The 64,979-nt window shown below is 41.8% G+C and overlaps 1 protein-coding gene and 1 pseudogene across 1 annotated transcript; both read right to left on the reverse strand.

Annotated features, from left to right (window-relative positions):
• Positions 1-15,880: 15,880 nt before the first annotated feature.
• On the reverse strand, positions 15,881-18,972 carry LOC136473475 (thioredoxin-like protein CITRX, chloroplastic). Its single transcript, XM_066471116.1, has 4 exons — positions 18,595-18,972; positions 18,373-18,495; positions 16,400-16,480; positions 15,881-16,287 (listed from the first exon to the last, which is right to left on the reverse strand). The coding sequence occupies exons 1-4, from the start codon at positions 18,847-18,849 to the stop codon at positions 16,171-16,173; spliced, it is 576 nt and encodes a 191-aa protein (XP_066327213.1). The 5' UTR covers positions 18,850-18,972; the 3' UTR covers positions 15,881-16,170.
• Positions 18,973-22,412: 3,440 nt separating this feature from the next.
• LOC136477252 (pre-mRNA-processing factor 39-2-like) lies at positions 22,413-42,070 on the reverse strand (annotated as a pseudogene).
• Positions 42,071-64,979: the final 22,909 nt, after the last annotated feature.

A 64,979-nucleotide genomic window follows, 5' to 3' on the forward strand; every position in this document is an offset into this window, starting at 1 on the left:
GCTCAGCATCCTGTAGCTACTGCTGATGCCTGCTGTTGCCAAGCAACTGATTAGACGCGTCCGGTCCTCACAGGGTCATGTCCGGTCACCTCTGTGGAGCTCGTTTCTTCACGATCTTGCGTTCGGCTTGGTTCCTTTTTTCGTGCTTGGACTTTGCTTGATATCTTGGTTCTTCTCTTGTGCTTCTAGGGTCTTGCTTATGGTGTTGTTCGTGGGATCATCATGTCACCTTCATCCAAGTCACGGCTTGCACCTTATTGAACAACAAAACAATTACTTGCCAATTCATTAGTCCAATTTGGTTGTGTTGGTCATCAAACACCAAAATCCAAAGTAAATGGGACTAAGGTCCATTTTCCTTACAATCTCCCCATTTTTGGTGATTGATGACAACATGACCAATGCAAGCAAATAATAATTTTTTTGGAATTTAAAAACTATTTACTTGCTAGGATGCAATGCAAAAGGGCAAGGTTATATGATGCTAAAAGATACCACATGTAAACATCTTTGGAAACTTATTTTGCCCTTGCTGATGTCCCCATGTGGCATTATGTAATTAAGCCTCCCCTAACTCCATAATCCACTATCCTCCCATTCTCAGACCATTACCACTTGTAAATTATTATGATCGGGCTTGCTTTCGGTCCTACAAATTCTCCCCCTTTGGAATCAAACACCAAAGAGGAAGACATTAATAGCACAAGGGAGGATCAAACTTTGTAATCCTTTATATGTGGAGTGGAATAGGTCACAAAATTTGACTCTCAGATTAAATAGACTAAGCTCCCCCTAAATATATTGATACATATGATGGAGAATGTAGTTTATGCATAATTGGCAAATTAATGGTCAAGGGAGTTTAATCTATATAATGCATGGAGAAAACATATAAATACCAAAGTGAAATCAACATGATGATATCGGTTTAGAAATACCACATGTGGAAACCAATTTGATTTATACCACTTGCAATAGGTGGTGGATATTTGAAGTATAATGCTTAACTCTGGGGACTCCATTTTCCTTGCAATGAGACTACTACACACATGATAAGCTTAAAAAGGTGTTAGTCTCAAAGCATCCAACTTGTAGAGTAACCTCCCCCTAACTTTGTGCACACAAGTATGGAATACTTGTAGGAGATATGCACAGTGATTTTAGAATCAAATAATACCACTTGAAGATGACATCACATGAATGTGAGAATCATTTTCGAAGGTGATATTTGGGAGAAATTATCTACAATTTGGACTTTGGCACATATTAGATGAACAAGTGTAAAACAAACTATGTGCCATGCTCCTAAATAATTTAAACCATGTAGGTTTGCTCCAAGGGTTAAGAGTGAAACCGAGCAAGCCTACCATAAGATATACCTAGTGTATGCAAGATAAAAGATTAAACATGCAAATGCAAACCTAGGCATGAAAAGGAACTAGATGCTAATTGAGATTGCAAGAAATTAAATCTAGTTACCTAACAAGGGAAGGGGAATTTAGGGTGTATAGTATTCACTGACATACTTGGCAATTACCTTATCCATAATGACGCACCCCATGAAATGCACCCATACTTTGCCAAGTCTCCAAATTCCCTGAAGTCCATCGAACTTTTCACTTCCCTTTCGGGATCCAAGTCTTCTTGGAGCTTTTCATGTTGGAAATGATCTCCTTTGGCACCCAAATGCGTTTGGCCCCATTGTTGGCTTGCTTGTTCACCTTGATGGCCACCACCTTGTCATTTTTCTTCTTCTTCAAGAGATAAGGTGTGGAGGCCTTTTTGTCCATCTTGTTGGTGTAGGTGTTGGAGAGCTTGCTTTTTTTCCTTTTTGTTTTTCTCTTTCTTCTTAGCTCCTCCCCCATTCTTCACCTTGCACTCATAGGAATTGTAGCCTTCCTTGTGGCATACGTAGCAAACCATGGTTTGTCCTTCATCAAGCTTCTTCACTCCCTTGACAGTGTTATCTTGATGAAGTTGGGCTTGCTCTGTCTTTCCTTTCACTTGAGTCAAGTCCTTGGTGAGGTGAGCCACTTCTTGCTTGAGTTGCTCATTCTCTATTGCGACCTCTTTTGTGCATGTTTCTACAACTTTCTCAACACAAACTTGGTTGCACAAGGGTGAGTCTAAACATAAATCATTACAAGAAGTAGAGGCATCCTTTTTAGGCATGTCAAAAATTGAACCTTTCTTTTTAGGTACCTCGGTGGGGGTTGTACTGATGGCTTCAAGATTAGCAACTTTATTAGTTAGCTCATCACAATGTTTGCACATGGTTTCCATTTTAGCGAGCAAACTTTTATAATCATCTTGTGAGCTAGCTAACTTTTCCTTTAATTTTTCATTTTTCTTTACAAGTTGCTCATCATTGATTGTGCAATTATTTGTGTTTGCATTAGTCTCAAGTTGCTCAATTTTAGTAGATCTCTCCATATTAAGATTGGCAAAAGTTTCATATTGTTCAAGCAAAGTAGCATAAGCTTGTTGTGAGCTATCTAGTTTTTCTTTTAATTTTTCAAACTTCTTTTGTTGACTAGTGCAAACTTTAGCAAAGTTAAGATTTTGTTGCACAATTTCATCATAAGAAGGTAGCTCATCATCACTATCACTATCATTGTCACTATCACTAGGGATAGGCTTTTTGTTACCTTGTGCCATAAGACACACATGAGAAGAGCTTGATGATGAGTGCCTGTGGCCTCGCCTCGTGTGATGGTCTTCTTCTTCACTTGAAGAATCATCCCATGACCTTATTGATGTGAGGGCTTTGTCCTTGCACGCCTTCTTCTTTGTCTTGGGTGTGGGCTTGTTTGGACAAACTTCCACAAAGTGCCCCAACTTACCGCATCCATAGCATCCTTTCTTTCTTTGCTCATTTCTTTGATTGGTGAAGATGAAATCTTGAATTTGGATGGGCACACCCTTAACATTGAGCATTTGGATCATCTTCTCCACCTTGTTGATAAGTTTGATTGATTCTTCATCAAGGTCAAAGGTGGAGGAGGAAGATTGATCATCATCACTTGAATCTACATCATCATCATCATCTTCTTCTTCGTCTTCACATGAGGAGCTTGAGCTTAAGCTTGTCTCAACTTGCTTGCCCTTCATCTTCTTTTTCTCACTACATGCGAGAGCTTTGCCTTTGCTTGATGATGAGGCTTCTTCTTGACCCATCTTCCATGACATTTCAAATGCCACTATCTTGCCTAATGACTATGACTAGGGTCATGGTGCTCAAGTCCTCTATGTTGTGAAGGATGGTGATGAGCTTACATATTTCTTTTTTGGTAGCATGGAGATGATCTTCCTCACGATGTTTCGCATCATCTAGCTTTGTTAATCCTATTGAATGGAGCTCATTGATAATTAGATTCAAATGAGAATACATATCATGAACAAGCTCATCATCATTCATTTTAAAGGAATCATAATTTTGTTTAGCTAGACAATGTTTTTGCTCACAGACATTAGTTGTGCCGTCATGGAGCTCTTGGAGTTTTAACCAAATTTCATGTGCCGTATTTAAAGTGAACACTTGGTTAAACACATCCATGCTAAAAGATTTAAACAAGCAATTTTTAGCTCTAGCATTGAAATGAATTTCTTTTTCTTCACTCTTTGTGGGTTTATCGGGATTCTAAATGGGTTTCATTCCATCATGAGTGACTCTCCAAACACCCAAATCTACTGCCTCAAGGATGACAAGCCATTCTAGCTTTATAGTAGGGGAAGTTAGTGCCATCAAAATGTGGAGGCCTAGATGTATCCATCTCAATCCACTCTAAATAGCGTTGGCTCAACGGCGGTGAAGCCAAAGATCCAAATTGAGCCAACTGGCTCTGATACCAATTGAAAGGGACCATGATGCCTAAGAGGGGGGTGAATTAGGCAACTTAAAACTCTAACTCTAAACTATGGCCTCTTTTTCTAACCTTAGCAAAACCTATGCAAAAAGATAAACTATCTAAATGTGCAAATACAGTTTTGCTAGTGTGTTGCTATCTCTACCCAAAAGGAGTTATGCAAACAATGTAAATGCAGAAGCTAAAGAGTAAGGTAGAGATATGCAAACTCACGTCGATGACTCTGGTATTTTTACCGAGGTATCGAGAAGCGTGCAAGCTTCCCTCTAGTCCTCTGGAGGCCCTCACAAGGAATCTCTCACAAGGGCCAAGCTCCTAGTCAGGTAACACTGTGGATAGCCTCGGGCCTTTCCCATGTGTAAGTGGGTCTCCGATGTGCCTTCTGGCAAGCCTCTCCTAGATGTTCCCCACTGTCTTCACTATCAAGCTTCTGGCCAAACCACCGCGGGCCTTGTTCCCTTTGATACACGGTGGCAGCCACACCACAAACGCGGTTGGTGTGATCTCACAAGACTACAAGCCTCTCCGATGTACAATAATGGTGTGTGCAAGCACTGAGTGATAAGAGGTGTGCAAACCTCACTAAACACTAGGCCTAAACCTAGAGCAAGCACATAAGCGGTGGTCTAATCAACCTAAGCACTTTGCAAAGCACCTACGCTAATCACCTAATCAATCACTAAGCACTATGCAAATGGAGATCACTAAAATGGTGTATCAACACCCTTGGTATGTTTCCTCAGCTCTCCACCTCCCAAATGGCCAGTTGAGGGTCTATTTATAAGCCGCATGAAGAAAGTAGCCGTTGGGGGCGAAACCCAACTTTCTGCTACTGACTGAACGCTGCTGCCGTCTTGTCCGGACGCATCAGGTCGTCCCAACCATTGAGCACGTGCTTAAAGATCGAACACAATGCCAAGTCTGGTCATCATTGACCAAAAGCATCTGGTCGCATTTGCGCCGCTCTAGAACCTCTCTGGACTCATTCAGACGCTGCACTTTGTGTGTCTGGTCATCCAGTGCCGCTACATTTGGTCCTCACTTAGTTGTTGTCGCGATGATGAATAGTGAAGTTCATGCATCCGGTCACTGTCTCGCTCAACGTTCGATCATGGCTGTTAATGCCTGCTGTTGCCAAGCAACTGATCGGACGCGTCTGGTCCTCACAGGGCCACTTCTGGTCACCTCTATGGAGCTCATTTCTTCATGATCTTGTGTCCGGTTTGGTTCCTATTTTTGTGCTTGGACTTTGCTTGATATCTTGGGTCTTCTCTTGTGCTTCTAGGGTCTTGCTTATGGTGTTGATCATGGGATCATCATGTTGTCTTCGTCCAAGTCACGCCTTACACCCTATAGAACTACAAAATAATTACTTGCCAATTTATTAGTCCAATTTGGTTGTGTTGGTCATCAAACACCAAAATCTAAAGTAAATAGGCCTAGGGTCCATTTTCCTTACACACCGCCACCTCCGTCCGGTGACCATAGCCATTGGAATTCGACCATTGAGGAGGGCACTGCCGTGTTCGGTGCCCTCATAGAAACCAGCAGCTTTGCTCCAACAAATCTATTTGGCTTGGGGCTATAAATAGAGGTGGAGCTCGGGTATTTGGAGGGTTGAGTACCCTTGGGACTAAGTGTCCATGCTTGGAGAGTGCTTGGGAGCCCTCTAACTCACTTGTGCTTGCAAGAGTGTGATCTGATTGCGAGTGAGTGTGATTCTAGTACGTTGCATTGTGAGGTTGCATCGAGTGGCACAAGGTGATTGAGTTGCAAACCCATGGTGCTTGTTACTCTTGGAGATTGCCACCTCCTAGACTGGCTTGGTGGCTTGTGACTCCATTGAAGCACGCGAGAAGATTGTACGATGCTCTGGAGGAGGATTTGTTAGGGGAATTGTGCTCACCCTATGGGGATCACGAAGAGCAACTCTAGTAGAGCGTGTCATTGAGCTACCCTCACTTTTGGTGTCAGTTCTTGCAGTGCCCAATGTGTGGGCTTGGCGGGTGATACCAATTAGCCACCGAACCACCAAGTAAATGGTCGACACAACGGGGACTAGTGTGTGGACAAGCACGTGAACCTCAGGATAAAATCATCATGTCATCCTTGTCTTCCCATTGGTTTGCATCCCCTTTACACAAGCTTGTCTTTATATTTTATACATTAAGCTTTAGTAGTTGCTCTTGTAATTAGTTAGCTTCTGTAGCTTGCTAGTTACCTTCTTGCTTGTGTAGCATAGAACTAGCTCTCTTGTGTGACTAATTTGGTTTGAGTAACCTTGTTAGTCACATTGTTTAGTTTGTGTAGCTAAGTAATTTATGCTCTATAATTTGGCTTGTGTAGCCTTGTTATTGAGCATTGCTAGTGAGCTTAGGTGGCGTTGTGCTTTTGCTTACTAGTTTGTGTAGGAGCTCTCCCGGTTGCCAAAGTACTAGTGCATAGGTTTGTGTGACCTTGCTCTAAAATTGATTAGGTGAGCTCTAGCTAGCCTAGCACCTTTGTTGCCTAAATTAGGATCTTTTTAAGGCGCTTGTGAACTTAGATAGAGAGGTGTAGTCTTGACTTGACCGATAGTTTTAATTTTGTATTTGTTTTGGTTAGCCGGCGTGATTAATTTTAGAAATGACTATTCACCCTCCTCTAGTCCGTCATCTCGACCCTACACCTAGTGGAGAGGAAGGATGATGGGTCACGTTGCTGGAGCGCGGTGGAGACAAGACAGCGGCCGGTCAGGCGTGCTGGAGAGCGTTGCGGCAACGTGGTCACGTTGGAGCACACCGCAGCGATGCGGACGCCAAGGTGCAGTATGGAGATGAACGGGCGACAACGGCCTCATGAGCAGATGTGGTTGGAGGCGAGTGGATAAGCGCTTATACTAGTGAGGAGTGCTGGGCAGGGCTGGTGCCGTGGCCCACCAATAGAAACATCCGCAGCACAGCATTACTAAAACCAGAAATAGGTGACCTGAGTTGCATCAACTGCAGCCAAGCGTAAACAAGCTCTTGGGTGATCCCGAGTAGTAATTTCTAATTTGAGGGCCCAATAATCACTCATATTTCTTAATACCACAAATTCATGTGATACAAGTATATAATTGTATCCATCTCATGGATTTTACAAGACAAGCAAATTTTAAACAAACATGTAACAGATTTAATAAAAATAAATGCTTGAAACAAAACAAAAGATTTTCATATAGGTCTATAATTACAGCAATTCTATATACAAATTACACCAAGATAGTCATTGTAATTTTAATATATAGGTACAATATAAATCTAGTATAGATTGGTAATAATAATTTGTTTGTCTATACAGATCTTGGGTGAAATGTGTGTTTTGATCACCCAAGTGTATATGTTCTCTTTCTTCGAGGTACCTCGAGGGGTTCTCAAGGAAATAGAATATTATAGATCAAGGTTTTTCTAGCAAAATGATCAGCACAAGAAAAAAATATAGGCATATAAAATGGGCTTTAGCGTGCCAACCCAGGGAACAAGGAGTGTTGGGCATTCAAAATCTAGATTTATAGAATAAGTGCCTTCTAAGTAAATGGCCATGCAAACTTTGTAATGAAGATGGAATGTGGCAGGAATTATTATGAAATAAGTACCTAAAAATAAAACACTTTCCCAAGTTAATAAGAAAGCTGGCGATTCTTATTTTTGGATGGGCTTAATGGCAGTGAAAGATTATTTTTTTAATTTGGTGAGGTTCAACCTAAGGGACTGCTCTCAAATTAGGTTTTGGGAAGATACCCTTAAGTTATAGATTCACAAACTTGTTCAACATAGTTCGCAAAAAGCATGTAATAGTAGCCGAAGTATTCAGCACGATTCCCCTTAATGTCTCTTTTAGGAGGGCACTAATAGGAAATAAATTGCTAGAATAGAATAATCTAATTGCAACTATTGTGAATGTAAACCTATAAGCAGGGAAGGATACTATCACATGGACCTTAAGTAAAAGTGGTAATTTTACGATTAGGTCGATGTACAGATACCTAATCACTAATGACATCAAGGTAACACATGAAATTTGGCATGCAAAGTGTAACACCCCAGTGTTAAGCATTGCATTTGGCATCTGTATTTTATGAGCACAAGCATCATCCAAGCATTCATGAACATGAGCATATGAAATTTCATCTCATTCTTATACATTATCACATGAAATGTTGATTTTATATATATGCTTATGCTTGCAATCATGTATGACCAATGTATGAAATGGTTGGGAGGTCATGAAAACACCTTAGACACATCTAGAATGATAAATGGAACAATGTTTGTATTCATGACATAGGCCAAATTTGCTTCTAAGTGTTGGTTTCATTTGAAATTCCATTTTCATGATACTAGTTTGACCAAAGTTGAACAGTAGCTTAGAGTGTTTTTATGGCTATGTGACCTAAATAAAAGTTGTAGTAATTGACTAGGGTAACAACTTTTATTTTTGGGTTAAGACCTAATTCAGTTCCTAACATATTCAAAAATAGCTCCAAAGAAGCAAGGAAATACTGTTTTGAGACTTGCAAAATTTTCTAAGTCATAATGTTGTTTATAGTTTCAATGTACCTCACTTGGGAGCATTGTAACTGGCTAACCATTGCGAGTTAGGGGATGCTTCCTAAAGAAAATGTGTATATTACATGTAGTTCTACAACTTTGGTTAATAAAGTTTTTGCAACGGATGAACGGATTTGGAGTAATATGACCATGAAGCAGCGCTGTTAGGCTTTGTTCGTGACTTTGATCACGTGGACGCGCGTGGCGTCGTGGCCAACCGGCCACAGGCCACGGCCGCCACATGGTGGCCATACACCGGTGTTGGCCCGGTCGGTCAAGCCAGCACGGGGAGAAAAGGCGTGCGCCTCTGCTGCTCGCCTCCATTCGCTCCCCTCTCGCCCTACCTCACTTGCTCTCGCTGCTCACCGAGCGGAGCCGCGCTGTCGTCGCCACAGCTGCACCGCCGCTGCGCAAGCTCACCGACATCATAGCACCGCCATCCCATAGCTCTCGCCAGCAACTCTACCATCACCTTCCCTACCTCCTCGACCTACTCGCACCTTCATCTGAGCCAAGATAAAGGCCTACAATTCCTTTCCACCACCGTAGCCATCGCCGAAGCACCGCCGAGCTTTGAGGTCACCGTGGTCGGCCTCAACCAAAGCCCCACCCATCTCTCTCTCTCTCTCTCTCTGGTTTTGCCCTCCCTATAGGCCATAGATGCTCAAGCCATGACCCATTTAATCTCTACCGCCATGTCCCTACCGGAACGCACGTGCGCGCGCATGGCCGCCATTGCCGCCATAGGTTTGAGATGGCCGTGGCCGAGGTTGTTCGCTCTCCTTCTCCTTTCGCATGTTAGGGTTAGGATGAAGTTAGGTCTAGCTCACGATAGGACCTTAAGGCCAATGCAGGCCTCGTTGGAGCGGTAAGCAGGCCTTTCGTCATCGTGCTCTCACTACCCTGGTGCCATGCACGCTGCCAAGCTTGCCGGTGCCACCTTGAACCCTAACCTACGCCTTGTAGCTTTGATAGGTCACCACGTAGTTGTAGCGAGTCTCGTCTAAGCTCACCATGGCCGAAGCTCATCGGAACACCGCTGCGTAGCTCCACCATCCGCCATGGCCACCGTCGAGCCTACTCCAGCGAGTCTCTGGACCAACCAAGCGCACCCATCGATGCGGGACATCGAGGCAAAGCCATCGGTGGTGATCTCACCGCCGGCGACGAGCTATGGCCGGTCAACCATCGTGCTCTGTTTTGTGTGACTGACATGTGGGGCCACACTGACCGTGGGGTCCAGTTGTCAGCATCTCTGGGTGCATGGACCGGGTGCACTTAGCCGTGAAGTCAAATTGAAATGTGATATTCTTGACTTACATGCAAAATTTAAAAATTCATATCTCAAGCTAGAAGTGTCCAATTTTGGTGAATCAAATTTTGTTGGGTTCCTCATGAAGTGTAGTATTTGATAAAAATATGAAATCTACAGTTTAGGATATTTTTCTAGGAGAATTAAATTGAGCAAGATAAGTGCTTTTAAAGTAGTTTATATCTTGTAAAATGCATAACTTGAGCTAGGAAAGTGATAAAATTATGATTCCAATTTTTTATGGTCTTATGATGACATGCTCTAGCTAGGAAAAATATTAAACCTATAGTAAGCATACTTGAGATATTGTCTTCATATTTAATCCTAATTAATTGCTAGTTTCTAGTGAAATTAATTGGGGGTAAAAATACATAACATATGATCATAGAAATTTTTACACTGTATTCTTATGCTAGGAGGAAAGTAAGAAAATATTAAATCTGTTGCTTGACACTTTTCACTATGCTAAACTATTTTTACTAAAATAAACCTATGTAACTTGTCATTTTTGTAAAGGTAGCTATACTTATCCAAATGGCATGAAATTTGTACAATAGACTAATAAGGTCATTTTTAGACTACTGTAATTGTCTTAGAATTTATTGAGCTTTGGAAATATTTATCCTTTAAATCATTGTATTATCTAAGGAAATTAATAAATGGATATAGATAAATTAGTTATATTTAATCAAGATGTTTTTGGTGGTTCTTGTGATGCATATGATCTGTTAATGTTATTAGTTAGGCTTAGAAGTAATTGGTTGTATGCAACTAGTTAATTATTGCCTTATAATTCAACTAGATGGCTGCATATATAGTTTTGGTTGTGGTGATGATTTCATGATGATAATTATCTTTTCTGTAAAGATGGTTAATAATAAAGTTGTAGATAACTTACTTATCTACCTTGTGTTAAATTTTAATAGTCATCGACCTTATGGTTCAAGAATTATATCTGTTAGAAGTCTATTGTCAGAAATGCTTTATCTCTGGATAGATCTGAATGATTGAATTGTTTGACCTAGATAACTACTAAATCACTTTGAGATGATTAAAAGAAAGTTGTAGGTAATTTCATAAGCTTTCTAGAATGTCCACAACCATATTATTTTGATGTGTATAACTCTAGTTATGGTCAAAACAAGTGGCTAATATCTTGTAGTCCAGAGAATGATTCACATAAGTGTTTGTTTTAGTTACTAGAGAAGAGATATGCACCTACTCAGTAAAAGAAAATATAACTTGTTATCATCTTAATGCAATACTATTGAAAACACTTATGCGGATGCATTCATCACATCATATCATATTATACATGTCATTATATATGCATTCGTGATATCTTATTTCATACTCATGCATATAGGATCGTCCGAAGGGATAACTCTTCTGGAGTTCAACGAAGAAGAAGAGGAGGATCTACAGGAGACACCTCAGGCCGTAGCTCTAGGAGAAGAGGAGCAAACTTTCGAGGACCTCCCTAAGTGCCTTGACCATCGGCCAACCTCTTTCCTCAAAGGCAAGCCTCGGAGCATTCTAAGTCTCCTATGTTTTACAAAATATCACTTTGAATCCTTTATGTTGGATGCATTAGGTTATAAGAGTTGATTAGAAACACTTGATGCATAGAACTACCTTGTCCAGTTACATATACCTTTAACCCTATGTAGGTCCAGGATCGAATATATGCTTAGCTATGCTTAGACTAGTAGAAGTTGGGTGATTTCCTATCACCTAAGATATATAGGTGGATACTGAAGCACGGTTGGCTATATTTGCTATCAGTGGAAAAGACCCATGGGGAAATGTAAATGGAAGCCGGGCGGAGTCTGTGTGGGTTGACCCATGTGATTCCGTCTATGCCAGTTAAGGACCACACCGTTGTTGGCACTTCTGACAAGATTGAACGCATGCCTCTCACTTAGCTGGCCGGATAACTCGTTCTGATCGTGAAGCCAAGTAGCTCAACTCAGGCCAGGACCCATTCTATAAAAGTGTGCACTCTGGATGATAGTAAGGATGTGCGGGGAGCCAGACGTGAGCCCAAGGGTAGGCCTGGGCCTGAACATCCTGGCAGCTGGTTGTCCCTAATTGTGAGGCGCTAATCGAACCCGCAAAATATGGACCTGAGTTGTACCAAAGGTGACCTAAGGTGACCATTGATCTGGTCTATCTGGGTTTGTGTTAGGAATAAATTTCCAGCTGGTTGAAATCGATTCGAATCGCCATCTCTCCCGGACAGTGATAAACTTGGCTAGCTCCAACATCGTAGTATCTATATTATGGAATGATGGTTATGATGAACATGGAATTATTATACCAACTATGGTTACTACTATATGCTACTAAATGATATACCACATGTTTGGCACAGGCTAGTTGCTAATATAGAGATGAATAGCTATAATTAACTTGATGACCAAATTATAATTGTATACTTGAATTGGTAAGTTTTTTATGCAAAATGTTGTCAAGCTAGCTCCACTTATAAAGCCTTGCATAATCCTTAAAGTCACTTTATTTTTGGTTTATGATGGGTAAGTCTAGCTGAGTACCTTCTTATACTCAGGGTTTTATTCCCATTGTTGCAAATGGTACAGTGTATCATGGCTATTGCAAGAACTGCTTCTATCCTACCGTGGACGAGGAGTGAGCCCTGTGCAGGCATCTCTGATTAATCCCTCTCATATGCTTTTGTAGAAGTGTGATCGTGGGCTGGCACTATATTTAAACAATGTTGTAGATGTTGGTTTCAAACTTTTAATTTGCTTCCGCTACTATTTTACTGAATTCGGTTTGTAATAACCTTAGTTTATACTCTGATGGATGAACTGTATTTATAAACTTTATGAAACATGTGACATGTATATTGATGAGAACATCGCCACACTGGACACACCGACGCCATGGTCTTCCCCAAGTTCTAATTCGTTCCCAACTCAGCTGCCACGTTGCCCTCGGATTCAGCAGACACGTCGTCACTGTTTCGGTCATAACTTCCTCATACGACATCGAAACGGGCCATTCTTGGATGCGTTGGAAACGGGACGACGATGCCATCGTTTTGGATCTGGTCCCAGCTCCAGAAGGTCCGTGGATCATTCTGTGTGACCACGGCAAGGTGCTGCGTCACCTATTTGGGCCAACTTGGCCATGTATCGTGTCGGGCCTTAAGCCCAAGTTGTGGGCGCCCAACCCCTGGCCGTCCCCAACCCTAAGTCGAGTCTTAGACTATAAACATAGCCGCCGCCGCTGCTACACAATTGGGTTTTGTTTAGAGTTTAGTTTTCCATCGAGAAACTGGATCGTTCATTGTAACTGTGGTGACAAATCCTTTTACAGTGATCTAGGGCCCCCGTTCTTGATCTCCTCCACTGTGTCGATTAGTCCTTTGGAACCGAGTTCTTGAATCCTTTATTGATATTCGCGTCATTCATATTTGCAATTTCAGATTGCGTGTTTTACCTTCTTGCTTGTGCTCTTCGATTCGCTTACAGGAAAAGCCTTCTTGGCGAGGTCAATCAAGTTGTGCTTGGTTGATAACCAACGGAGCAGTGGTGTAACGGTTGCAGGGTTCGAATCATGTCTGATTTGAAGCCGGATCGCCAACGTCGAGATCTCCACAAATCGAACTTATCGGCTACCTCTCGGAAGATCGGGCCTGTACTCATCATATATTGAATCATGTACGATCTTGGTTATATGTTGATGGTTAATCGAGACTCTTCGTGGCACTCGACGGACTACCGGGTTTACATTGGCTCAAGTATGACAGTGCGACCGTTTGCGGGCTGCTATTGTACTTGTGCTCTTATAAATTAGTCGGTTCTGCTACATAAAGCTGCCACTTAAAATTAAGATATTTCTTTGGTTCCTCAAAAAGGGTGTAATACTAACTAAAGATAACCTAGCTAAAAGAAATTGGCAAGGAAGCAAATATTGTTGCTTCTGCAGTAATTTTGATACTATTCAACATCTGTTTTTTAGTGTAAATATGCAAAATTTCTTTGCCGTGCATTGCATATGGTGTTTGGTATTACCCCACCATGTTCTGTGGGGAACCCTTTTGGGAATTGGTATAAGGTAACATGGAAAATATTCAAGCTTGTTATTACTAGTAGGGGCGGCTGCCTTCTATTGGACCTTATGGCTCACTAGAAATGATAGTGTTTTTGACAAATGTAGTCCTAAAATATTTTTGCAGGTCTTATTCAGGGAACGCATTGGTTCCTTTTTGGGTCAGTTGCAGCCAAGTGAAGAAAAGAAAGAATGTGTCAACAAGGCTTGTCAGACCCTGGAGACATTGGCTTTGGTATTTTTTTTCCTCTTATGGATGGCCCATTATGTCTAGGATTGCAAACTGATTTTCTATCTTTTTTGTGAGTCTGCTTTAAACATAAGTGTGAGAGCTTCTTTGTAATAATGTGGTCTGATTCCTCACTAATGAGCGAGGATGAAGCCGCATGTTCATTCCATTATCTAAAAAATGATTTAGAGGACCAAATCACTCAGATTTCTTAATACCACAAATTAATGTGATATAACTATATTCATCACATGATTTTTACACTTTAATCTAGCTGGAGTTAGGAAAGAAGCCCATGTGGCATCTTTGGATTGAGCAGAAAATTCGAGTGAGAAGAAGACTAAAATCACACAAGTGAGCTTTAGCTTTCTTGATAAAGTAGGGAATTCAACTGAAAGTGAAGGGAGTACTCTAACTATTGGGTGCTCAAGTGAGATTACTATGATTAATGGCATCGTGAGAATCATGAGATATCATAGAAGATATTTAAAAAGTTTGTACAATTTTGTTTTAGATCCTTGGGTTATTTTGTAATAAAGTCATCGTTTTGTAATAAATACTACAATGTATCTTGTTAATGTTGCCACATATGTATGAATAAATTAATCCTTATAAGCATGTGATTTGCATTCGATTTGTCTTTAAAGCCAGGTGTGATATTCACTATCACCACCCATTGCACCACTTGATCCACCGAAGCTATTGTTGAATTGAAAACCAAGTGGACCATGACTGAAATCAATTGAACCATGAATTGAGAATCAAGTATGTAAACCATGAATTGTAACTGAAATGCACTCTAAAATTCACCTTGAGGTTGTCCGGGAGGTTGAGTTTGGGCAAGAGGTGGAGGGGGAGGTTGAGCTTGGCCAGGAGATGGAGGGGGAGGTCAAGCTTAAGCAAGATGTTGCTACAAAGGTTGAGCTCAGGATGGAAGACACCGACGAGGTTGAGCTCAACAGGAGGTAGCCATAGAGGTTGAATTCATGCAAAAAAGGCACCAGAGAGACCGAGCTTCGGTACAAAGGCACTTGGGAGGCCGCCGTCAGGGAGGGAGCCAAAGTGCTTAGGCGAGGATGCATCAAGGGAGGTTGAGCTTGGGTATGCCATGGAGCTCGAGCTGACCAAAACCGAGGACGATGCCAAGGGGAGGTTGACCTTAGACAAACCGGATCTGAGGAATGTGCCGAGGGGAGGTCGAGCTTGGACATACCAGATCCAGGAGGGCACCGAGGGAAAGTCAAGCACGGGTGGGCTACCAATGAGATCGAACACTGGCGAGCAGACTAGGGCTCCGGTGGCCGGACCTAGGGTTCCTCCTAGACTCTTTAATCCGCTAAGAAAAGTGGGGGTGAAGCTGGAAAGGTGGGGGCTCGAGTTAGGTATTAGGTCAACGATGGTGGAGGTGGTGCACGAGCGAGAAGAGAAAAGAGATCCGTGTCGACACGGGTGGAAAGGGAGGAAGACGAATAGAACATACAGAAAAGTAGGGCATGAGAACCCTAGGGAAGAGGGCCTAAGGAGAAAAGTAGGGGCCCTCCTTTTGGGTGCTCGAGTAGGAAGCATATTGATGGGGGGTTTATACAATATAGAATGGAACTTTTGTATTGAGGGTGGATATTTCATTTTAATTTTCTTATATCCATTGTACCATTAATTACCTTTCCTTCAACCATCCATGCGTCGAATTGGCAGGTCTCATTCCTTGCAAGCATAAGTCATCCATGTGTGAGAAAATCAATAACCGTACCATCCCATGTTCTCGACAAAATTTAAGCCCCGAATGCCAGCTCAAGGACCAAATTGGTTCCATTAAAATTCGAGGACCAGTGTGAGCCAAAGCCATCTTATCATTTGGAGGGATGAAAATGATCACACAGGCCTAACCAACAACAGCACGACATAACCTAGATTTTGACGAGGATAAAAACAAAACACGATACAAAAACAGCAGAGTAACAATTTGCACAGAGGAAACCTTACCATTGGAGCAAAACAAAACATCAAGCACACCAAACTAGTACCTAGTGGTAATACTTAGCCTCATGACAAAATTTTCATCTGCTACAAAAAGAAAGCATTGCCTATGTGCCTAATACAATAATCTATCAGCTGTCATAACTCGTTGTCAATGATGTTTCTGATCATATCCATAGGAATTAGCCCCTCAGTGCGTATGGCATCCTTGTTTTGGTCTGGACTGAAGAAATAAAGCGTCGGAAGCCCTCTTACCTGAATGTTTCATTATTAGTGACTTTAATAATTGAAGAAAAAAATAGGAGAAACCTAAATAAGGATGTAATCAACACTTCGTTGGCTTGAATGAGTGCCATCTTGGGTGTACCTGCATGTCTTTTGCAAACTCATATTCATCATCTGTGTCCACCTTCACAAACAGGGCATTGTCCTCATACTCAACTGCAAGCTGCAATATATTGAAAGGACTGTTTAGAGATACTGCATGATGTATCAACATAGGCAGAGCAATTAGATAATCTTCTTTCCCTAAAAAAAAGGAGCACACATAAGTGCAAACAGCTCCAATATTCAAGATACCAGCAATAAATAAACAGAATCCCCAAGTGATTGATTATGCTTTAATAGAAGCTAGAAATCCAAAAGTGGTTTTCATCAAGATTTTTTCATCTTGGTTACCTTTTCACATTATTTTCAAAAGAAACAAAAGAAGGATCACTAATTGCTAAGAATACTAATATCTGTTTGGGGAAGTCAGATGAAAATTCTTTTTTTTAGAAAGGACGGCAAAAGCTTTGCCGCAATTTTCTATTAGACGAAGAAAGAAAAAGGCAAGTGTCAGCCCAGTTTTTTGAATGGAAACTGGGCCAGAAAACCATACAACTGAGAAGAGTGCCCCACTCATCCTGTACAACTTTGGTACAACTGTCACAACTCACACCACCACTTGCAACTTGGTCGAATCGACCTAGCTAACAACAACTCGCCAAAGAAAAACCAACTAAAATACCTCAACTAGAAAGAAAAAAAACTTGGAGAACCAAGCACCATCGCCCTAGGGCACCGAGCACCATCATCCATGGGGAAGCAGGTCCACAACAGAAACTGGATCACCTAGCAAAGCCTTCAAGAAGGAAACGACGCCAGGAGCGTCGACAAGCTAGCCCACCAAGGGAAGGTTTTCACCTGCAAGATCCAGCACAGTAGGAGAAGAGGTAGGAAAGGACGCCTCCAAGGAGGGCACGGCGTCCGCAGACGTCGTCGTCCAAGCTTTCACCCCGACCTCATGCAACCTCCATACCGCCGCCACTGGAGAACCGTAGAGGTAGCCTAACCGAAACTAGCCCAAGAAAGGGGAAAGGCAGGTGATGGGGAGAGAGGGCCGGGATCAGTAGAAGCCCCAGTCGCCCATCCCACCACCGTCCCAACCCCTGCCGAGCAGTCCCAGCATCAAACCCTGCCACGCAGAACTTCCAGCAACGTCCGTCGGCCCCACACCGCCCACTTCGCCATGCCGCTCAGCCTCCGTCGCCGCCGGCCACGACCTGGGAGCTGTTGCCGCAGCAGATGGTGCTAGCCCGTACTGCCCTAGCACACCATGGCCGGCGGTGGAGCGCCGCAGAAGCTGCTGTCGCCTTGAGCCGCCGCTTCTCCGCACGGATCCGGCCAAGAGAGCACCGGATCCGGCAGCCGTAGACCCGAAACCAACATCCGTCGAGCCGTAGACGAGCCGCCGGGCGGCGCGACCGCCGGGACCTCCCACACCACCACAGGATGGAGAGGAGCCCGCCGCAAGTCGTAGTCCACACGGATCCGGACCCGACGACACCGGATCCGGCCTCCAGCACACCGGTCCGCCGTCCTCGCCACCATCGTCGCCGGCGCCACCATGGCCGGCGGCCTCACACAGCGAACTCACCAGCCAGGGGTGGAAGCTAAACTGTCTAAATTCTAAATTCCTCTCGGAGGCCTTCTCGACTTGTCCTATACCAGACTACACCAGCTACCAAGCTGTCTAAATTCCTCCCAAATAATATACAGTCTGATATTAATCTAGACTAAATTGTCCAATGAAGGTATTTATATATTGTCAGAAGCTCCGCATATAATTGCTTAATCCAGCGGAACCTATGCTCAGCATAGCTGCGTACCACATTCCTTTCCATTTCACCGCATAGTTTCCACTGAAGGTGACACTGACGGGCACATAAAACTCATTTATACCACTGGTCTCATTGGTTGCAACTTCACAGACAGGCATTGTGTTGGCCAAGATAACAACAGTCACACAGCAACAAACAGAACCAAAAGGATGGAAAACCGGCAGGGAGCGTGGCTCACCATCTCGATGTCCTGCGCCATCTGAACACAGGGCCCGCACCAGGTCGCGTAGAAGTCAACGATGAGCGGCACCTTCCTGTGCCCCCTCACCAGCTCCTGCACCTCCTCGGCCGACACCTTCCTCTGCAACCACGAACAATGCAAAGCACCGCTCAGATTCGAACTCACCGACTGCTGCCGAGGCGCAGAAAGATTTGCCATCCAGTGAACCGTGCTGCGTACCACGAGGTAGTCCGGCGCTATGTACTTGCCGGAGCCTGGCACGTAGGGAACCGCCGTCTCCGCGGAGGCGTTCCGTCGAAGGGTTGGCGCGCGGCGGGTGCTGGCGCCTACGCTAACGAGGCTGCAGCCGCGGGAGCGGTCCCAGCGAGCGGGGGAGAGCGGAACGGGGAGAAGAAGACGCCCCGGGATCAGGGAGGGTGCACGGGGAAGGGAACCAGCGGCGCACGCCGACAGTAAGGCGGCGGCCGGAGCCATGGCGGAAACGGAGAGGCGCGGTGGAGGGGAGACAAATCCTATCCGGTAGGCTCCGTGGAACTGGGGTTTCAATTGCAGCTGAACCAGCAAGGCGACGTACGCCTTTTTGCCAGTGGCTTTGTGTAAACCAGCAATCTCGTTTGTAGAGATACTTGAGAAGTGAAAAATATTCTTTTTCTTTGACACTTAACTTTTGTGACAGTCCAATTTTTATCCTCATTTATGAAACGTTAATGCTATGATTAGGACGTTCGTCCGGACGTGTGCATCCGGAAGCCCCCGCTCCTAGGCCTGCGTAGCTACCGGCCCAATAAGCAACCGGCCCGCTTCCTCCACACTCTCTCCTCCATCTCTGCCTTGCATCAAAATCTCCATCGACAGAAATCCCTGTTTGCTTTCGCTCGCCGTGGCTTCACCACATCGGACGCCCGCCCCACTCCGCCTCGCCGATGCACGCCGCTTCTACCGCCACGCCACGCCACGCTCACTTCTCCTACAGAACCTCATCGACGCCCGCCTAACTCCGCCTCGCTGCTGCGTGCCGCGTCTGCCGCCACGCCACGCCCACTCCTTCTACAGAACCTTGTCGACGCCGGCATGGTCGATGAGCCGAATGTCTTGGGCAGCGCGGGGGACGACAATGACGACTTCCTCCGGGCGCTCATCAACTCGGACCTCCTCGGCGGGGACCTCGACCTTGGCGTTGCTCGGGTAACCTCATCTAAGCAGCAAGATGACATTGCGCGGCACATGTTTAAGTATTTTAGATGTTTCATCGGGATGTTGCAAGTGTTTCATCTTGATGTTGCAAAAGTAGATCATGATGTTGCACATGTTGCAATGGCTATCCACGTATGTTTCGAGTGTTTGTTTCAATGTTTCATCTGTTTTTCAGACGTTCGTTGTAAGTGTTTCATCTGGATGTTGCATATGTTTCATACGTATGTTGCGAATGTGTTTATCTAAATGTTACATATGTTTGCAATGGTTTTTTTCAAGAGTGTCAAGTGTTTTGCAAGCGTTTCACACTCATGTTGCTAGTGTTTTAGCTGTTTCGTACGTATGTTGCAAGTGTTTTATCTGAATATTTCAAAAGTGGATCGGAATGTTGCACATGTTGCAATATGACCCACCCTGCCACACCCACCTGCTGCAGCTGTTGGGCATCGTGCATGTGCATTGGGGAGCGGAGGGATGGAGCTAGCGCTGCTCGGTAGCGGGCGCGGGAAGCGGAGGGCGATGGCGGCAGCGGCGCAGGCGGTCCATGTGCGGCATGCGGGTGCGTCAAGCAGAGGGGGCATGGGCGGAAAGCGGATGGGGCATGGGCGTCCGAACAGAGGCACAAAGTGGGGCGCAGTTTTCTAGAGCAGCAGCATGAGGCGCACAAACGAACTGCAGCCACGGGCGTTCGGACGCGGGGGTCTGTCCGAACGTCCAGGCGCTTGCAGTGCCATTTATGAAACTGAATTTTTAACCCTCTCTCAACTTTAAAACCATTTATTTTTACAACATGAACGGTTTTGGATGACGATTTTATTATGTCAGGTCAGCTACGTAAGGGTGATAAATCAAACTTCTTTGATATTTAAGGATGTAAATTAGACAACAACTATTTCTTTTGAATAATTTTTCCTCTAAAAATTTATGCGTTTTAAAGATCCTAAAATCTTGTTTAATCTTAAAAATCCATGAAATTTGTTTTGATAAAAAAAATTATGAAGCTAATTTCATAGTTTTTCTAAATCATGCTTTATTTTATGGTGCCCAAATCAAAACTATTTGAGTGTTCTATGGACATATTTTGATTTTTATTTGCTAGTGCAAGCTCTCATATCTATTATAATTACTCTACGTCGATGACCTGGACTATGGAAAAGTTTAGGTGACTTTGACAAGAACACAAATGTCATGTAATGGTGTAACATCATACTTGATCCTATTTAGCTCACGTTTAGTACAATAAAGTTCAGTTTACCCCTCGTAGCTGATAGCGTTGTTGACTTGATGCCACGTTGCACAAGACCGACCTCCAAATCCGCTCGGGATGCAAAAACAAATATTTTTAAAAAGTAAGGAGGTTCAAATTTTGGTTTTATAATGAAAAGGGAAAACCGGGCTATCCCGAAAGTTGAGTGTCCTTTAAGAAGTTCCTCCTCGAGAATTTGACAAATCGGGGACCGGGCTACAATTCTTAGATTGTTTTTTTTTTCCCTTGCCTTCATTTTCTATCTTTTTATTTTCTTTTCTTCTTGACTGGACAAATCTGCCCTTGCCTTATCCAATGCAACGATAGATTCTACATCAGGCAAACCAGCGCTCATACGACAAGCATACAGCCGAATTAAATGTTATTGTGATTATCAAAGTTACAGGAAATTTTACATAGATGTTCTTACTATACTCGATCATTACTTTTGATGTTGTATAAAAAATAGTTATGAAAATGACAAACCAGTGTGTCAGTCTGTGTTGCAATGTAGGATATTAATTTTCACAATAAAAAGGGGAAGATGGCGGTTTGAGTGTAGGAACGTAAAATTATTCTTTTGAATAGTATATGCATGTGATCTTGAGCGTCTCCATATATTTATCTTAAAAAAAACTATTTTTAGGTGTGCATGTAATGTTCTTTTCATCAGTGAAAAGGCAATGGTGTAGGAGTATGGCCAATGCTATGTTTATCCTCACTTTTTTTGAATAAAATAAAGTGCAATATGTCAAAAACGATAATATGGTTTCAAAAATGCTATATGGCAACTGAGTGTTTTGGACGAATCCAAACACTCAACTCTCCACAGGACACGCCCGCAACCGCGACGCCCATGTCTGCACCCCACGCGGCTCCTCCCTCTCTCCCCTTCGGCGGCAGCGACGGGTTCCAGCAGCGCCGATGCCAACAAGGTAGGCGGGCTCTCCTCCTCCTCCCCCCCCCCCCCCCCCCCCCCCCTCCTTCTCCAACTCCGGCAGGCTATAGAAGGGGACGGTCGGGGGGAGGCAAGCAAGGCAGACGGTTTAGAGGACCTAGCGTTGGTAGCGGCCGCCGGGCCAGGTCAGGGCGGGAGAGTCTCGCCGGAGTTGGAGAAGATGGCGGCGGTCGAGCTCGGCGGAGTTGGGGAAGAAAACAGCGGCGGGAGGAGGGCGGGGGGAGGGGAAGAGGGTGGCCGCCGCGGATGCGGTGGGCAGCAGGAGGAAGAAGACTAGTAAAAAAATATCGAGTGCTCCCAGGCCTCTCAAACACTCGATGGGAGATAGGACAAACTCTATGGTTTACCTTCATGGTTGCCTAATTATACCTTGCTGATGTCTTTATTTATCAGAGTTGATGTCATTTATTGCTTTGAGATGTTGGTTGCGGTTTAAGTTTAACGCACTTTTTGTCAATCAAGGAGTTATGCGTTGATGATCATTCATGGAGTTGCATGAGATGTTGGTATCATCCAACATTAAACTCAATTGGAGTTGCAAAGACATACATGCATTTTATACCATTTGGAGAATATGAAACCTTGGAGAGAATGGAAATATGGTTTATGGGCTATCTTGGTATGTGCATGTCCTAACACGGGGCATTTTATATCTCATTTTCTAATCAGATTCTGTACCTAACACAATATAACCATAAAAAAACATAGAATCTAATATTACAATTCCTGAAATTAGTATGCTTGGGCAGGTAAACACTTAAAATAAACAATTAAGATCAGTATCTAACATTACCACAATTAAGATCAGTATCTAACATTACCACCTGTGACGTGTTAATTCCTGTGTACGAATGAGCACGACGGCTGTTTGATCCAGGCAAAAATGTGTACATGTGTACCACCAGGTTGACGTCAGAACTGTAAATTTCCAGGCTGTTGCTAGCTGCTTTCTTTTCAGCCCTATTGTGCCAGTGCAGATACCAAGAGCTATACCATACAGGATATCATATATAGTATATATATACGGTTTATATATAAGAGCCATAACAGGATATCACACGCTTCATCCAAATATATTCTTGATATACCTACTTGACTCAAGTCTCAATTGATAAAATCGAGTGCACCTCACTAAGACCCAGCAATTCAACTCTCCAACACATCACATCGTCCCTTTTCCACGACATGTGAGCATTACTGAGAATCTCATACCACTATCGACCATAGCTGACATTTTGCAGGATGCGATTCCAAAGAGACTAGTTCTTGGTGATTCAAGTCACCTCAACTGTCAGTTGAGGTGTGCAGTGCACCCACCACTACAAAATTTGTAGCATGGAGTTGAAGCTTCATCACCACTAGGACACGGTATGGAATCAGCATCTACTGGCAGCAATACAAGGAAATAGATATGCGCCTTCCATATTTCTTAAGTATGCTCGTTGATACATTACCAGATGGTACTTAAATCTTATGTGGCCTTTTGATTAGAAGCCACATGACCCTAAATGATTCAGTGATTTGAGCGTTGTGACTGCGGAGTTGACGGGTAGGATAATTCAGATTGTTCACCGCTGCGTAGTTTGGAGCCATCACTCTACAGGAGACAAGTACAGCAGGATTTGAGAATTTTTTTAGGGAAATCAAGATTGAAAATTGTGAAAAATAATAATTAACTAATACTGACAACAATAGCCTCAAGTATGCCCGACGACATGATTGAACCTGTTGTAATGTGTATGACAAGTCGATAATTAATATCACCTGTGAAGCTTCAGACAGTTGCCCATGCTCCATTTGCCTGTTCCTTCCATCCTGAAAAGGGGATAATATCTCAGAACAAATGGCAGACGAGATATAGATAGGTTCCCTGCGCATGCAGGCAGGGTTGCTCGTGAAGTTTTGAATTAGACAGCAAGAAATCAATGAACCAGCAAATGAGCTGCTCATCTGACACTTCAGTTTGCAAGCAAAGTAACCAAGACAATAGCAAAATCTGACATGAGATCCTGGTTCAGTGCCATGCTCAAATTCTCCTCGAAACTAGGAACATACATAACAAAGCACTTGCTAAATCAAAGACTCATTTTTGCTCTGTCTAACTCTGTACTCTTGAAAAATCTACAACTACTAACTGGCACGGCAGCCAACACCATATATGGTATTTGAAAATTATATGGTGCCCTGCCACCCTCTTTAGCTAAAATATCATTTTGCAATGTTTCAAAAAATCATCATGTATGTAGTACACCTAAAGTTCAGTGTAGCCACAACAATTCAGTTTGAAATTTATCTTCGATGTTGAGATTCAAAAAACATGTGTCACTGTCAGCACATGATGAACAGTGCCAGGTTGACTGCTTGTCTACTTTGTTTCTTGACATCTATGATGATTTTTAAACTGAATTGTTGCAACTATACTTAACTTTATATGTACTACATACATGATTTTTTGAAACATTGCAACATGATATTTTATTTTAGTTAACGAGAGCACCAGCCCCCCTGGGCTCCCTGTCCATTGTTGTCATGTCAGCCAATATGGACTTCAGGAGGGCAAATGTGGCCATCATCATGGAAGTGGTGATGATCATGATTATTGCTCCTTAACGCATTATCTCAGAAGCAGAGACAATCATGTCATCACAAATAGCAAATGTCAGGGTAAGTTTGGAAAGCAACAAGAAAAAATGAGAGGTAATTGGCTGATTTCCCAGCCCCCATTGATGGTGCCGGACGGCACTTGAGCCAAACAGAATGCCAACAGCAAGGGGTCAGAGCCAAATAGAAGAGAGGCACAAGAAAAGAGAAGGGAGATCAAAGATAACTTGGAGACACTTGGAGGTACTAAGCTGGCCGCATGAGTGCTCTGACTGATTGATACCAGTGGCACACATCACATACTAAGCTGGGAGAGGATGCCCTACATGACCCTTTCCTCAAGAATAGAGTATAACTCATAGTCAGATGTGTTCAAGATGAATAGAGTAATGCTACCTAACAAAATGGTCTACAAAACTCTACTTATGTGCTCTGCTAACATGAACCACCACCACCACCAGTCAAATTCTCCCGATTGAGTTACACTGGTGAGACTGTTCAAATCCATGGGTCAATGAAACCCCTGTCACCAGTTCAAGTTCGAAAGGCTGGCACAAACTTCATAAAAACAAAATCAGGGGGATATGCCACCTGGTCGAGGCTTTTTTTCCCCACCACCAACCACCACAGGAAACCTTTCAATTGGTAAGTTCAGATCAGCGTGCATGATTGTTGTTGTCCATGTTAGCATGCAATGCAAGTCGAGTTTTTTGTGAAACATTTTTGCCGGTGTAGCATTACTCAGATGAATATTGGATTCTGATTCAATTTGAATTACAAGGAAAAATATCTTAAATAAGGGGTTTGGTTAAGTAGTTATCTCTGTAAAAAGGTCCATGAAACTGAGTAGAGGACATCCATGATATAAATATATACAACAACAACAACAAAGCCTTTAAGTCCCAAACAAGTTGAGGTAGGCTAGAGTTGAAACCCATCAGAAGCAATCAAGGTTCAGGCACGTGAATAGCTGTCTTCCAAACACTCCTATCTAAGGTTAAGTCTTTGGGTATATTCCATTCTTTCAAGTCTCCTTTTATTGCCTCTACCCAAGTCAACTTCGGTCTTCCTCTGCCTCTCTTCACGTTACTATCCTGGCTTAGGATTCCACTACGCACCGGTGCCTCTGGATATCCATATATAAACATAACAAAACCAAGAGTGGATATCCATTAGCTGAATAAACAAGATACTTTGTCCCATTTTCCATTTGTCTCTCCCTTTCCCACCCTCTGGACAGAAGTTAGATTGGTTCATAAGAATTATAACCTAACTAACTAATGGATACATGCTGAACAAGCCCTCTCCCATGCATATTAACTTTTTCCATACAGCAAAGAGCCAAAGTTTATACCTAAGTTAGATATTTGATCACATTAAAACTTGATGTTTGATTTGATAAACTTTTTTATGATGAAGCATCCTGAAGTGCAACACCTTGAAGAAAGGCAGGGGAGCTGGATTAACATAAAAGAATGACAAGAGAATTGAACTTTGGTGTTGAAATACTGCTGAAAATTTTAAAGTTCGAATTTGTTCAAAATAAATAAATAAAAGTTAGAGTACAGCATGGGCTACAATCATGTGTATGCCCATACTTATTGTATTTCATCAGAATTTGGGTAAGTACCTGAGGATTTGACTTGTAAGCCTGATCCTTGGGCCCTTGTTGGTTTTGTTGCTGTTGCAAGTACTGTTGGATCTGTTGTTGCATAAGCTGTTGCTGCTGTCGCTGAAGAAGCATCATCTGCTGCTGTTGTTGCTGAAACAGTTGCTGCTGTTGCTGTTGCTGCTGAACTGAGTCTTGCTGTTGCTGTGGCATCTGCAGTACATACTGTTGTTGTTGCATTAACTGCTGCTGAAAGAGCTGCTGTTGCTGAGCCTGCTGTTGTTGATACATCTGCTGTTGCTGTATAAGATACATTTGTTGTTGCTGCTGCTGCTGTTGCTGGAGATAAAGAAACTGTTGTTGCTGCAACTGCTGGCTTTGTTGATCCATTTGAGGTGCTTGTTGCTGCTGTTTATTTTGGTCGTGTTTGGTATCCCCGGAAGGACACTGACCCTGTTTTTCATCAGGAAGTTGCTGGACTGGCAGTGCCTGTTGTAGTACTACTTGTTGCTGCTGCTGCACTTGTTGCTGCCAAAGTACCATTTGCTGGTTCAGTTGTTGTACTTGCTGCATAAAATTTTGCTGAAGATGCTCAGTTGGAAGCTGTTGCTGTTGAAGACTCTGCATCTGTTGATTGTGCTGAGCCTGCAGGTAATACAGTTGTTGCTGGTAATATTGCCCCATTTGTGATGCATACCCTTGCATCACTTGGAGATACTGTTGGTTTCCGTGATTAGACTGTGCAAACAATTGATCATGAATCTGTGCAGATGTTTGAACATTCTGAGCCATTGTAAGCTCTTGCTGTTGCATGTTTTGTGAAAGGTTATTAGATTGATGTGTTTGAGCATTCCCCACCTGGTGTCTAAGTTGAGCTTGAAAACCGACAGTATCCGATTTTGTTTTCGCTAAGTCCAAGCTCAAAGGTTTTGCACAGGCTGAGAGTTCATGTGACTGCGAAGATTGAATATGGTCGTGACTCCCATGACCAATGGCAGAGATTTCCTTGTCACATTCAGTTGGATTTGGACCATCAAAAGACCTCTAGGTTTGCATTACTGACAGACAAATCATGCTCTGTGTCGACTTTTACCTGAACCTCCACATGTTGCCTTTCCTCCAGCTCTGGAGACATTCGAGCTGGACCAGCAGAATTTCCTTCTTTGTGCATGTTTGATCCAGACAGCGAGTCATATTTGGAGCATACTGTTTCTAGATGGCTGCTTGCAGATTCCACAATGACCTTGCCCTGAGAATTGATGTTCTCAGAGCTAGCGATTGCTTTGGAAGGAGAATCACAGTCACCTGACTCAGCTACAGGAGCCTCCACGTCACAAGAATTTGTTTTCTCATCATTTTGTTCATGCAAGATTAGATCTTGATTAGTCTCTTCTTTGGCATGTGAATTCATTTGCTTCTGCATTCCATTTTTGTCCAGGATATGTTCACTGTGAACCATGTCGGTGCATTCCTGAGCTGCCCTGATGGTCTCTTTATGTGAATTGACAATCTCTAAAGCTTTCTGCTCTCCTGCATCCCTATGTCCTTTTCCTGAATCCACAATGTCCTTGTCCACTTGTGGTTCACTCTCCTTATCAACTTTAAGAGAAAAATCATCAGCTTTGGGTGCTAAGGAATGATCACGAGCAACCATCAAAGGTTCTGTTTTTCTCCTCTTGTTAGTCTCTTGAAGGCTATTGCCCATAGTAGAATAATGCCGTGAAATGTTCCCAGTGCTGTGAGGAAACAGTTTACTATGCCGAGCCCACGCCTTTCTGAGTTCTTTAATGCCCCCATAGAGGTCAACAAACTGTGAGCAGGAAAACAAATGAGGCATGCAATATAGCTTATACAGGAGACAATCTATTTAGAGTTCCTGCTGTAACAGCAGCATGTTCCTCAGCATGACCAGCGAAACAGAGCAAATTTTAAGCAAAGACTACAATTATCTCAAGTTATCCCAGCATGACACTTAAGATTCGCCTTTAAAAAAAATCAACTATAATTGAGATTCAACAGAAATAAATGACAACAACAAGGGAACATCCCTTCGATTCAGAAAATAAAAAAAAGGGAATATCCATTAGCTAAGATGGATCGGTAGGTAAATAAGCATCTTGCCTAATCTCCGACAACAATTTAGCACATGGCTCAACCAAATGCTATTACTCCTCTAGTCCCCAAAAATATTTCTTCCACTTTTAGTGGTCAGCAATTTACATCACTCAACCTGTGAGCCACAACCAAGTGTCTCAGCCCCTTTTACTATCATTACTATTACCTCTTCTTGCATTTGTCTCTAGCTTATCCCAACTTGCTTGGAACAAGAGGCAGAGCCCCCTCTATAGCAGGGTGGGTCAGGTACCCATGGCGAGGAGGAACAGACACCCCTACCCCCCCCCCCCCCCCCCACACCCCCCGCCACCACCCCACAATGCCTTGATGGACTGGTGGTATAGCCCAATTGATAGGCATTAGGCCACAGCTCAAAGGCCATAACTTCCTCAGCCGCATCTCCCTCCCTCCTACATACCGCCATGGTGTCCAACGATTTACTACATTTGAGATATAATACACACTAACTGATTTAGTTTTTAAACAAACAGGTTGGTTCTTTTACCTATTGGATCTTGGTAATGTTGAATTAATGAATTATATTACGGTGTTAAAGACCAATACCCTTTTTATGGAAGGTGCCACCTTCAAACTTTAACTATGCCATTTATTAACCATTCGTACTCTTATCTGTGTGATTTTAATAAGAATGTGGTATGCGTACGCGATCATTTATACTACTCCCTTTGTCCTGGAATATAAGGTATCCTAGGAATTCTAAGACATATTATGTGATAAACTAAATGATGCATATAACCCTTCCTGCATCTGCCTTAAAGTCAACATAGAGTTAAAATCAACACATTTCTGTATAAGTCAACATAGGTCTAAAAGCAACATTCGGTTGTATAGTGAAACATGTCGACGAAAAGCTACATTTTTCATACAGATCAACATATTAATAAAATCAACACATCTGTATTAACCTCAACATAGATTCAAATCAACACATTTTTGAATAAGTCAACGTATATCTAAAAGCAACATTCGGTTGTATAGTGAAACATGTCTACGAAAAGCTACATTTTTCATACAGACCAACATATTACTAAAATCAACACATCTGCCTTAAAGTCAACATAGAGTTAAAATCAACATATTTCTGAAGAAGTCAACATAGATCTAAAAGCAACATTCGGTTGTATAGTGAAACATCTGTTCAAAAAGCTACATTTTCCGTACAGACCAACATATTCCTAAAATCAACACATCTGCCTTAAAGTCAACATAGAGTTAAAATCAACATATTTCTGAATAAGTCAACATAGATCTAAAAGCAACATTCGGTTGTATAGTGAAACATCTCTTCAAAAAGCTACATTTTCCGTACAGATCAACATATTACTAAAATCAACACTTCTCTATTAAAGTCAACATAGATTTAAATTCAATATTTGGTTGTATAGTGAAACATGTCAACGAAAGGATACATTTCACAAACAGATCAACATATTTCTAAAATCAACGCATTTGCATTAAAGTCAACATATATCAACACATTTCTACAATAAGTCAACAAAGTTCTAAAATCAACATTTGGTTGTATAATAAAACATTTCTCCAAAAAGCTACATTTTCCATACAGATCAACATATTTCTAAAATGAACACATCTGTATTGAAGTCAACATTTGGTTGTATAGTTAAACATTTATTCCGAAACCTACATTTTCGACATAGATCAACATAGTACTAAAGTTAAATTTTCTGAACAGATCAACATATTTCTAAAATCAACAAATCTTTATTAAAGTCAACAGTCAGTGGTATAGTGAAACATTTATTCCGAAACCTACATTTCGACATAGATCAACATAATTCTAAAATCAACACATATGTATTAATGTCAACAAAAAGGTCACATTTGGTTGTATAGTAAAACATGTCAACGAAACGGCGTTCCCCTTCCCGACTCATCCCCTTCCGCGGCGTTCCCGAGACAATCATCAACACCGCGGCGTTGGTAAAAAAAAAAACACCGCGGCGTTGCCGAGACAATTAATACCCTTCCCGATTCTTAAAGAAGGAACACCGCATAAAAATCAACACCGCGGCCTTCCCCTTCCCCTTCCCCTTCCGCCTCGCCGCGCTTCCTCCCCTTCCTTCTTAAAGAAGGAACACCGCATAAAAATCTACACCGCGGCCTCATCAACACCGCGGCCTTCCCCTTCCCCTCGCCGCGCTTCCCAACTTCGAGCCTTGCCGCGCTTCCCGAGTTCGAGCAACCGAAGGTATGTTTTCAATCTCGCCGGACCTGCTGCTGCTTGCCGGACATCGCTGGTTCTGCTGCTGCCGCGCTGGCCTTCCCCTTCCCCTTCGCCGCCCAATATCAAATCTGCTAACCTATACGCCATTAACCCTAGCTCCCCGAGCCAGCAGATTGGAACTTGACCATCTGGTTTGCAGGTCGTGGTCTTGAAGATCCTCAGAGCAAAAGCTGCAGGTGCTCTCTGGGTTCATGGCAAAAGAGACCGAAGAAGGTATATATATACTTTAAATCTCAGTATCGATCTGCATTTCAACATCTCATGTAGATGGACATTTCCCAGCACAATGTTTTGCTGCATTTCAACATCTCATGTAGATGGACATTTCCCAGCACAATGTTTTGTTTAGATGGACATTTCCGCAACCATGTGTTCTCTTATTTTGATTAGTTCATACCTGGTATCCTGTTTGTATGAATGTCCTCTATTCTGAAATGTTGGACAGTTGGGCTCTTTACTCATATGTTCACAGTCAACAGATCTAATGTCATCTATTCTGAAATGTGTTTCATTTCTCTGATGTTTCCCATGGCCCATTTTGAATGGATCCTGTTGACACGATTTTGTCAGTTGGACAGTTGGGCTCTTTACTGTTATGTTTACAGACAACGTATCTAATGTCCTCTATTCTGAAATGTGTTTCATTTCTCTGGTGTTGCTATTTTATTTGTTTTGCACTCGTGACAGGCACAGCCCAAAAAGGGAGACCCCCTAACACGCATTGTGATTCAGGCACCAAAGAAGGCACCGAACAAGGTATATATACTTGTATCGATCTGCATTTCAAAATCTCATGTAGATTTTCCATATAATATAGAATTAATATAGAATTAACACGCACTTTCTTCTTTGTCTCTCGGCCTACTCATATATTTATAGACAACGTATCTATTTACTATGATGTCCTCTATTATGAAAAGTTTTGCATTTCATACTATGTTGTTGTATCTTACGCTATGTTATGTTGCTGTGTTTTAATAATGTACCTTTTTACACTGGTATTGATGTCCTCTATTCTTTCATACTATGTTGCTGTACCTAACGCTATGTTATTTTACTGTGTTTTAACAATGTACCTTCTTACACTGGTGTCGCTATTTTATTTGTTTTGCACTAATGACAGGCGCAACCAAAAAAGGCCCTCGTAAAGGCGCAACCAAAAAAGGCCCTCGTAAACTCTTGACGCGTTGTGATTCAGGTGCCATGCTTAAAACAGCTGCGCTGCTGCCACATTCTGCAAAGTTAGTGGTAAAACAACTTGGTTTCGGCCATATGCTGGGCAATTTGCCGCACAGACTTAAGAGCAGAGCATTACCAGGTCTGCTAGTGAAAACTGCGCAAGTCGAGGACAATATAATTAAATGGACCATAGGCAATAAGACAATAAGACTCACAGCATCTGGTGTATGGTATATTCTGTGCGTTGGTAAAACAAATGGCACCAGTTTGGAGCTAGCCCAAGCCCAAGGGTGTCACCAAGTCCACGCGTGGTGGGCGTGGCGGGCGTGGCGGCAAGCCCACGCGTGGCGGGCGTGGCAGCAAGCCCACGCGTGGAGGGGGTGGCAGCAAGCCCACACGTACCAAACGAGACGTTGAAGGATTTATGGAAATGTTTAATCTTTTGAAGATTGCTGTTGACAATGCCTGGGATTTAAATGAGGAGGAGAAGGACGAGGAGCAGGAGGAGCAGGAGCAGGAGCAGCAGCTGGAGGAGGTGGAGGAGGAGGAGGAGCACGAGCAGCAGCTGGAGGAGGTGGTGGAGGAGGAGGAGTGGGTATGACCTCTTAAAAAAGTTGATGCTAACAGTAAAATGTTACAAAAAAGAACTCTGTTCATACCGTCTGTTATTCAGGGTTTGCTTAGACATGCAAGTGATGAACAATTGGGTGGCAGACTTGATGCCACCATGGCTGCCAAGTTTTTTTTAATAGTGCTGTTCAGCAAGCTGCTGATACCAGTCACCTCCAACTTTGCATCCTCAGAGGTGATAAATGCAGTGCAAGACCTTGAACATCTGAAGACCATTGACTGGTCTGGTTTAGTCTTCAAACGTTTGCAGGAGGGTATTTTGGCCTGGCAAAATGAAACTATGAATTACGCGACTGGCTGCGTACTACTTCCAATGGTACACCCTAATGTATTGCTTTTACTCGTATGTTCCTGTTTAGAGTAACCACTGCGAATCAAGTTAACTAGTAACTGACTAACTGTTTATAGACAATGTATGTTCCTGTTTATAATGCTGTTTATAGACAACGTATCTATTTGCCATGATGTCCTCTATTCTGAAATGTGTTCATTTCCTACTATATTTATGTCTGAAATGTGTTACATTGCATACTATGTTTCTATCTATAATGCTGTTTATATGTCCTCTATTTCTGAAATGTGTTGCATTACTATGTTACTCGTATGTTGCTGTTTGTGTCGGTGTAAAACCATGGTCTAACTGAATCATGCTCCACAGATTGTTTGGTTAGACAGTGTCGAGAGGCCTGCTGGCTCGGCAGGTAGCAAGCTGCTCATCCCAAGAATCTGCAAATATAGCTTCAATTTGATCAAGACTCTGACAAATGCTTCTAAAGACGAAGAGTTTTTGAAAACCTTTGAAGTAAGTACAGATAATTTGTCTCCCATTCTCATAACATAACATAACATAGCATAGCATAAGATATCTCTTTCCCTTTTCAGTTAACAGACTGGGAAAACACATGCTACTGCAACGAGGATGACGTGAAAGAGGATAAGATGCCAGAGTACGGTGAACCTGAGCTGATGGAGACCAGCAACAAGGATAAACCTGAGCTGATGGAGACCAGCAACAAGGATATGATGGAACACAATGAGGGTGAAAAGAGGTACAGACACTATTGCCTATACACCCCAATGGTGTTTTCTAACAGTGTGTCTTTTTACCATGGTGGCACTATTTTTTTTTAACTTGGTTTCACTCTAGCGGTCTTACATAGCTTAGAACGATGCCATTTCATTTCTCTTGTTTAGCCAAGAATTCATTGCTCAAGCTGAATCAGCAGGTAGTCTTTCCGTGGCTTGGTTTCACTCTAGCGGTCTTACTTAGCTTAGAACGATGCCATTTCATTTCTCTTGTTTAGCCAAGAATGATCCTAAGTATTTTATCTTTCTGCTGCCAGTAGCCAGGATGACGTGGTGGAGACCCAGGGTGATATGGAACAGAGGTAAGGTGGTCTCACTGCACTCTACAACCTTCTGGATTCAGCAGATTAAGTGACTAAGTAGTTTTATCTTTCTCACCAGCAAAGCATGGAATATGGACTGACTCCTCTATAATGCACTATAACTACTACTTTTAGGAATCAAGTTTGCACTATTCTAAGTTGACAGCAAGTAATAGAAATTAAAATTAATGGTAGGTATGCATGTGAATGCTTCATTCTTAAACTGAGATGGAGGGTTAATTCACCTAGAATCCCTTATAATTTAGGACACACTTTGAACGCTTGGATACCTTATATTGTAGGACAGAGCGAGTATGAGTTAAATTTGTCATGTGTGCTCGCACCACCTAAAATTTAGAGTGTGATCTGCCACTGCTTGGAACTAATCAACTAAAAGGCTTTGTTGTAATTGTTGGCTTGTTGCGGACTTGCGGTTGCTTTAGTGGTCCTCCACATACTAGACTTAAAAACTTAATGTGGAAGATTATACATTATTAAAAAGAAAAACTTCTAACAGACATGCAATTTTGATGTCCTAAATTAAATCTGTACATGTACAGGGAGTTTGATGTAAGAAAGTTTTGGCTGTCAGTTTTGGCTGTCTTTGTAAAAAGCACCAAAATTTTTATGGCCAAGAGGAGAATAGGTAACTTAGTACTCCGAGAATGCTAGTTATGCGTAAGGCATTCATGGAAAGTAGCACAAACATAAAAAAAAAAAAAAGATGACAACTATCATCAAAATCAAAATGAAGAATGCAATTCTGGCTAGAAATGATCAAGCAAGGGTACACAAATATTTCTTTCTTAGATAATATAATCATTGAGTAGTGACAAGACAACCCAGTACTAAACTTGATTCCTTTGTCCTACCATTTGATAAGCAGAGGATTCCTATTCTGGTTCGAGGTCCCCAAACCAACCATTAAGATACTACAGGCTATAGCACAAGGCTATTTTGATTGGGCGTACCCAATGTAGAGAGCTCCCGCTCTATGTGGGGTCTGGGGAAGGGTGTTAGTGGCAAGCCTTACCCTCGCCTGTGCAATGCGAGGAGACCACGACTCGAACCCGGGACCTTCCAGTCACAAGCGGTAAGACTCTACCGCTTGCACCAGGCCCGCTATTTTGATTCAGTATAATAATATATAAATGCATGACATATACATATTTTTGAATCCCCAATCCCAACCACCAAACCATAAACAAAGAAAAAAAAAAGCTCCTGCATTTTCGAGAAAAAATAAACAAAGAAAAAACATGCATAATTTATTGTTGACCATCTAATGGACCACATCCATTGTCATTGCTCCTAGTTAGAGTTAATATCTACCTGTCAATAAATATTTGATGGGACGTGTTCAATGCAAAATACATGGTTGGTACATTTCAAGTGGAGAGAAAGCAAAACAAAAGACGACTTTATTTTAGTTATTAATCAATCAATTTAAAAAATATCAAAATTATTTGTGTGAGCTTTTCCATCATGTGCAACACAAGTGCATTGTACCAGTACATATTGAAGAGGATCATATCCTGTGCACACCCCTACTTCATCCAAGTCACCATCCGATTGGTGATTGAAGTGAAGGAGCTGCACAAGTACATAGATGGCCATTTTGCAAACTGCAAATGCAACAGGTACTTGTACACCCCCTACTAAAGGAACATGTGGGGAGGAAAATAATTGCTTAGCTATTGGAAACTCTTACCTCCAAAAACAACAATGAGATATCTTCACGATCCTCTGTGCTTAAGGCTGTAGATACATCAGATCCTGGAGTCACGGCATTAGAAATAACAGAATCAAGAAGAGGTATGTCTTTAGGCCCTCCATGTGTACTCATGAACTGTATGAATCCCTAATCAGAAAAATAACAAAATAAAAATTACCAAGGCTTCTTTATGTACAGGTAAAGGTAAATACTGTACAAACTGTACTCAATAAATTACAGACCTTAATCAACGGTTTACAGGGTGCACGATTTATTCCCTTGACAAAGACTTGTTTAGCCTCAATAATGCTATGCTTGCCTGTATTGAACAACATGTCAGCCTAAGATAAAAAAGAAAAGGAAAACGTAATAGTATAATACAGACACTAGCAACGAAGAATATGTTAGATAAAAAATCAACAGTTTCCTGTATCTTACTATCTTACCATAGAAGCAGAGACAGATTTTGTTACACACATTGATAATGCACATACAACAGAAAAATCAACAGTTTCTCACATCTTACTTTAGAAGTAGAGACAGAAATTGCTACAAACATTGATCACCCAGATATATTAATCTAATTCCAGTCAGTTGCAGATATGTGAATACATGTTTGATAAAGAATGAACAACCTACAAGCTGCACATTTCATTTCATGGAATTGAAGGATGTCTTTGCAGAAAGCATGTATAAGAACTGAAATGGGCATAGCATACTCGAAGTCCATGGCAAAGTACTTTGTTCTTACCGCATATATGAACTGAGCAAAATTGCTGTACAGGTCAGGAAGCAACTCTATATTCTTCTTCTGCATTGCATCCTCAATTGCTGTCTGATATATCTCAGAAGCTGCTTTAGTATTTCCCTATGAACATTTAAACATTGTAAGAGGATAATATTCTGGCAAAGGGTACAATTTTATAAAAGATACAAAAGGGACAATGTATTGGTGTATACCATTCGTTTTTCCATGTTGGCCAGCCTATTAATATTTGCATAAAACCCTGAACTGAAGTAACTTCTTGCTTTAGTAAAAAGAGAGCGCGCAGCCAGTGCATCACCAATTTGCTCTTTAAACAACGCATAATACATGCAGAAAGTTGGAACTTCCTGCTTGGATGGAAATAAACAAAAGAGAATAAAATAAGAATGAGACTGGTATTGCTAGCAGAAAAGTGCATGTTCTAAATCTTTCCATCCATTAGGTTCTGAAACGCTTGTGACAAAATTCTAATGGTCCATAAACTTAATGAAAGCTTGACTCATGTGCCAAAAAGGGTACATAAAATCAGAAACCGTGCCAAGTCACAACAGGCATGGCATATGAAAGATTCATATAAAGCATAATAATGTGAAAGCATTCGAGTAGAGGCTTGCAGAGTGATAGAGGTTCTCAATTCAAAGGAGAGGCAATGAACTTCAATAGAATAAAATCAATAAATCTACAATGGTTATCAGTCACCAATTCACCATACTGAGCAAGGAAGAGGAACGAATACAACTTTTAGGTGCAGCTATTTGGAACTGTGTCCCCTCATTTAAAAAAAATAAATATCTTCCAGCATTGTTGAGCATCAGAGTTGAGGGAAGGAGACGTATCAAAAGTGATTGTGTTCTTTGTTGGAACCATTCGATTCGCACCATGGAAGTGGATTAGGAAATCTGGGTTCCCATACAATAATAAAATTTCATATGGCTTGCTATCCTTAATCGTTGTTGGACTGCAATAGGTTGTCAGAGAAGGAATAGCCAAGCCCCACGGCATGCCCACTTTGTGATCAAACACCTGAAACCATTAACACCCCTGCAGATTTCCTGTGTGGTCGTGAGGGAAGTGTAGTACACTGTTTTTTCAGAAAATTGGACTGCTAGCTCCTACGGAACTGTAGCAGGATGTGGTGAGGATTGTGAGGTCTTTTATCTTATCCAGAATGTATATATGTTTACACAAAACAATTAATTTGTATCCTATGATCAGTTATTTAGTATCTTACGTACTCCCTCAGTCACAAATAAATATGTTTTGAGTTGCTTTACGTGCTCCCTCCATTCCATTTTACAGGGCGTTACAAGGGTATTTACAGATACCAAGACGTCCGTCCATCGCGCATGCAAACATATTAACTCGCGTAATTATGCGCACCGCTGGCCATGAAGTCTGTCTGTCATTCCGTTTCTTGTGCAGTACTCAGCCCGCGTTTGTAAATTCTTCCCTGGCTCTTCCACCAAATTAACTCATTCCGAGAGCATCCAGCACTTCAGTGCTAGGCCCACATGCATGCATGTGACGCTTCAGCTGTCTTGAGCAATTACCAGCCACCTCGATACTTCAGCCCGCCTAGTAATATGGCCAAAAGCAAAAACGCGAAAGCACCCTGTATAACGGAATAGAGGGAGTAGATTGGACTTGAAAAGTAGTATCATGATACTATATTGATATATTACATTAAAAATTAGTGATCAAAAGTCACAGTTCTTAAGACCGTTCCTATACCAAAATGATTAATTTTGGCAACAAAAGGATTATGAATTATATCAGTTATCATATAGATTTTTTCTTTTTTGAGGAAGTTATCATATAGATTAAAATATTGTTAAGAGAGTTTTGTATCTATATAAAGAAGTTATCTAGTGATAGGATCCTTGATCCTACCGCGGCTGCGAAGAGCGTAGGGATAGGAGATTGGAGGTCGGGGGCGAGGATGACGGCGCTGGGGCGCCGTGGCTCGAGCAGGGAGGCAGCGGCGGCTACCCTAGGCGTGCTAGAGGAGGAGGAGAACGTGAGGGAGGCTGGGAGTCACGGTAGATGGCCCTTGAGGCCAGGCAAGAATATTTGCCTTGCTTGCTCAATCTTATAGATCCTATAATTAAGGAAATAAGAATAATATCTAAAGATAACAAATCCTGGGCGCCTACGACCCCTTGCTGCCGCCCGTCCTAGCCGCTTGCTCGGCCCCTGCACTGGTACGCGACGCCCGTCATAACATCTAGTCTCTCCCTCAACCATGCCTCAAAGCCACTACCACACAGAGGAGCTCTGTGCCCCTGCCAGTAGTAAGATGAGAGCAGGTACTGTACCCTTCATCCTTAGATCCATATCCAACTATGCACATAACACACAAGTACATAGGGTCCTTACACAATCTCAAAACTATGGGAAGATGTAAAATGCCAAGTATGTTACCAAGTGATACCTTTACAAAACATGATGATGCTCGACCCAGAGCATGGTTTGCAATTTCTCGGCCGCCTTTAGCATCGACATACTCTGAGTAGCGGATCCAAAACTCCGAATAATTAGCACAAGGGATCAAGCACCTCTCATAAAGTTTTACAGCCTGCAAATGAAAGGCAAGGACATGAAGTAATCAGATTCTTGAATAGAATATATGAAGCCAGCCTTCTGCATAAAAAAATTACTAAAAATAATACCCAGTCAAAATCCCCATACTTCTCCACAAAGTCAAGATACTGGTGCCAGTTTTCAAGCTGATCATCATCAAGTAGCTTGACATGAAAAAAAGGCCTTTTTATGGATGCCTCAAAGTAACAGATTTCTTTGTAAATCTTGCTGGACCTTTTGTAGAGCCTCTCCCCAGCAGATAAGTAATGCTTCAATGCTTCAGGACTAAGATGCCCACCTTTTTGGTCAAATAAGTCAGCAATAATAGTTGATATATCCAATTCAGAATCTTCAGCGCCTATCATTTCAGAAGCATGTGTTTCTTCTGATAAAATTTCAGCAACGCAACTTGTCACCTCTTGTTCCAATAATGTTACAAACTTTCTAAAACTGGCACATTTACAATCCCAAGAAAGAAAGAAAAGAGGTCTATTAGTAAGATACAAAATAACTCAACAAATTAAGAAACTTTGATGTGTGAAGGCATGGACAGTTCTAGTATCAACATCTCCTAGTTATCCAAAGCAATTCTTAATATAGAACTTAAGGGCCTGCATAAATCTCTTGGCAATCCTATTAGATGTATTGTTACCTTGATCGGTAAGGTCAGCATTTTGCTATGGTCTGCAAAAGATTTCATTTGAGTTGAAGTACAAGAATTAGATTTCTCGAACATCCTAGCATATTCTTTTGTAAGTAGTAATTGGAGATTAGCTATTTGCCATTGTCTCCACATATCAAGAGGAGGTGGCAGTTTATTGTCAGCTCTGCATTGACTAACTCAAAAAACAATTTACTATTATATAACCAGGTCGTCAATCATATTGATAATATGATTCAGGATTGGAGATTAACAGAAAAGAAGTTATGTTTTATCATTTACCATTAGTATGAAGAGTAAAAGAGCAGCATAACAACTAACAAGAGCAGCAGAAAACACTTCATACTCATAAGTAATAATAATAATAGTGAGGACAGCCCGATTGCAGTACCATAATTCCTAAAGTGCAAATGTTAAATCAATGTGATATCATACGAGGATATACCTTTCATAATACATGTGCAACTTCTTTGTGGGAAATTTCAGTGTGTTGATTAAAATGGTGGCAAGCTGAATCAGCTGCTTCTGAGAGGTTTCAAATTCTATATACATGTCCCACAGGTGATAACACAAATAGTCCTTTCCAACAAGAGATAAAGCCCTCTCGAATAAACTGGCATGTATGAAGAGGTATTAGTACGAGATATGCACAAGTTACACATGATAAAACTTGAGAATAAGTTGACCACATCAGAAAAGCACAAGTTACACATGATAAAACTTGAGAATAAGTTGACCATATCAGAAAAGGGTCAACATTATATCAAAACATCAAAGGATACTTATTCAACATTTTGCACATTTATAATTTTCTGAAGGCAAGATCCATATTGAATTCTGAGATGTCATGTGTATCCATTTAAACAGAATCCTTCCATTTCACATTCCAGGTTAATTCCAAAAGAGAATGTTGTCACAAATTCAGTATAATCCAATTTCACGACATATGAAAAATTTATCAGGTTATAATGCTTATAATATAAGTCTTGACAACAAATTTCAATCGGTGAGTGGATGGTTCGGGTGGGGGAGGGGACAGAGAGATTTCAATGGTTAATATATTTCAATGAGGGTACCAGGCTACCAGCAATACGTTATTTCTCTTCCCGAGATCTTCACTTCTTTGATCAGCATGCTCAAAGCCTCTCTAGTCTGATCTGATACCCGTATTGAAAATTTACTCCATGTAAGAAAATGCTCAACTTTTTCTAGTAACAATTTGTCAAAACAATGTTCTCTCTGCCCTAATCTTTCAGTTCTATCTACTAGGTAGAAGTCAGGAATTAATAATAAAAAACATATCCATTATAGCTGAACGAATTCTCAATTTGTGGCATTCAAAACATACAAGCTAACATGATATGTTAAGTTGCGCATAAAGATCAAAATGGAAAAAGGAAGAAAATGGTAAGACTAAGGAGAATGCAAATTTTCGCATCAGTGTAAATAAGAAGATTGATTCCAAAAACAGATCACACTGATGTTTCCTTCACCTTCTGATATGAGCAGGTTCTTCAAATGCAGATATACCAAACCCACAGTAACTGACCCAAATATCAACAGAATGAGGTACAGCATGGACAGCTTGTTCATAAACATCCACTACATATCTGGTTGTGCATAGTCGTGCCTTGTGAGCTGCATACTTGATCCAGTAACCATAGCACAAAGGTAATTCCAACAAGAAGCTATGGTATACCAAGCTTATAACTTCTATGTCATCCTGAAAGAACATTATCATCAGAAACCAGATGAATGTTTGTAACATACATTGGCACAGCATTCAAAAACATTGAAAGGACTCAAAGAAAACACATCAGTCTATCAATCTCTGTATGTGGTCATGGGACATCACATGAGGAAAAAAAGAGAAGCAGTAGCAAAGTATGAAAATAAATTAAATAAAACACTAAGATTCCACTTACTGCTGATTTTCCCTCTGCAGCATTTATTAATGATACCCAAGCATCAAAATCTCCCGCATTGCTATCACATAACAATCGAACTCTGGTCTTGAAAAAATCTGGTAGAGAAGCAAACAGTCATGTTCAATGCATTGTTCAGATACAATTCCAGCACCAACTGTCAGCAGATGAGCAGAGACAAAAGATTCCACCTAATCACATGAAATGAGCTTCATTTTATACTTGTTAGTGAAAATACCTTGTTGTTGCTACTCAAGAAAAGAATTAGAGAAGAACCCACTGGACAAAGTACTAGACAAACTAACAAAACCCTAAAACCTACTTGAAAGAGTTCACAGTGCTGAGGGCAATCAGACATGATCTCCATTTAACATGTAGGTATCAGCACTTGCTGAATTCTTAACCAAGACAAGCAAAGTGGTACAAAACGACCTACTACTACTGGATAGGGACTGAGACTCCTCCCAAACAGGTTTAGTACCATAACCCCAAAATCAGTGTTAACGTAGCTCAGACCACACTTTAAAACCTGGAAATCTTTACCTGAATCCCTGAATTAAAAAGGAGCTGGCGTTTTAAGGATCCTTCAATTTAGTTGAAATCCGCAACAAATTTGACTAACGCAAAGCCCTCGAAAGGGAAAGGGAAAGGGAAACACAGGATCTGCTCACCGAGCTGCGACGATGGGAGCTCAGGCGCCGCGGCGTCCGACGCGAGGGCCATGGCATCGTCCTCCGGCTCCATCTCCACCTCCGTTGGCGCCAACGTGGCCGTCGCTGGCAGGGCCGCGGTATTGGGTTCGTGTCTTGCCCAAGTCCGTAACGGTTGCTCTCCTCTCCCTGTGGTGTAGACTACGGACCTGCGTTTCCTTCATTTCCATCAGCGAGCCAGCAGAAATACCTGCAGGTTCCGAAGTACGCGGAGTCCGTCGTCCAAAACTCTCTCTCAGACTGATCTCAATTTTAACTAGATTTATAAAAATAGTATCAAAATTTACATCTTCAATAAAATAAATTTACTTTAAATATATCTAGCATAATTAACCTAATAATGTTTATCCGGTATTATAAATATTAATATTTTTATATTTAATTAAAGTTAAAATTATTTGGCTTCTCGAAATACGGATAGTGACTTATTTTCGAACAGAATAAGTACATCTAATCTAAGACGTTTAGTAGAAAAATAAGAAATGACATGAAATATTTTGAGACAAACAGAATGGTATCTTTTATTATAGTGTGTTTGGAAAGAAGGGAGAGACCCGTTCATGACGACAGCTGACTGGTTAGACTCCACATGCAACCCCAAATCTAACTAAATCCACTTAACAAACTCCATATCTGAGTTCTTCTCATGAAAATCTACCAATTCATGGATTCGTGACGCATGTTCATCGCTAGAAGAGCTTAGAATGGACGAGGGCAGATGGAGTTGGGGTGGCCATTTCCCCCACCACCAGTGACTCTGGCCATCACTCCACCTCCGCAAGTGCCTCCACCGTCGCCTTCCTCGCCCCCATGCAGCCTCATGTACTCTCGCTCTCGTGGTCGAGGCGGCTTTGTTCTCCTAGTAAGTCGGTCATGGTCCGTCGCTCTCTGAGATGGTCGTCATCCAGCTATCACCCGTTGTGCGTATTGTTGCATGTACCACTATTGAAAGGACTTTGATGTTGCCTAGAAGAAGGTGACGTTTATAAAACTTAACAACAAACAAAACATTACAGCGAATTAGCAGTGCCGAACTTCCGCGCAATTCAGCAAAACTTCCACACAATCTCACGGAACTTCAGCACAACATAGAATAATACGAAGTTCACCACGCCTATAGAGACCAGGCTCTAACAAAACGTGTAGATGTGTTTGAAGATGTCTATTGGCAAGTCCACGAAGTAACTAGACTCAACCACACATAAACACATACAACTAAGGAGATCGAGTGGAAAGTAAATATTGCAATTCAAAAACACAAGAGTGACAAAATATTTTTTTCAACAAAGTTCGGGTTCCCACTTGAACCTTACATCTTCGTCTCCTAGTTCACAATTTGCGAATTTTTAAATCTTACCTTTTGGCCTCTTTGTGAGTTGTTATAGGGAAAGAAAGGACTAGAGACTTAATATGAATCTTGAATGAGCACAAGAGCTCTAGTTCACCACAAGTCATCAAAAAAAACTATGGCTATCCAAATTATTAAAGTTCACTTATGATGGTCAAATCAATGAAATTTTGTATGGTGATCTATCTACCTTGGTGGTGGTATATATTTTTGGGCATAATTTTAATTGTTGCAAATTTGTTATGCCTTGACCAAGATATAGGATGAACCCCTCTAAACTCTTAATTGAACCAAGTGCATGTTATAAGTAATTCGAGTACTTGAAGCACATATTAAGGGGGAGATCATTCTATGTCTTGTGTCTTTGAGACTAACCTTTTTCTTTTAGTGAATTTGTGTAGTCTCTTGGCGACAACGAGTTTCTCTTGGGTATGCTACACTAACTCAATCCAAATAGGTGACGTCATGAGATACAAGAATCAAACTCAACTGGTTTCAAATTGTGAAGATCATATTTCAATTGGTATTGGTGCTTGGTGGATTATATATCTCTCATTTGATATATCAAGAAGTATATCCTCAATTAGTATCTCAAAATGGCAACAAGAGTTAGCAATGGACTTTCAGTTGAGATCAAGCACAAGGTTAGGATATCTTCGTGAAGGTCATGATAAAGAGAGATGGCCATATATGACATGATTTTGCATGAAGAAGTGATAAACCCATCAACACTAAATACAACTAATGAACATCATGAACATGATGGAGATTATGAGGCTTATAACAAAGGTACATCGCTCAATGAACGCTTGTATTATCTTTGTGCATCTAGGCCCTAACATGCTAGTGTGTGCATGTGTATGTAATGTCTTGAGTCAGACCATGAGCTTGTTCTTTTGGTGATGATTAGAGGTATAGTTAGATATTTAGTTGATACCTCTTATCGTGATGGCGTGAGTTTGTCTCATGTTAAAAGTGACATCTAAGTAAGGTATGAGCTAAATATGCTAACTTCTCAAAAATCTTGACTTAAAGTGTTGCATACTTTGATTAGTACAACAAAATAGTGAGAAATTTTATATGCTAAACTTTAAGTCATCGAAACCGTGTAAATCACCCGTTGTGCGTATTGTTGCATGTACCACTATTGAAAGGACTTTGATGTTGCCTAGAAGAAGGTGACGTTTATAAAACTTAACAACAAACAAAACATTACAGCGAATTAGCAGTGCCGAACTTCCGCGCAATTCAGCGAAACTTCCACACAATCTCACGGAACTTCAGCACAACATAGAATAATACGAAGTTCACCACGCCTATAGAGACCAGGCTCTAACAAAACATGTAGATGTGTTTGGAGATGTCTATTGGCAAGTCCACGAAGTAACTAGACTCAACCACACATAAACACATACAACTAAGGAGATCGAGTGGAAAGTAAATATTGCAATTCAAAAACACAAGAGTGACAAAATATTTTTTTCAACAAAGTTCGGGTTCCCACTTGAACCTTACATCTTCGTCTCCTAGTTCACAATTTGCGAATTTTTAAATCTTACCTTTTGGCCTCTTTGTGAGTTGTTATAGGGAAAGAAAGGACTAGAGACTTAATATGAATCTTGAATGAGCACAAGAGCTCTAGTTCACCACAAGTCGTCAAAAAAAAACTATGGCTATCCAAATTATTAAAGTTCACTTATGATGGTCAAATCAATAAAATTTTGTATGGTGATCTATCTACCTTGGTGGTGGTATATATTTTTGGGCATAATTTTAATTGTTGCAAATTTGTTATGCCTTGATCAAGATATAGGATGAACCCCTCTAAACTCTTAATTGAACCAAGTGCATGTTATAAGTAATTCGAGTACTTGAAGCACATATTAAGGGGGAGATCATTCTATGTCTTGTGTCTTTGAGACTAACCTTTTTCTTTTAGTGAATTTGTGTAGTCTCTTGGCGACAACGAGTTTCTCTTGGGTATGCTACACTAACTCAATCCAAATAGGTGACGTCATGAGATACAAGAATCAAACTCAACTGGTTTCAAATTGTGAAGATCATATTTCAATTGGTATTGGTGCTTGGTGGATTATATATCTCTCATTTGATATATCAAGAAGTATATCCTCAATTAGTATCTCAAAATGGCAACAAGAGTTAGCAATGGACTTTCAGTTGAGATCAAGCACAAGGTTAGGATATCTTCGTGAAGGTCATGATAAAGAGAGATGGCCATATATGACATGATTTTGCATGAAGAAGTGATAAACCCATCAACACTAAATACAACTAATGAACATCATGAACATGATGGAGATTATGAGGCTTATAACAAAGGTACATCGCTCAATGAACGCTTGTATTATCTTTGTGCATCTAGGCCCTAACATGCTAGTGTGTGCATGTGTATGTAATGTCTTGAGTCAGACCATGAGCTTGTTCTTTTGGTGACGATTAGAGGTATAGTTAGATATTTAGTTGATACCTCTTATCGTGATGGTGTGAGTTTGTCTCATGTTAAAAGTGACATCTAAGTAAGGTATGAGCTAAATATGCTAACTTCTCAAAAATCTTGACTTAAAGTGTTGCATACTTTGATTAGTACAACAAAATAGTGAGAAATTTTATATGCTAAACTTTAAGTCATCGAAACCGTGTAAATCACCCGTTGTGCGTATTGTTGCATGTACCACTATTGAAAGGACTTTGATGTTGCCTAGAAGAAGGTGACGTTTATAAAACTTAACAACAAACAAAACATTATAGCGAATTAGCAGTGTCGAACTTCCGCGCAATTCAGCGAAACTTCCACACAATCTCACGGAACTTCAGCACAACATAGAATAATACGAAGTTCACCACGCCTATAGAGACCAGGCTCTAACAAAACATGTAGATGTGTTTGCAGATGTCTATTGGCAAGTCCACGAAGTAACTAGACTCAACCACACATAAACACATACAACTAAGGAGATCGAGTGGAAAGTAAATATTGCAATTCAAAAACACAAGAGTGACAAAATATTTTTTTCAACAAAGTTCGGGTTCCCACTTGAACCTTACATCTTCGTCTCCTAGTTCACAATTTGCGAATTTTTAAATCTTACCTTTTGGCCTCTTTGTGAGTTGTTATAGGGAAAGAAAGGACTAGAGACTTAATATGAATCTTGAATGAGCACAAGAGCTCTAGTTCACCACAAGTCATCAAAAAAAACTATGGCTATCCAAATTATTAAAGTTCACTTATGATGGTCAAATCAATGAAATTTTGTATGGTGATCTATCTACCTTGGTGGTGGTATATATTTTTGGGCATAATTTTAATTGTTGCAAATTTGTTATGCCTTGACCAAGATATAGGATGAACCCCTCTAAACTCTTAATTGAACCAAGTGCATGTTATAAGTAATTCGAGTACTTGAAGCACATATTAAGGGGGAGATCATTCTATGTCTTGTGTCTTTGAGACTAACCTTTTTCTTTTAGTGAATTTGTGTAGTCTCTTGGCGACAATGAGTTTCTCTTGGGTATGCTACACTAACTCAATCCAAATAGGTGACGTCATGAGATACAAGAATCAAACTCAACTGGTTTCAAATTGTGAAGATCATATTTCAATTGGTATTGGTGCTTGGTGGATTATATATCTCTCATTTGATATATCAAGAAGTATATCCTCAATTAGTATCTCAAAATGGCAACAAGAGTTAGCAATGGACTTTCAGTTGAGATCAAGCACAAGGTTAGGATATCTTCGTGAAGGTCATGATAAAGAGAGATGGCCATATATGACATGATTTTGCATGAAGAAGTGATAAACCCATCAACACTAAATACAACTAATGAACATCATGAACATGATGGAGATTATGAGGCTTATAACAAAGGTACATCGCTCAATGAATGCTTGTATTATCTTTGTGCATCTAGGCCCTAACATGCTAGTGTGTGCATGTGTATGTAATGTCTTGAGTCAGACCATGAGCTTGTTCTTTTGGTGACGATTAGATGTATAGTTAGATATTTAGTTGATACCTCTTATCGTGATGGCGTGAGTTTGTCTCATGTTAAAAGTGACATCTAAGTAAGGTATGAGCTAAATATGCTAACTTCTCAAAAATCTTGACTTAAAGTGTTGCATACTTTGATTAGTACAACAAAATAGTGAGAAATTTTATATGCTAAACTTTAAGTCATCGAAACCATGTAAATCACACATCGCTCCTAAGCCAGAGTGCAAGAACAACTTGTGGCTCCACTAGTGTCGTAGTTCTACAATTAATGCAACTATTAAGTAGAGAAGGAATCTGATTGTCATCATTTGAAGGTGTACAAGGTACTTTGCGCTTTGACCACACTACTAAGGCTAATAATGTATTTTGGACTACTTTTTAAGAAAGATTGCGGATCAAGGAATTTTAGCACATGCATGTAAGGAAAATGGCACCTAGCTAGGGCCATCTATAATTTTGGTGGTTAAATGATAACATGATCATTTCGACTAATGTAGTTTGCAAGTATATATGGTATTTAGTTCAATGGATGCGAGGATGGCTTGGATAAAAGCAACATGAATATCAAGTGATCAACACCTCAAGGCAAGGACTAGAAGCTCTGTTGAAGACCCTGGAAGTCCAAGGCATCAAGAAGGAGATGCCGAGATAAAAACACGCTGAAAGAATCAAGATGCCCAAGAGGGGGGGTGAATTTGGCTAATTCTAAATTTCTTTGCAACAATTAGATCCAAAGGTTAGCCCAATTAACCCCTTGTGCCTAGAAAGTGTTTCTAATGTTCTATTGCACAAAAAGACTTGCAACATAAGTTCCAATCCTACACTAGCATGGCAATTATATGAATGTAAAGACAAGTATTGAATTACTCAAAATAGATGCTCAAAGTAAATTCTCAAAGTAAAGAGAGAAGGAGGAACGTGGCGATGTTTTGCCGAGGTATCGGAGAGTCACCACTCCCCACTAGTCCTCGTTGGAGCACCCATGCAAGGGTGTAGCTCCCCCTTGATCCGCATAAGGATTAAGTGCTCTCTACGGGTTGATTCTTTGACACTCTGTCGTGGTGAATTATCCACAACCGCTCATAACTTGAGTTGGGTCATCCATAAGCTCCGCCGGATGATCACCAAGCTTCCAATCACCACCAAGCCATCTAGGTGATGGCAATCACCAAGAGTAACAAGCATAAACTCTTACTTGACCACGACAAGCCTAATGAGAAGGGTGGATGCACACTTTGCTACTCTTGATCTCACTAATAAGGGCTCTCTTTGGGATTCTCAAATCTCAATCACCTCACTAGGACCTTGCTCTTCTTGGCACTCTCAAAGGTGTTTCTCAGCTGTTAAAATGAGCAAAAGTCACCCCACACACGAATGGAGGAAGTATTTATAACATGGGCTAAAAAATGAACCGTTATGTGCCTCTACGGGGTGATCGGACGCTCCGGTCATGTTGACCGGACGCACCAGTCAGTTCACCCCAAACTCCAGTGATCAAGTAGTGACCGGACGCTGGACAGTGTCCGGTCAGCACTGACCGGACACGTCCGATCATGATTTTCCCTCTCTAAAACCTTACTGGAGTCGACCGAACGCTGGCCCTCAGCGTCCGATCACTTCACCTCTCAGCGTTTGGTCATTTCCAGACGACTTCACCTTGATCAAATGAACTGACCGGACTCTGCGCCAGTGTTCGGTCACACCGAAGCCAGCGTCCGATCAGTATTTGACCCTCCATTCACTCTCAACTCTCGATCATACGTGAATGAAGTTTGCTCCAATAGATCTAAGGGCTCTTTTGGAGCTACCTAGTGCTAGAATTAGCAAGTGTGCACCACACCTAACTCACTAGACTCACCTAGGTCAAGCTACCCGTCCATACCCCCCTTAATAGTATGGCCTAAGGAAAAACAAAGTCCTAAACAACTCTAAGTGTCTCTTCAACTCCAATCGACACTTAGAACTAGTCTATCCTTAACCTTGTCATCTATCCTTTAAAAACCGAAATGATTTTCATCGTAGGGGCATAACCACCATGATTGCCCAATCGATCTCCACTACCATGACCTAACTTAATTGCCTCTACAAAACACACGTTAGCCACAGTAATCACGTATTGTCATTAATCACCGAAACCCAACTAGGGGCCTAGATGCTTTCAATTTTCCTCTTTTTGGTGATTGATGACAATACCACCTCGAGTATGTGAAAGAGATAAGGTTTTTAACATGCTTGGTTCATATAAGCTTTTGACAATAAGAACAAAAGTGTTAGGCAAGCTTATATGACCCAAGCCAACATGATGTACTCAAAAGATATGAAATAAGCATGAGTACAAGTAATAAAGCTCATTTGCATCGGAGTAAAATGCGGAAGCAAAGCAAATGAGCATAGTACAAGTGATATGACATATAAATGATTCAAAGTAGAGAGCATGCATGTCATATATCATGATCACGTAGATATCACTATCACATAAATATAGTTTGATGCATAAAAGTAAACACACGAACGCATAATAGTGTATCACACATAAAAACCAAATATAATAGATAATCTAATAGATAAACTAAGCTCCCCCTAGATATGTTGCTCCCCCTAAGACTAATATACTCGATCTCTCTCCTCCTTTGGTGTTAAACCAAAACCTAAGGGTCGGTCGGCGGGGCTGCAACAGACGAGTCGAGCGCTGAGGTACGAGGAGCGAGCTAAAACTAGGTGCCATCATCATCATCTGAACCAGGGCTCTGAGCAGTCTGACCCTCTATAGCTGGAAACGATGCTGAAGCGGTCTGGGTCGAATCAATAACTGGCGCTACCTGCTCTAATGATGCAATTGACGAAGGGAGCGTCTCGGTAGTGTAACAAAACTGACCAATTATACGAGATTAAGTAAGAAAATCTTCCGCCGAAGAAGATAATTTAGCAAACTTAAGCCCGTATAACCCGGTAGTCCGTGAAACCATGAAGGATTTCAAACCAATTCGACATACAAACCAAGATCGCACAAGTTTAGCAAGTACCGTCACACGTTACATAAAGTTCACAATGACAGTGGATATATCAGAGTTTAGAACATAAAGTTTTACAACCCACGTTTAACTGAAATAGCGGAAGCAAATAGTTTTAAAGCCACACGCACACTTTTGATTCAGATAAAGTGCCAGCAGGTAGTCATCTCCAACAAAAGCATCAGATGAGAGATACGGAGTGACCATTTGCCCTTGGTCCTAGTTGTCACCCATCGCCGGGTACAGGTAATTAATGCAATAGCCATAGTACATTTGACCATCTGCAACAACAATGGTAACAACGCCCTGAGTACAAGAAGGTACTCAGCTAGACTTACCCATCTTAAACCAAAATAAAGCGACACCAAGGAGTATGCAAGGCTTTCATTAGTGGGCTAGCTGACTTGTTTGCAAAAAGCATAAGCTATCATGAAGACATCATTTTAAATACTTTGCATCATCTTTATTATAACCTAATCATCTAGGTAAGCACCTGTACTATAGCAATCACATGATTAACCAATAACATTCAGTTACCAATTTAGCTTTAGCATGTCCATACCATCCGGATAACCATCATTGTTCCATAATAATTACTACGATGCCATAGCTCGAGTCAAGTGCTCACTATCCAGGAGCGATGGTGATTCGAATCGATTCCTAACCAGCTGGTGATTTATTCCTCACACAAACCACACTCACCGATCAAGTGAGCTACAGATCACCAATGACACTTTTCAGGTAGCCGCGGGACAATCTGGAGCCGTAGTACCCAGGGACCGCCCGACTGCCGGGAATTAGGTCACACCTGCCCTTGGGCTCACTCTTCGTGCCCCTATCATACCCCCATCAGCACCAATACGCGCACCCGTGTAGATCCCGGCCCGAATAGTGCCACTAGCTTCGCGGTCAAAAGGTACTTTATTTGGCTAGCTAAATGTGAGGCATACGTTCAACATGACAAGAGGGACGAGCAACGATCGGTCCTTAATCGACACAGCGGAAACTAACAGCACCCCAGAACCCTGTCTGGTTGCCTCCAACTTTTTCCGTCCGGTCTCTAATTATTCATCACACATGGTTAAATTTCAGGATATCATTCTTTCCCTAGCTAAATTCTTCTAGTAACCACCTATAATATAGGTGATCGGGTATCACCGATCGCTACCAGTCTAAGCAAGGCTAAGCAGTTATTCGATCCTGACCTAACAGGGAAAAATGTAAAAAGGTAGGCAAGGATAGTAATGAATGCATCAACGGTTTCAATCAACTCCTACAACTTAATGCAACAATATATAAACTCATATACATATAGAAAGAATTGCTTTTATAAGGTAGGAAACTTATAATGCTCCGGGGCTTGCCTCGTTCGAACGAACTAGGTTGGTGATCCACGCACTCCGGCAAGTCCTCTCCTTGCTCCTCTTCCTCTGGCACCTCCGGTGCCTGGACTTCTTGTGGATCGGTCCCGGTCTACTCTTCTTGAACTGCTACTAGCAACTCTTCCTGTGATCCTGTATGATGCAGAGGTATAAGTGCTAATGCATAGATGCATCGGAGAGATGACATGTAATGATCATGATGCATGAAATGTAGATGATTATGTTTAACTTTATTGGACATAGTCGTAGAGCTCTTCTACAAGGTAGTCAACATCATCCAAGAACATGTACTACTATCTACTATGACCACCCTGTACTGACATGCCAAATCACCACAGCAAATTAAGATGCTTCAAAGATACACCAAAGCGAACATTATTAACTAAACTCGCATTAAAGAATATTATTCTATTTCATTTTAAACCAGGGCTACTACAGCAACATATATTTCTAGTGCTTATAAAAATCTAAGAAAATTACAGTAGCATAGTACTACTCTAAGTAGACTACCATAAAATTTTCATGGCATTTGGATAAGTAAAATAGCCTACACAAAAATGACAAGGCATAAATGCTTAAAAAGGCATAAATAGGAAACCTTAGTTAAAAGTGCCAAGCAACAGATTTCATATTTTTCCTAATATTCTTAAGGTACTGATATACTCCCCACAAAATTTCATGGTCATAGTATTCCTAGATAATTTACAAAAATTCCCACAAGTATCAATCAATGATGAATGGAAAATCTATAACTCAAAAACCATACATGCAATGACTCTCAAATTTTTACTAGAGCTTCTACTAAGCAAGACTACCTTACCCACAAAATTTCATAATTTTTGGACCACATAAACTCAAAATATAATTCAAACAAGTTTGCATGCATCTAAAAACACATTCCAAGTTCCTATTTAATTCATCCAAAATTCCTACATCATGTGCTCATGTCATATTTTTCTTAAATACTAGACTTCCCTATGAGTCTAACAAAATTTGAATCACACCATTTGGATCTACACATTTGTAGTTACAAAATTCACAAAACAGTATAGAAATCTATAAATTTGAACTATCCTATCACTACACTGTCACTGACGCGTGGGACCCGCGTGTCAGCCAGGCCCGCCTGTCATCGACACAGAACAGGGGAGACGGCACGCGACGGCGCGGCGATGGTTGAGCTCGCCGACGGTGGCTCCTTCGGCAAAACCGATGGCACCTACACGACCTACGTGACGAGACGCGTCGAATGGTGCTACCGGTGAGACCTAAGACCTAGCGGAGGGGGCTCATCGCCGGTGATGGCGGCACGGCAACGCTCCGACGCGAGATGTCGGCGACAGCAAGCCATGACTGACTCAACCGAGCTCGGCATGAGCTATCAGGGGTCACTACGGTGCTACCCAAGCAAGAATAGGGGGGGCGAGAAGCCTCGGTGGTAGTTGGCCGCGTAGAGCTCCAACTCCAGTGAGACTCCATCATGGTGGGCGGTGGAGGAAACGGCCAATGTGCCCTTACCAAGACCCAATCGGTGCAGCCAAGGGGTGGAGGAGGTAGAGGAGGACACGACGGAGCTACTGACTGGCTGGCAGTCATGTTTTTGCAGCAGCGAGCGAGCTAGGCTACGGCGGAGCTGCTCGGCATGGCTGCGGCTGCTGCGGTCGCTGCGGAGATGAAGGAAATGAAAAATGGACGGGCGAGCGGGTCTGGCAGGCGCGTGGGGGCTTAAGGCATGGCCAGTGGTGCCAGGACGGCCGCGACACGTGGCCTGCATGGTCAGGCAACCGACGACGCGTGGCATACATGCGGCGGTGATGTTCTGAAATAGTCGACAATGTAGCTGTCAATTCAGCTAACCAACTACGACTGACAGCGAGTTTTCACCGGCCATTAACTCCTAAACCGTTGATCGTTAGCGAGAGAAATCAAAACGAAAGTTGTACACCTACATACCAGCTACAAAACTCATTTAGAGATCAAGGTCTAATTTGCAAAGGACAGAGAGTAAAATCAGGCCAAAGTCGAGTTCATGAAACTGAAAACTCGGTTTTTGTACTTAGAAAATTTCTAAGTGTTGAACCCAACCCAAATTCTGACTTGTGGGCCCTTTTGGAGTATGTTGTGCACATTTTCATAACTTGGTTTCTAAACAAAGTTTGTTCCTTATAAAATTTGCTACAACTTTGTTTTTGGTTGCTCAGACATGCATAGACTCTAAGTTGTACTTTTTAAACAGTCAAACCAAAGAGTTTAGGAGTCAAAACTAGTCAAACCATGACTCGAAAACTTAATTAGGCAAAATGATCAACATGAATAGTGTTCCTAATGACCTTCTAAGTATAGCTAAGTTGTTTAAAAATATATTTAGCCATACCACACATTGGTCACACAAGAATCAAGCACTGAGTGTACTGAAACAATGAAAACACAATTGAAATGTTACTTTTGTTTCATAGCCATGTTTCACATGTTTCATGATCTTATTGCATCGTACTGACTAACTATGTTCCACTAAAGTGAGTTGCACATGTTGCACTTGGGTGCTGCACACTATTCATTCCATAAAAACAACACTCATGAAACATACAATATGTTGAAATGTTTCGATAACATGTTTCATGTGTTATAAGCTCATGAATGGATGAATGATGCTCATGTTCATGAAATGCAAGTGCAATTATGCAAGCCTAACACCAGGGGTGTTACAACCTTCCTCCCTTATAAGAATCTCATCCCGAGATTTAGAGTTACGAACCATTTGTTATAAAAATCCTTATAAGTGTTTTGTAGATATCCTTCTGTTTCCCACGTCGCATCACCATCATCATGATGACTCCACTGTATCTTATAGGTTCTCACCACTTTATTCCGAGTGACTCGGTCCTTAGTGTCCAAAACTCGAATCGGTTGCTCATGGTATTCTAAGTCTAATTTGAGCTAAATACTCTGGGGTTCTATTCTCTCTTCCGGAACATGCAAGCACTTCTTCAACTGTGATACATGGAAAACTGGAAAGATCGAACCCATCGCTTCCGGTAACTGTAACTTATAAGCCACTGGACCCTTCTTCTCTATGATCTTGTACGGTCCCACAAATCTAGGAGTAAGTTTTCTCTTTACTCCAAACCTTTGTACTTTCTTCATTGGAGTAACCTTCAGATAAATGTAGTCACCTACCTCAAACTCAAGCGGTCTTCTTCTCTTATCGGCATAACTCTTCTGGCGTGACTGTGCTGCTTTCATGTTTTGTTGGATAATATGGACCTTTTTCTCAGCCTCATCAACAAAATCAATTCCGTAAAACCTTCTCTCTCTAGGCTCGACCCAATTCAATGGTGTTCTACATTTCCTGCCATACAATGCTTCAAATGGAGCCATCTTGATACTCTCTTGGTAGCTATTGTTGTAAGCGAACTCTGCCAAAGGTAACCATGATTCCCATGAACCCTTAGATGATAACACACAAGCTCTAAGCATATCTTCTAGAACAGCATTAACTCACTCTGTCTGCCCATCTGTCTATGGGTGGTAAGCTGTACTCCGAATCAAGCTAGTACCCAACCCTATATGAAGATGTTCCCAAAAATGAGCGGTAAATTGTGACCCACGGTCAGACACAATAGTCTTTGGTATACCATGTAATCGGACAATCTCTGCAATGTACTTCTCAGCATACTAAGGTGGTCGAAATGTTGTTTTGACTGGTAAAAAGTGAGCTGATTTGGTAAGGCGATCTATAATTACCCAAATCGAATCATTACCCTTTGGTGTGGTGGGAAAACCGGTGATAAAATCCATACTTATATCATCCCATTTCCAATCTGGTATTGATAAAGGTTGCAACATTCCTGCGGGTCTCATGTGAAGAGCTTTTACTCTACAACACGTGTCGCAACGAGCAACATACGCTGCAATCTCCTTCTTCATCTTCGTCCACCAATAATGAGGTCTCAATTCTTGGTACATTTTGTTACTTCCAGGATGGATAGACAACTTAGAGTGATGAGCTTCATCCATCAATTTGTTCTTGAGTTCTCGATCCTTAGGTACAACTAGACGGTCCTTAAACCATAACACTCCGTGTTCATTCACTCTAAAGTGCTTAGTCGGTTCTTTCTTTATTTTCTCCTTGATATGGAATATTCCCTTATCTGTTTTCTGACCCTCAATGATCTTGCTCTCCAAGGTACAGCTAACCTAGATATTATGCAACACAGCAGGATGCAACAAATTGAACCCGTCCTCAAACAATGGTTGCACAACAAGAGAATGAGACTTTCTACTTAAGGCATCTGCTACTACATTTGCCTTTCCCGAATGATAATGCACATTCAAATTATAATCCTTTATCAGCTCTAACCATCTTCTCTGCCGCATATTTAACTCAGACTGAGTAAATATGTACTTGAGACTCTTATGATCTGTAAAGATATTACACACATTCCCAAGCAAGTAGTGTCTCTAAATCTTTAGAGCATGCACCACAGCTGCAAGCTCTAAATCGTGCGTAGGATAGTTAACCTCGTGCTTCTTCAACTGACATGAGGCATAAGCAATAACTCTCCCATCTTGCATCAGGACACATCTTAAACCATTCTTTGATGCATCGCAAAACACATCAAACGATTTCTCTATATCCGGTTGTGCCAGAACATGAGCAGTGGTTAGCAATTTCCGCAAGGTGCAGAAAGCTGCCTCACACTCCTCTGTCCAAGCGAACTTATAGTCCTTTTGTAGCAAACTTGTCATCGGCTTGGCAATCTTTGAGAAGTCCGGGATAAAACAGCGATAGTAACCGGCTAATCCAAGAAAACTCTGAACTTCGTGAACTGTGCTTGGTGCCTTCTAGTCCATAACCTCTTGTACCTTACTAGGATCCACTGAGATTCCATTCTCAGATAACACATGATCGAGAAAAGGAACTGTCTTCAGCCAGAACTCACATATACTAAACTTAGCAAACAACTGGTGATCTCTGAGTCTAGTCAAGACAATTCTTAGGTGCTCGGCATGATCCTGTTCATTCTCAGAGTATATCAGAATGTCATCAATGAACACAATCACGAACTGATCCAATTCTGGCGTAAAGACCGAATTCATCAGATACATAAAGTATGCAGGAGCATTTGTCAAACCAAAGGACATGACAAGATACTCGTATAAACCATATCTGGCGGAGAACGCGGTTTTGGGTATATCTTGTGGTCTAATCTTGATTTGATGGTACCCTGATCTCAAATCTATCTTGGAGAACACCTTGGCTTTTGATAATTGATCAAACAAGATATCAATCCGAGGCAGAGGATACTTGTTTTTAATTGTCACCGCATTTAGTGGCTGGTAGTCCACGCACATCCATAAGGAGTTATCCTTCTTCTTCTTTACGAACAGTGCGGGACATCCCCATTCTGATGAACTAGGGCGAATCAAACCCTTAGTCAGTAGATCATGGAGTTGTTTCTTTAACTCGGCTAATTCATTTGGAGGCATCCGATAAGGCCTTCTTAAGATCGGTGGTGTCCCAGGGATTAACTCAATGGCAAACTCAACATCTCTGTCCGGTGGAAGACCAGGTAACTCATCTGAAAACATGTCCAGAAACTCGCACACTACCGGAATCTTGGCTAGAAGAGTAGTTTGGACTGCACAAGTTGTACTGGCCAGATCTATTTTTCAAGGTAAGGTTACTTGAAATGTACCTTCTCCAATAGGTTCCTTGAGAGAAATGCTTCTTTCCCCAGCATCAATTACTACTCCCATCTTATTCATCCAGTTCATTCCCAGGATTACATCCAGAACTAACCCTGGCATAACTATCAGGTTAAGCTTATACTGCCTATTTGCTACACACAGGGTTACCCCCTGGATTATCTGGTTAGTTAACAGATCAGCCCTAGCTGAACTGATTCGATAAGTACATTCCAATTCAACTATCTTTTGCTCATACTTTCTTGCAAATGCTTGACTTATGAATGAATAAGATGATCCAGAATCAAACAAAATGACTGCAGGATGATTATTGATAGAAAACATACCGCCTGTCATGGGCTCTCCTTCCGGGATGTCATCAATGGTGGTGTGGTGCACACGAGCTTGGTATTGATTCTATGGCTTCTTAGGATATGGGCAAAACTTCGCAAAGTGCCCAGATTGATTGCAGTTGTAACACGGTCCTCTTATTTGAGTAGCAGCTTTAGATGAACTGCCTTGTCCGGTCTTGGCTTGTGGCACCGCCATCTTGAATGGCTTCTGACTCCTCTAAGGTTGCTAGGCATTCTGATTCCTCCGTTGGGGTGGCCTGAACCTTGCACTAGGGGTAGGCGAACGATACGCAGAACGGTTTGCCATCGGGGCCCTTGGCTGGGACGGACCTGACTCAAAAGCTCTCTTGCGAGTCTTGGAAGTAGCATATACATTGTTGTTCTTCTCTTGCTTTAAGCAGTCACTAACAAAGTCATTGAAACTAGTTCTTGTGTTAGTACCCACATGCTTCATCATCTTGGGATTCAGACCTCTCTTGAAACTAGCAATCTTTTTGGCATCAGTATTCACCATGTCAGAGGCATAGCGACTTAGATTATTGAATGCATGTAGATACTGGGTCACAGTCTTGGTGCCTTGGGTCAGTGCGAGAAATTCTCCAAACTTCATTTCTGTCAACCCAGGTGGAATGTAAACTCCACGAAAAGCCTCAGTGAATTCCCTCCAAGTAATGTGGGCATTAGGGGGAAAAGTGGTGCGGTGGTGCTTCCACCACATTCCTACCGGGCCTTGTAGCTGATGAGCTGCATACTCGGTCTTCAATACTTCTGTCATCCTTAGAACATGAAACTTATCTTCCATGGTGTTTATCCACTCTTCTGCATCCAATGGCTCTGCAGCTTCTTTGAAAATTGGTGGTCTGGTGTCCATAAAGTCCTTGAAACTGCTATGCTGATTCGCTTCATGTCCACCTAGGTTTAACCCACGGCAGGTGTTGTCAGCAATATGGTGCAATACAGCCTCCATGTTCTGCTGCATGCCCTCCATGTTGCGTTGACTTCCAAAGAACTGTGCGAAGAACTGTTCCGCGGTGTACGGTGGAGGAGGAGGTGGTGGCAGTTCACGGTTCTCATTCCCAGCTGCACTGCCACCTGCCTTAGTAGCATCATACATGGTACGGCGAGTGTTCGGCATCTGCATATTTTAGCAACAGTAATTATTAGGTGATGTTGTAGAGATCACAAGCGAATAAAAAATTATGCCGTACTGAATTCACTAGAGAGAATAAATTCATACAATAAAACAGGGGCACAATAAGTCATTCCAATTAACACAACATCACTAATTAGATTACTTAAGCGCATACATCATGTCCATTACAACCAATTGCCATCATACATACACTGGACTTTTATGCATTCAAATATTGTATTACTAGCCAAGTTCCAATCACATGCCAAATCTCATAAGTTCGAAGCAAGATACATTAGGTTACATGCCGACAAAGAAAGGTCATCGCGACAGGACCTAAACACTAGCGCAAGGCAACTAGCCTACTCCTCGGGGCCATCGTCGGGGTCGGAGACGTCACCATCGCCCCTAGGTGAAACTATAGGCTCGTCCTCATTATCGATGTCCATGCCAGCGGCGTCTGGAGGAGCATATGGGCCAACCCCATTGTAGAGCGCGTGAAACTCCTTGTGCAGGTTGACGTTGTACTCCTCTAGCTCATCGACCCTCTGCAGCAGCAGGTACCTTGTGTTCCAGGCTTCATTCCTTTCCTAAACCAACTGTCCAATCATGTGGTCTGCATTGTTGTTGGCTTGAGTCAACGTATGCACCCGCTGCATAGCTCTATCACCTCTCTCTACCGCCTGGTCTCACTGTAAGCTCATATCAGCCAATTGCTCCTGCAAACTAGCTATAGCACATGCCTGCTTCTCCTTCTGCTTTCTTACCTTGAGCTTATCATCACTACGCAAGCCAGTCAAAGTCTAGTAGGTACACTCAAGATCCTGATACGCTCTGATAGCGGCAAACATAGCACTCATAGCATGGTTATCGCTAGCCTATCCCTCAGCTGGACCTCTGACCAAAGCACTTCCCTGAGGCTGAACCCAAATAGCATCACGAGGATCATCCCTAGGAAAGGTGCCAGCTAGAGCTGCTGCAAGCTCACTAGGAAATCTGCTCATGATGTCCCTGATGACACGGAAAACTGCTCCCTCTGCACCCTCAACAGGAGTGCGACCCTCAAACTCCAAGTGCCAACCATCCCACTCTGGAGCATCACCAAGAGCAGGAACGGTGATCTCTACCACTACGAGTCCATCCTCTGCTAACTGGCTCTCATTCCAAGAGTACACCGGCTCTTGACCCTCTGGGTACCCCACATCATGGAGCACTCTCCAAAGCAAGGTCGGCATGCCAAACTCACTCAAGAAGGTGTCCGTGGTGTGGTGCTCCCTTAGGGCCAACCGACGTCGAGGTGCTCTTCCTCCGGTGGACTTACGGGCAGTCTGCTTCGTGCGGGCCATCTGTAGCAAATTGTTATTTCATTACCCATGTGAGAACAAGATTAAGTTGTCACTTTTATCAAAATGAGATAATTAACTTATAAGGGGAGGAACAATGCCATGAATGATATGTAACAACATGATGCATGCACGTTCCGTACGTTCTCATAAACTTAGGAAAAATAACAATTGCTAGCGGCATAGACGGTGGCATACAACGATCTCTCATACACGTAGCAAATACGTACTATACGATAGCGCTGTTATGTACCTGCAAAAGATCCACTTCAGCCCAAACCCCGACATTATGAAAATTATGCATAGAAGTAGTAAAGTAATCTACTTGCTCTACACGCATCCCTAGATATGCGTACAATGGTAGCAACTACCAGAACCATTGTCCTATCGACGATATCATCATCACAGGATGAAATTTTCCCACACATTGGATACCTTCATACAAACACGCGTATGGCATGTAAATAATCCGGCATCCTATAAGCACTTCCCTAGATCGGTAGTGTATCCGATCATGCTCTCACAACTCTCACTTACTGAGGCGTAGATGCAATGGATCCATATATTACCACTCAAGTGAATGGCAATCATACAATAGCACGTCGTATGAGCGACGAAATAGAAATATGATGCAAAGACCCCCAAGTCAGTACTTAATTAAGCCACCTAGAGTCCTTAACTAGGCATAAAGGATATGACCACTGACACACCATTAAGTTTTAAATTAGAGGTTGAAACACCTATATGCTACAAGTTCGTAATTAGTTTTGTAACACAAAACCCTTTTATTTTAAATACACGCATGAACAGTAACCTACTAAACCTTGCTCTGATGCCAGCTGTAATAGAACCGACCAATTATACGAGATTAAGTAAGAAAATCTTCCACCGAAGAAGATAATTTAGCAAACTTAAGCCCGTATAACCCGGTAGTCCGTGAAACCACAAAGGATTTCAAACCAATTCGACATACAAACCAAGATCGCACAAGTTTAGCAAGTACCGTCACACGTTACATAAAGTTCACAATGACAGTGGATATATCAGAGTTTAGAACATAAAGTTATTACAACCCACGTTTAACTGAAATAGCGGAAGCAAATAGTTTTAAAGCCACACGCACACTTTTGATTCAGATAAAGTGCCAGCAGGTAGTCATCTCCAACAAAAGCATCAGATGAGAGATACGAAGTGACCATTTGCCCTTGGTCCTAGTTGTCACCCATCGCCGGGTACAGGCAGTTAATGCAATAGCCGTAGTACATTTGACCATCTGCAACAACAATGGTAACAACGCCCTAAGTACGAGAAGGTACTCAGCTAGACTTACCTGTCTTAAACCAAAATAAAGCGACACCAAGGAGTATGCAAGGCTTTCATTAGTGGGCTAGCTGACTTGTTTGCGAAAAGCATAAGCTATCATGAAGACATCATTTTAAATACTTTGCATCATCTTTATTATAACCTATTCATCTAGGTAAGCACCTGTACTATAGCAATCACATGATTAACCAATAACATCCAGTTACCAATTTAGCTTTAGCATGTCCATACCATCCGGATAACCATCATTGTTCCATAATAATTACTACGATGCCGTAGCTCGAGTCAAGTGCTCACTATCCAGGAGCGATGGCGATTCAAATCAATTCCTAACCAGCTGGTGATTTATTCCTCACACAAACTACACTCACCGATCAAGTGAGCTACAGATCACCAATGACACTTTTTAGGTAGCCGTGGGACAATCTGGAGTCGCAGTACCCAGGGACCGCCCGACTACCGGGAATTAGGTCACACCTGCCCTTGGGCTCACTCTTCGTGCCCCTGTCATACCCCCATCAGCACCAATACGCGCACCCATGTAGATCCCGGCCCGAATAGTGCCACTAGCTTCGCGGTCGAAAGATACTTTATTCGGCCAGCTAAATGTGAGGCATACGTTCAACATGACAAGAGGGACGAGCAACGATCGGTCCTTAATCGACACAGTGGAAACTAACAGCACCCCAGAACCCTGTCTGGTTGCCTCCAACTTTTTCCGTCCGGTCTCCAATTATTCATCACACATGGTTAAATTTCAGGATATCATTCTTTCCCTAGCTAAATTCTTCCAGTAACCACCTATAATATAGGTGATCGGGTATCACCGATCGCTACCAGTCTAAGCAAGGCTAAGCAGTTATTCAATCCTGACCTAACAGGGAAAAAGGTAATAAGGTAGGCAAGGATAGTAATGAATGCATCAACGGTTTCAATCAACTCCTACAACTTAATGCAACAATATATAAACTCATATACATATAGAAAGAATTGCTTTTATAAGGTAGGAAACTTATAATGCTCCGGGGCTTGCCTCGTTCAAACGAACTAGGTTGGTGATCCACGCACTCCGGCAAGTCCTCTCCTTGCTCCTCTTCCTCTGGCACCTCCGGTGCCTGGACTTCTTGTGGATCGGTCCTGGTCTACTCTTCCTGAACTGCTACTAGCAACTCTTCCTGCGATCCTGTATGATGTAGAGGTATAAGTGCTAATGCATAGATGCATCGGAGAGATGACATGTAATGATCATGATGCATGAAATGTAGATGATTATGTTTAACTTTATTGGACATAGTCGTAGAGCTCTTCTACAAGGTAGTCAACATCATCCAAGAACATGTACTACTATCTACTACGACCACCCTGTACTGACATGCCAAATCACCACAGCAAATTAAGATGCTTCAAAGATACACCAAAGCGAACATTATTAACTAAACTCGCATTAAAGAAGATTATTCTATTTCATTTTAAACCAGGGCTACTACAACAACATATATTTCTAGTGCTTATAAAAATCTAAGAAAATTACAGTAGCATAGTACTACTCTAAGTAGACTACCATAAAATTTTCATGGCATTTGGATAAGTAAAATAGCCTACACAAAAATGACAAGGCATAAATGCTTAAAAGGCATAAATAGGAAACCTTAGTTAAAAGTGCCAAGCAACAGATTTCATATTTTTCCTAATATCCTTAAGGTACTGATATACTCCCCACAAAATTTCATGGTCATAGTATTCCTAGATAATTTACAAAAATTCACACAAGTATCAATCAATGATGAATGGAAAATCTATAACTCAAAAACCATACATGCAATGACTCTCAAATTTTTACCAGAGCTTCTACTAAGCAAGACTAGCTTACCCACAAAATTTCATAATTTTTGGACCACATAAACTCAAAATATAATTCAAACAAGTTTGCATGCATCTAAAAACACATTCCAAGTTCCTATTTAATTCATCCAAAATTCCTACATCATGTGCTCATGTCATATTTTTCTTAAATACTAGACTTCCCTATGAGTCTAACAAAATTTGAATCACACCATTTGGATCTACACATTTGTAGTTACAAAATTCACAAAACAATATAGAAATATGTAAATTTGAACTATCCTATCACTACTCTGTCACTGACGCATGGGACCCGTGTGTCAGCTGGGCCCGCCTGTCATCAACACAGAACAGGGGAGACGACACGCGATGGCGCGGCGATGGTTGAGCTCACCCACGGTGGCTCCTCCGGTGAAACCGACGGCACCTACACGATCTACGTGACGAGCCACGTTGAATGGTGCTACCAGCGAGACCTAAGACCTAGCGGAGGGGGCTCGTTGCCGGTGATGGCGGCACGGCAGCGCTCCGACGTGAGACGCCGGCGACAGCAAGCCATGACTGACTCAACCGAGCTTGGCATGAGCTACCAGGGGTCGCTACGGTGCTACCCAAGCAAGAATAGGGGGACGAGAAGCCTCGGTGGCAGTTGGCCGCGTAGAGCTCCAACTCCGGTGAGACTCCATCATGGCGAGCGGTGGAGGAAACGACCAATGTGCCCTTACCAAGACCCAATCGGTGTAGCCAAGGGGTGGAGGAGGTAGAGGAGGACATAGCGGAGCTGTTGATTGGCTAGCAGTCGCGTTTTTGTGGCGGCGAGCGAGCTAGGCTATGGTGGAGCTGCTCGGCACGGCTGCGGCTGCTGCGGTCGCTGCGGAGACGAAGGAAATGAAAAATGGATGGGCGAGCGGGTTTGGCAGGCGCACAGGGGCTTAAGGCGTGGCCACCGGTGCTAGGACGACCGCGGCACGTGGCCTGCGTGGTCAGGTGACCGGCGACGCATGGCATACACGTGGCGGTGATGTTCTGAAACGATCAACACTATAGCTGCCGATTCAGCTAACCAACTGCGACTGACAGCGAGTTTTCACCGGCCATTAACTCCTAAACCATTGATCGTTAGCGAGAGAAATCAAAACGAAAGTTGTACACCTACATACCAGCTACAAAACTCATTTAGAGATCAAGGTCTAATTTGCAAAGGACAAGAGAGTAAAATCAGGCCAAAGTTGAGTTCATGAAACTGAAAACTCGGTTTTTGTACTTAGAAAATTTCTAAGTGTTGAACCCAACCCAAATTCTGACTTGTGGGCCCTTTTTGAGTATGTTGTGCACATTTTCATAACTTGGTTTCTAAACAAAGTTTGTTCCTTATAAAATTTGCTACAACTTTGTTTTAGGTTGCTCAAACATGCATAGACTCTAAGTTGTACTTTTTAAACAGTCAAACCAAAGAGTTTAGGAGTCAAAACTAGTCAAACCATGACTCGAAAACTTAATTAGGCAAAATGATCAACATGAACAGTGTTCCTAATGACCTTCTAAGTATAGCTAAGTTGTTTAAAAATATATTTAGCCATACCACACATTGGTCACACAAGAATCAAGCACTGAGTGTACTGAA

This window comes from Miscanthus floridulus, chromosome 8 (genome assembly GCF_019320115.1).
Source record: "Miscanthus floridulus cultivar M001 chromosome 8, ASM1932011v1, whole genome shotgun sequence".
NCBI classification, from domain to species: domain Eukaryota; kingdom Viridiplantae; phylum Streptophyta; class Magnoliopsida; order Poales; family Poaceae; genus Miscanthus; species Miscanthus floridulus.

Bases quoted from the DNA above. Each gene is read 5' to 3' on its own strand.
- LOC136473475 (XM_066471116.1), bottom strand. From the start codon at position 18,849: ATGGCTCCGGCCGCCGCCTTACTGTCGGCGTGCGCCGCTGGTTCCCTT. The intron at 16,481-18,372 runs GTGAGCCACGCT...AATATATTGCAG, and splicing joins TGGCGCAGGACATCGAGATG to CTTGCAGTTGAGTATGAGGA. The intron at 16,288-16,399 runs GTACACCCAAGA...TGAAACATTCAG, and splicing joins AGTTTGCAAAAGACATGCAG to GTAAGAGGGCTTCCGACGCT.